Source organism: Ptychodera flava, chromosome 17 (genome assembly GCF_041260155.1).
Source record: "Ptychodera flava strain L36383 chromosome 17, AS_Pfla_20210202, whole genome shotgun sequence".
In the NCBI taxonomy this organism is placed as follows: domain Eukaryota; kingdom Metazoa; phylum Hemichordata; class Enteropneusta; family Ptychoderidae; genus Ptychodera; species Ptychodera flava.
The window spans coordinates 25,792,687-25,853,634 of record NC_091944.1 but is presented as its reverse complement, the minus strand read 5'-3'; the positions used below and the strand labels follow the sequence as shown (position 1 = coordinate 25,853,634).

Below are 60,948 nucleotides of genomic sequence, written 5' to 3'. Positions count from 1 at the left end.
TACTTTTCTTAGTCGATGACAAGAAGAAGCCAATATTTTGTAACAGAGTCGAAAAGAGGCACTGTATACCAAAGTCACCCCTTTCCTTAACCTAAAAAGGCCCCCTTGTCTTTCATTTGAAGTCTCATGTCGCCATATTATCTATTGTTACATTATTTTCAGGATATGAAAAGTTTGATATACCTGGTAATCGAAGAGTTATGACAGAAACTGATGGTGCAGAAATTGAAGAAGATGAGTGTAGAGGTGGCTGTCTGGAAACAAGCTTGAGAACCTGAGTTCATCTCTAATGTAGATTTAAACTTCCGAGGGTCAGTAACTCAATTTTGATAAGTTTCTGTATTTTTGTTCTGAATTAATCTAAGCTTTGGTAGAACGCTATGATCAACTAAATGCTACTGGAGAATAAGTTTTCAAATAAGTGTAGTCTCCCTTATCAGATGCAAGGTGGAATGAAGAATTGAAGCAGAAAGCGACAGAAAATTCAGAGTGAAAAATGTACACTATGAATTTCTGAATTTTCTGAAATTTTCACTCTGAATTTTCTGTCGCTTTCTGCTTCAATTCTTCATTGCACCCTTGCATCTGATGAAGGAGACGTCAAGTCTTTGAAGGCTTATGCTCCAGTAACATTTAGTTGATCATAGCCTGCTACCAAATCTTAGATTATTTTGTATTGTAGATCAACACGTCGTTTGTTCTCGATTTGTAATGTTTTTTAGCTTTGCTTTTAGCGACGCAGAGCTTATCTAATTGGTAAACGTATGGCATCGTCCTCAATTTTTACATCCCAAGCTGTTTCTTCAAGACGGCCAGTACAATTCCTTTAATATTTGGAGTATAGGTTCCCAGAGATTTCCAAATCATATATGTTCAAGTTATGGTGAAATACGCAAATTTGTATTTTTGAGGCAAATTTTGCTATTTATTGGCAAAAATCTTCTTCTCTCTTACTGGTAGTTCGACGTCTTCAATATTTGGTAAACATGTCTCTAAGAATGACCTTCTAAAATTTGTGCTAGTTGTGATGAAATATTCAAATTTTTATTTATCATGGCAATTTTTTTCGTTTTTGGTCAAAACATTTTAAAATTCTTCTTCAAAACTAGTTAATGAACAGCTTTGATATTTTTGACATAAGTCTCTGCGGATAGCTTTTTCAGATTGTTCAAATGATGCAGAAATATGCACATTTGTATTTTGAGACATAAAAGACATTTCAGACTATTTTTTAAGACGTAGGGAATTATCAGAATGTGATATATTCAGGTTAAGATGAAATCTGCAAGTTTTTATTTGGGGTAAATTTTACCATTTTTGGTCAAAACATTTGTATCTTAAAATTACCCGTTTGATAGCTTTGATATTTGCTACACATGTTTTTCGGGATGATCTCAATTCGATATGTCCAAATCATGGTGATATCTTCAATTGTGTATTTTTGCAGCTATTCCCGATTTTTGGTGAGGCCATTCCGAATTGAGCTGTCAGAGATCCTTTACATAACACTGCGAGCTCTTTCGACGTCTAAGTCGCTTGTTGTATTGCTATATTGGTGTTGAAAGGGCTAACATTTAGGTTGTTGCCATTGGTTTTAGACTGCAGTTTTCCTTTTACAAGTGAATTTTAGTAAGGACTGAAATTTCCAGGTTCAACAGCAAATGCTTATTGACATACAGAAGAAAACTTATGAACGAAGTCAAAATTAGTTAATGTGTTTTCAATTTCTGAGAAGTAGAGTTTTGAAATGTCACTTATTTATTTCAGGCTTTATTTAAAGATATTCATAACAGACAAACCTTTCCGTTAAAGCCCCAGTGCTGCTAACTTTTGTTGATAATTTCACCATTTTTATTTTGAATGTGAACCATTAATCCTTGTTCTTCTCCCCAAAGAATGTTGATATACACAGTATCCATCTTGTCAACTCAGCCCCTATGGTTGTAAACTGCATTGTTATTGTTGAAAACTGACTTCTGGTTCGGACTAGAATTCAAATGTAAACAATATTCATGCATTTTAAACATATAGACGCTAAGTTTACAAGTAAAAGTGGGTGTTCTAACATTCTTTGGGAGTAGAATAAGAAGTTGCAATTGATTTATAAAATAAAAATAATGAAAAATCATCGAAAGTTAGCAGCACTGGGGCTTTAATTAAGGACTTTGTTGGACAAGAAAATTGGTTTTACACTTCCAAGGACCCCTTTACCCACTTTCTGCATGTTGTGTCTTAACTGTGACACTTTGTTACAACTTGACATGCTGTGTTTACTTTAGTGTGGACAACTATGTACCATGTACATCAGAGAAGCCTTGACTAGCCTTTTTCCAAGTTTGCAATTGTCTATACAAATACGATGGTATCAACCGGGACTCGAACCCAACGTACAAGAGGAAATGTCTTAAACTATCTTACAAAAACGGAGTAAACATTTCATACGAATACGTGTTTTCAACACAATAATTACGCCAGATTTTGAGCTTTTTCAAAATATATATTTTTTAAGTTTTATAAGTTTTAACATATAACGAAATCCACAATATTGAAGTCAAACCTGTTTGTCATTACTTTGTTCATATATTTTGAAAACGATCGACAGTGTTTATAAAGATTTCTTTTGTTTATGTTTTGATAGGAAGGTGTTTACACCGTTGGTGTTTTCCTCTGACAAACTTTACAAGTGACCATGTTTATTTTCAATTTTACACTAAATAATTGTATTTTACTCAACTAATTTTTTGTATATTTTTAGAATAAAATAACTTTACTGAATATCAGTGGTCCGTTATGTTATTTCCAGGCTTGAACACCCCTGAACGCCAAAAGTTAATGTGTTCAATAAGTGCATATCATGTGTTCAATCTATTAACACACTTATCGTTGAACGGCGTCCATGCGTTCAAAAAGTGTTACAGCCCTTTGAACGCGTAAATGCGTTCAATTTTTTGAACACATTTCATGTGCAACGTGTGTTCAGATATGGAACACCATGTGTTCAATATAATATCTGATGAACACATAGTGTTCAAAATCTGCACACGGTTTTCAAAAACTGGACGTTGGTTGAACACGTAGTGTTAAATTTCTGAACGTCTAGACGCGTTCAAAAAGTGTTACAAAAAGGCGTTTAATTGGTGTTCTATCCTTGAACAATAACTTTACAGTGTAGATGTGACCGGACAGGAATGATAGCGCTGTTGATACAGCAGAAAGCGTGATGGGTTGGTGTAGGTCAAACACTGTAACTAGGTAGTGCAGGTAAAACACTGTGACACATCCATAACAGAAAACTGATTCCAGTGAGAATCATATTCTGATATTTCGGTGAAAATTCAGGCCAACGACTTCGCATTTCTCTCGTGTCATGATATCATGACACGAGGGATATGATCTTCCCGGCCTAGCTCAGCTTAGCTGTGGTTGTAAGTGACTTCGACACCACCACATTCAGCAACACATTGTGGACGACGGTGAACTGCCGACACAGTGAGCATGATCATGTAATTCCGACCAATTGCAGCTCTCACCCTTCAAACAACTACTTAGTGGTGTGCCCACGTCTTACAATTGTTATGTAATTGTTGATTGACTTCTGGCATGTTGCATTGTTGGTGTAGTGCCGCTAGTGGCCAAGGACTCATGCCTTGTAGCGATTTGCATTCTCTTTCATCGACAACACAGCTAATTATAAAAATAGACACTTACTGGAGCGCAATAAAACAGAACCCCCAAGAGTCCATGATAATACTATTCGATGAGCTGAAATATCACAATAAAGTGATGTCGATAATCAAAACTCGCTATTACGAGAATCAAATCTCCGAGCATGATTACGAGAACATAAATCTTCTAATAACGAGATTTTTATACTTGTTTTTTCTTACCATTGTGGCATGCATACACATTTGGTAATAAATGTTACACGTTGTTGCTAAGACGAAATGCAGCACTAAAACTTAAGTTAAAATAGATATATGCCCAAAAGATTTTCTCGAGCAGTGCTGAAGACAATCTACATGTATGGTATGATCACTGCGCGACAATAGCATGTCGCCTTCGGCACCTATAAAAGCTTACTCGCGTACTTCCACTGAAATGACGTCAGTCATTTTCATCATTTATTACGTCTCAAAAAAAACGTGGTTACGGAAGAAATGTAAGTTGGTGGGGAACCTTTTTGGCTACGACCACAAAAAAGACACCACAAAAACGATCCTTCTCAGGACCACATGCCACACGGTCTTTCTGACGACTACTACTTAGTCTAGAGAGAAAAAAAGTGTACCGTTGGTCGTTTATGCAATGGTACTTTTACAAGCGGTTTGCGTGCTGCACTAATACGTTCTTGCATTAAATCTGGGTAAACATCGCTTGGACGTATGAAAATTTGAACAATCATAATTAGCAGTTTCATGACATCTACAAAATTAATGTTGTCAAATGATCGTTCAGGGCACACGGTTCGGAACATATCCGTTCTCTGACAAAGGCACATTTTTTCAGTTTATTTTCCTCTCCTGTAGTCGCTATATATTCACAGGTCAAGATTCAATGACAATTTGAGCGGTAAACATGACAAAATTACGGGATTCTGAGACCAAAGACAACACGTCCTTTGAGTAGAGCACATGCCCTGTGGAGGGATTGTTGCACCGTAGAGTAACCGTGACACGTCCGATTAGTGGCGTGAATTTCTGATATTTGCATAGACTTACTGTAATCCGGCTTTTAAAGGGGAGGTTCCTGTTTGACACTGTTAAAGAAATACTTCACATTTCTAGGAATCGCAAAGTGGAATAAACAGCGACGGATGCAATGCCAGAGAGTGCATGAGAAAAGCATTCGTCAAAATAGCAGACTATGACCTGGAGATCTGATGTTGGTCATTTGAGAGTGCAGGAGGTGGAACTGCATGTGTTGGTACTGAACCACTAGCAACATGCTGGTCAACAAATTTTAGGCTTTGACAGCTCCGTCTTTGAGTCTTTGAGCAGTTTTAATTCGTCTAGTTTTCATTTTAGGCATATGTTTAGTGGGTAGTACTATCAGACAGAAACTTGAGTTTTTAGCTAATTACATATGTAGAAGTACGGCCAGATATATTTCTAGACCTCATAAGAAACGACAATAAATAACTTATGAATATCGTTTAGTCCTCATGCTTTAATAGGTATCGCTTTAGACGTTATTAAACGTACTGATTTATTCATTAAAATGTATGCCGTATGTTGTGGGTTCGAACCCGATTGAAAACTAGCCGTATTTGGTACAACTAATGAATATGTTTTCCAGGAAAAGTTGTCCTTAAATGTATGCAATTTAGTTTGAAGTGACTGATAAGCCCATTGTGGTTTGGTGTCGTCTTGGTGTCGTCTTGGTGTCATCTGCAGTGACTGTTCTTGGATTTTCTCCTAGTACGGCAAGGCAATCATTTGATTCCTACCAAGAGAGGTTGCTTACCTCTTGATAAAGGAGGTAAAGATTTGGTTCATCTTTCTACACGTCTTAACTCACTCCGCTTGAGATATCTACAGCGTTATCTATAAGGACACTCTCCACATCCTACTTTTCTTTATACAGACTTCTATTTCAGTACTGTCGGTCAGCTACGTACAGGGAACATTTACTCTTAACAAATTGAATTTTATTTAACAGTGTTATTCTTCCAAAATTTCATCGAGAACTCCTTACGTGTTGGGAGTCGACTGAAAAAATACGCAAAGGAAATTCTGATGACATCTATTTGATTTCGAAGGAACCGCTCTTTTATAAACCGCTTATCCCACAACTTTACAATGTGTGTGACAGTAATAAAGTTTGTTTTGTACGCGGTGGAATTACTACAATCGGTGATTTGATTGATACTCATGAGAAACGTTGGTTGTTAGCATCAGACATTGCTAGTAAAGTTAATATCTGTTCTCGTCATCTGCTGACTCGGATACTCAGAGAAATAAATGATGCTATCCCAGAATGAATCCATTATCAGCAGTTAACTGGAAAATCTGCAGCCAACTGATACTGCTTCTCCTTCTCACTAGTATTTTGAAGTGTACCACTCAAAGGAACTCAATCTTGCCTTTTACAAACTGGAAAGAGGTGCGATATATAAATATCTTATTTGAGTCCAGCATTCAATACGTCGTCTAGATGCCGTTGACACAGTACGGGGGATATTCTAAGTTTATCAGATACTGTAAAACCAAACTTCAAAGCTTGTCATGTTTCACCTATCCACCAAAAAGGGTTATGCATGGAACTATCGCCACGGGAAACTTTCTTCATCGTGCGTGCTGGTCTTTGTTTGAATGCTAATTGCACACTTTGTGACACGCAAGATTCCATTATGCATGCCCTCTTTGAGTGTCGGAAAATACAACCGTTCATGAGCTTATCACAAGAATAACTTATTTACTAAGTTATGCCAATGAATTCACGCTCCTATTTCCTGGTATTTCATCAATCCACCAATAAAAAATATCATAGTCAGTAAACCTGCCATTTCTCTTTTCATTTATATAACGACTATTGCGAAGCTAGCCATTCATCTTGCGAGAAGAAATAAAAAAGCATCATATTGATCCAGTTTATTCCTTATAAGTTTTAAAACCCGTTTTCGAGTACACTTACTTCTAGAATTTGTTTATTGCAAACTGATTCAAAACACAGACTTGCTTGTTCATGTTGACATGGAACTTTAATGATGCAATTTTGGAGTAAACAATGGTCAACCTTTTCTGAATTTCTGAGTTTCATAACTTGTTTGTTTTAGCTTGCTGCTGCTGCTGCTACTACTACCACTACTACAACTACAACTATTACTACTACTACAACTAATACAAGAAGCAAGAAAATATCAATTTGATTTTGTTTTCACGCTAGCGACGGCGGCTAAATAGTTCAGTCGAAGACTTAGCTGCAAAGTCTTTAATTGTCAGATATTTAGCCATGTTTCCCAACCTTCTGTCATGAACTCTCCGAGACCAAGTACTGTTGTAGTGCCCAATAAATACGTCGGCATCTGCGAAGACAAAAAATAACAACATGAACTAATTATTATTTTCCTATGAATGAGAATCATTATCACGGAATATTCAAGTGCCACGAATATCTGCATTTGCAGATCGCCATATGTAAAACAAAAATAGTCTATTTAGTAACTACGGACGTTCCGTCAACAACTCAATTTCTGTTCTTCAAAAGTGGCTTCGCCTTCACTAACTTTTCTAGGTGACAATATTTAACTGCACTTTTTGACAAAAAAGACATTTTAATGACTTTACTTTAATATAACATCTATATTTTAAAGAGCTTTACGAGACGAGGTGTTTGTGACAAAAATGTAATTAATTTCAGAGTATATATTTCATCAAAGGCAAAATGTTCTTGCAAATAAAAGCATTCTTAAGTAGTATGTAAGACAACATGTACATTTGTATGCTGAAAACGTTGCCATTGCATTTCATAGTGGAAGACCGATCATCTAGAGCGTAAAGGATTGAAACAACTACTTTTCACGTAGTGTAAGACAATGTATATAATGATTTCCATAGTGCTGAAAACATTGAAGTTGTACTCCCCTCACATCAAATGAAACGCAGCACTGTCGTCCTAATGTCGGATAAGTAGACTTAAACTGGCAACTGGCATCAAAACTTGACTAATGCTCGCAGTTGGAAACCATGAATTCTCGGCACTGTCTAGTATCAACTATGTTTCCCCGTCTGAATTTTGCAAAACTCGAAAATAACGTTTTTGTACATGGATAACACAGGGCAAAGCGGCCATTTTGAATTTCAGATATCTTTAAATCTGGTAGATTGGTAACGAAAAATTGATAGATAACTTTGCACAGACTCCTTTGCATAGACTGATCTAATAAAATGCGATGGTGCATTGAATCGTTGTTCATATAATGCATAGTTCTTATAAGTAAGCTTGAGTGGTAGAGAATTGTTTTACCTAAACATTAAAATTTGTACATGTAAACTTACTTGCGCAGAGGTCTTGTTCGATAAGAGACCATATATAAGGGTCGTTCTTCTCTTCAGCATGTCTGTCATTTGTGATATTTTCAGCAGAAAAGGTATCTGCGACCCCTAGACTCCTGAGTACTCGCACGAAGTTCTACAAAACATAAGGGTACACTGTCCTTGAAAACAAATTGCTTGTAAAAGTAAACATATTCAAACAATACCTGTGATCAACGACTCATGGAGTGTGCTATGTACTAAAACGAGAATGTTGATTTTTGCAAAGAGAGCATCTGGAATTGGAAATGTATGAAATAAGCTAGCTGTTTTATCATGCAGCAAGAATAAATTTACATATGTATTACTATTATTTGTGATTGTTGTCGAGAAAAGCGTACCAAACAATTAATAAAATATTATGAAGACAAAAGCTACAGGGCAGGGGACAATAGAGAGTCGAGGACCACTTCACATGCCCAAACGCTTCAAATATAATTTCTTTTATGCAATTTAGTTTACTTAATCCTGTATAAACAAAAATTACTGACCAAACACAACAACAGCTTCATCACATTCAAACAATCGTCTCTCAAATATTCCACAACAATCTGACATTCAATTAGAGCTCCGACTCAAAATAAACGTGGAAATATATTTTATAACTATTCTTTACTGTGAACATACAAAAGGGCAAGCAACGTGTGCACACTTAATAAACGAAAAATGGCAGAGCAGTGCAATATAAAATTTATTTGGAAATGTTAATTTCATATCTATTTCGAGGCTATCATGCGTGTGACTCGTCACCAGAGCATGTCTTAATCTTGCCGATAAACTAATGTATCATGTTCAGGCCACTAGCTTGTTCTACTCAGTGCTGATGTGGATACGTGCACAGCGTGTATCAAACCTGTTAAGTGAAAATTTAATTATAATTGAAATACTTTTCATGCAATTTTTATTTCATGGAAAAAGACGAAATATTCTTTTTTTTTCGACTTTTCAATAAATGATACAAATGGAAAGAAAAAAACTAAGTCTTCCAAGATAAAAATGTGATATGTAATTTTAGATTTGTTTAACAAAAACAAAAATAATTTGTACTAAAATTTGTTCAGTTCCTCTGACAATTAAGTGTCCGATTTCAAACATAAAAATTTTGAACGCATTATGTTAAAAATCAAATAAAGGGAGCTTTGGTGAAAACGGTTAATATAAGGAAAAAGAAATCCCATGGCAAATAATTGCAAGATTTTTTGAATGTTTATCAGAATGGAGTTGCCGCAAAATACCTTTAAAAACCTTACTGTAAATATTTTGCTTGTAAAACGAAAACTAAATAACATGGTTCTTATTCTAACGAAATACAAAAAGAGTTCTATATGTTTATTATCGGTAGAACCTCGTAACAGATTTTCAGACCCTTAAACGTGTACAATGCTTAATTTAAGTGTGCTAAAGTGGTGCAAATATTTAAGAAAAGCGACAGATCCGTCACGGTCATAGGGTACCACTGGCCAGAGTGGGTGTTATCTGTGGTTTCGCAAAGTTATAAAGTTGTGTCTTTTCGAATGGAAAAAAATCTTTGTAATAAGCATTTATTTCATTAAATTCAGTCGGATATCAGACAAGGTTTGAAACAGGTCTCATTAACAATATGGGTCATACCAAAACTAACTTTGACCACGGTAGCAATTAGGCTGTCTTTCAGCTGAAGAAAGAGTTGCATATTTACAACACTTAATGCATAACATAATACATGGTCTTACGTATTTGTCTGCAGCCGTACTCATGTAAAACGTAACGTAAATATATTTCTGTTTATAAACTATTTGGACTCTAAGGTAAGGCCTCTCCGATTTGGTTTCAGGATTGTATATTAAATGTGTATTACAAAGTATATTACTATTATAGAATAATTTATTACTTATCTTTAGAATTTTGACTCAAATTGTGCTCTCAAACAAAAAGTAAATACACAGTGTTCTTGTCAAAAAGTCCAACAATCAGTTCGATGAAGTTTCTTTAGGGTTTTGCTGCTTTTACTAATGTTATTTTGTTCCTTTATTTGTTAAATGTCAATAGTGCTCATGAATTCTTTTTGAATACAATGATAGGTATAGGTATTAGGACTTTCATGTAAAAATAGCTTATGATCGTGAGTATTTTATGTTCGCTTTTCCATCTGCTTATGTATTATTTTTGAGGTTGACTGTTTGTGCAAAACAATTTGATAAAAAATCAACAACATGGCTTACCACTTCTCAGGGCTGTAATATTAAGATCATAGGGTAATTAATAGTTTCATAAGCTCAGTTTCTTGAAAATCAAAAATCATGTTGCCAATAGAGTTAAAACAGGGATGGTGGTCATTTTGAAATCGCCTGTCGGTAAATATTTTACAGTTCCATATTTTTTACGATGATGTACGCTTTTCATTCTTGAGAGTGAAAGGAAAGGGTTTGAGGTTGATTACGGAAAGTTTGGAATAAAAGTTTAAGACTTTTATTTCGAAGGGCGTACTACCTAATTTTTCCATATATCACAAATGCTACATACACTCATACTCTACGTTTCAAAACCCTCTTCACATTATAGCTTATTGTGAGAATGTTAGACGAATCATATGCCAGGCGTCGCCGGTTGATTTTGTCTGGCGGGATACACTGAGTTTGAGCATTGGAAGGTTCATTAGTATGATATTATTTACTACTGCACACTTTTTAGAATCTTGAATCAGGTCATCTCCAATAAGTTGTTTTGCCCCTCTCAGAAAATCTCTACACATCTATACTCAGTATTGTGGTGTTATAAGTTTTCATACCTCCAACAAACATCGGACAGTGGCATTTAAAATAATCCTATACAATAGTGTACATTAATCTACATTATGGAATACAAAATATTGAGTCAGCGTAATAGATTTCAAGAACTTACCGTTGAGATAGGTGGAGTAGCAACGTACACTTGTGTTAAATTGTTGGTTTTCATGAAATTTTGAATAGAGTTAGCAATGTTGCGCGTTAGATTCATCATTAGCCCAAGGTCCCGCCTGTAGTATTCACATTTTTTGTTATGACCACTGTCGACATCTTCACACATTGCTTTGTATCTACAAAACATAATCAAAATCGACAAGCTTTGTGTAGAGAAATAAAAGAAGGTCCAATTTCTGTATGAAGCAATAACATAACATAATCTTTTGCAATGTCAGCTTTAAAATATTTCCACAAAGCTAAAGTACTCGACACTATATATTGTTCACGTTTCTTCTTTAGAATACACCGCAAGTGTAGGCAATCGACTCTGGGCAAGACATTACATGAATTTACATTTTTACGTCATATTTACGTCATAGTTTTCGTTATGTTAAACGCATAGTCATATTAACAGCATTGAAATTGGCTTTATATTTCCAAAGCTCATAAAGTAAATCGAAATATACTATTTAAGTTTCGAGTTTTTAGAATTTATAACATGATTTAGTTTCCCCATAGCAATGTGAAAAAATAGTCTCGTAAACTGATGAAAATGTCTAACTAAACTTACCAAACACCAAAAGTAAGGAGAGAAACTAATCATGATTCATCATATTTAATTCCGATACCTGCTATTATAAACCGTTGCAAGATCATTTTGCTGACTGTACACAACTTCAAATTGCTTAGATCGAAATTCTTATTTACTATTTATTAAAAGCTTATTTACAGTTCATTCGGCTTGTTCCTCCAATGAATGGCAAGGTATGGCCGTCCCTTCAATACATTGTTACGAATGCTCTCCGCTGCATGCTGTATACCTAGTGACGGTACCAGATGCTCGATGACTTTTTCACCAGTAGTCCGTGCGGAAAGACCTCCAAAGTGTAGGGCCCAAACTCCAACACAGTTCATCGAAGACGCTGCTTCAAGTTGTTCTATGAATTGATCGTTTGTTGCCGGTAGCTGTTCGTAATCTGGTAGTGCTACACCGAAAGCAGAACGATAAAGTTCTGCAGAAATTGAATACGCATGCATAACACGCCTTCCGCCTTTAGGAGATGTTAAGAGAGTTTCAACTGTTTTGTTGCAATTTGCGTTGAATTCTTCCAGAGAGATCATATTCACAATTGTCTTCAACTGGTTGACATCAAATGTCTCTTCTAGTGTCCTTGTGTCTGTCGCTTGTTCGTGTGCAGCGAACATACGATGTTCATAAAACACGACTGAGTTCACCAAAGAACGATTTTGCATGACAGCGTATTGCACAGCAGATCTAAAATGACCGTACTGACAGTTTGGGCCACCGCGATGTATGGCACTGATATACAGCAGAAAGCGTGTAGATGAAGTTGTATTGACCTGCGGACGTAATAAGACGTATTGAAAGTAGCCTGCTAAATTTAACTATAAAAGCAACAGTCCAAACGCTTCTGTATAAGACAAATGTAAAAACCTATCTTCATGTTAATGAGGCTAATGTAAGTACAATATGTATAACAGTGATACGCAACGATGTGACATTGTCTTTATGTGTGATACTTGTTGCAAGGAAGTAATACATACGGCTAGTTTTCAATCGGATTCGAACCCACAACATACGGCATCAGTCGCCTAGCTGAGAGGCCACAGAGAGAACCGCTCGGCTAAATCTCCACTCCCAAAAAAGAGTGGTTCAATAGCCGGCTAAGTTGTTACATTTTTCTGACTGAGACCGCCCAACACGTTGTAGAGTTCGTGAAGCACTCACGTACCAAGCTCACTATCATACATCGCACATACACACTTTATCGAAGCGAAGAAACGAATTTCACCGCTTTAACTTTTACATGCTTAGTATTGGCCAGACTAATTAAACGAGAGAACTCTTTGGGAAGCTTGTGAAGTGCAGGGACGTTTTCACAAACGGTGCCTGAAAGTAACATGTGCTGTCGATGACGCATTACACAAAATAAACCACCGAATTTCATTGAATACATGTCGGTAAGTTTGCAAAATAGATCTTGATATTCCTGATAGAAAGATTCGTCAGCGCCTCACCTTAAAGGAGAGGAAGAAGAGTTCCGCAGAATATGTACATAGCGAATACACATCAATAGAAGCTTCAAACCATCAATTACCTTAGATTGCATGACTTCAAAACTTAATTTTGAAGTACTAAAAATAAAGCAATTAAAGAGGCAGTCATATCACTATATAAAACCAAACGACAAAATTACTGCTTAAAACATTGTTTACACTTACAGATTTAAAAGCTGTCTGCTGCCACTTCATTGGAGTCGATGAGCTCACATTAATTCTTGTGTCTTTCATACCATAGGTGTTTTTGTTTTCGGTTTTCTCTGGAGTCAGTGTCATCTTCGGTCGTGGTAGGTAGCCTATTCCAAAATGATCATAATCAATATTTATCCAGAACAACGTAAAAACGCAAATTACAATTGAGGCTGAAATAATTGCAACAAAGCCTCTAAGCAGCATGGTCTGAGTGATTTCCAAAGAGAGGTAGCTGTTGAACATAAAGAAATATGGAGAACGATACAATCATTCTTTTTAGGTGGAGCATCTGCGATACCCGACCCAAACGCTACCCTTTAACCTTTGCAAAGATTTGATCAGGATACGAATATGACATATGGCTTAAGGCAACCTGTCCCGTATTAATGAAGACAGCCTATTAAACCTTTGCATAAATCTGACAAATGCTAGGCAACCTGTTCTGTATAGGCGTCCCTTAATGAATTATCTACGCATAACAAAATCATCTTTATTTATCAACCGATAATCAATTAATATATATATATATATATATATATATATATATATATATATATATATATATATATATATATTATATATAAATAAATTATATATATAAATACATATGTGTGTTATGTCTGTGTCCCTCTCTCCCCTCTGTCTGTCCTCTCTCTCTCTCTCTCTCTCTCTCTCTCTCTCTCTCTCTCTCTTCTCTCTCTCTCTCTCTCTCTCTCTCTCTCTCTCTCTCTCTCTCTCTCTCTCTTCTCATCCTTGATGTCAGTAATAGCATATTTGGCTTCTTGTGAGTAAACAGTATTGTGCCCGCATTCATAGTGAACTGTCACAAGGATTCTCGTAATACGAAACAGCTTGAACGTATTTGCCACATAACTATATTCTATGGATCGGAATATTAATTGGATTTAAAGGGATTTATATCGACATACTGATATTTCAGGCTTAAATTAAAATAAGCAAATTAATATAAAAACATGTTTCACTGTTGCGATTAAGAATTCTAGACAGGCTCTCAATTAGTATATTTGTTAAGGGTGCATAAGCGTAATGCCTTTTGAGTGACATATTTTTAAAAAACAACGATGGGAATCTTTAGAACGACGGAGATGAGACATGGCTTGTAATACTTCTAAACTAATACATAATTAGTAGCTATTGACAAAGACAAATTTCTGACATCTCCAAAGCAGGTTCACTGAATAAATTGGACCACAAAAAGAGTCAGGTTTCCTTGTCTCAATCAAACTATAGGAAAGTATGTTTTTTTTTGCAAACTATGAGGAAATCGAAAAATTTTGTTGTAGACGTGGCAAAAACACTTCACATTATTCAGATCCAAAGTAGCAAATTCAAATCGAAGTGGTTGTAATTTTCAAGAGCTTTATTTTTATAGTGTCTTTATTCGGAGGAACATGGAAGGAATTTTTATTCCTAAAATGAGGAACATGAAGATGCCACGCTACCATAAGATACATTTTGACTTTGCCGGCTCATATTCATATTCGCTGCACTGGATTTTGGGAATGTACACGGTTTTGGGTGTACGGACTAGGATTACTGATGACGCAGTTAATTTTGCGTACACTGGGTAGGATTTTTTTTGAATTCCCCTGAAACGATAGTTTATCAAGGGGTAAACACTTCCTGTTACACTCTAGGGAGGATTTGAGCTTTTCATTTTTACGTTTTGTCTGAATATTTAATGGCAATTTGTCTTCATGGATAAAATCACAGTCCTAGCTGAACACGATTATTCCGTAGCCGGGATAATCGTAGCAAATCTTCTCCACAGTCTGCCTGACAGTCAGAGAGCGCTCAGTGGAAATACATCTCTACTTACTCAACTAGTAAGTAATCTCCGGACGGAAAAGGTCCGCAAAAGTCAACATCAACTTTCAGCCAGGGCTCAGACAGTGCAATGGCTCAGACTGGTTCTCACTGATCGATGCTTGACATGGAATGCAATTGGCTATGGCTACTTCGACTTGTCTATCAATATTGGGAAACCATACCTTTTCCCGTAACAGACGTTTAGTTTTTACTATGCCTTGATGGTCTTCATGCGCTGGTGATATGGCATGAGCTTGGAGACTTTCTGGGACGACAATTGTGATGCCACGGGACGACAATTCTGGTGCCACGCAGAATTATGCCATGTTCAGATGTGACTGTCAGCTCTCTATGCACCTTACTGATTGCAATAAAGGCTTCGCTTTTTACTTCACCACTGTGGTCTTTCGGGACATGTTTCCACTTGCCATTTCTGATATATTCTGTTACCTTCTGTACTGGTAGCTTCTTGGACTTAGAGTAAGGCCATGGCTTTTGGTACAGCATTTTCTGTTACAAACTGTATGTACTCTTCTGATACTTTAGTGGCTCTGCTACTTGGTTCATCTTGCAAACATACTGGGTATCTAGAGATATAATCTGCTGGATTGTCTTTGCCTGCTCTATACACAATCATGTAATCATATGGGTGTAATCTCAAATTCCATCTTTCTATGCGAGCTGTTGGTTTGGACCGTGGATTGCTAAATATTGCTTCAAGAGGATTATGATCAGTAATCATGGTGAAGTTGTTGCCATATAAATACAGGTGAAAATGCTCACAGGCCAATACAAGAGCAAGGGCTTCCCGCTCGGTTTGCGAATAGCATTGCTCCACTGGAGTGAGTGCTTTACTGGCACATGCTAAAATACGTGCAGGATTTTCGAGTGTGTCTTTTTGAGTCAGTATTGCTCCCAGCCAACTGGGCTTGCATCTGCGATAAGGTCGGTGTGTTTGGATGGATCATAGTAACGCATGACTGTGTCGCTGCTTAACTCTCATTTCAATGCATCCAATGAATTTTGGTGTGCTTCAGTCCATTTCCATTTGACATCTTTCTTTGTTAGTTCTCTGAGGGGATGGGTTATTGTGGCAAAGTCTGGGATAAATCTTGAACAATAACTTGCCATTCCCAGCAGGCTCTTTATTACACTCTGGTTTGTAGGGGGACTTGCATTCTGTATCACTAACACCTTTTTTGGGTCAGGTGACACTCCATCTTCAGAGAAGATATTTCCATAGTATTCAAGCGAGCTTTTATTGAATCTACACTTTTCTGCATTAAGTGTGAGATTCTTCTCGCGGATTCGCTTAAAGACTGCTTTCAGGTGTTCATAGTGATTTTTCTCATCAGTGCCTGTGACGATGATGTCATCATTTATATTTCTGACACCAGGTAAGCCTTGTTGAGCTTGCTCAATGTTATTTTGGAACACTTCAGCTGCAGACGTCACACCAAAATTCAAACACTTGTATCATCTTAGACCAACATGAGTCGAAAAAGTAGTTATATATAAGGACTCAGCGTAGTGCAGAAGTAAGGCTTCTTATGCGTAGCATCTTTAATATCTAGAGCAAGTGTCAGATTTTCGAACCGTTTGATCCATTTTTCCATCGTATGCCTACAGTGCTCAGCTCCGATTTTAACTCGACTTTAGGAAATGGCGGTAACTCACATGCGGTCAACATCTTGGATCTATTGCGCACTTACTTTTACTGACTGAAGTTTGTTGACGTCTGTGCTTGTCTACCAGCTGTTCTTTCAGTCTCTGGCGAGGTACCAGTTAGAGTTCGGACGATACCATCCTCGTCGCCAATGTTGTGTCGCCTGAATAATAAAATGTCATGCGGAAATATACAGACTGAACTGCCTTTATTTGGGAGGCCTTCCGACCCCGCTGCTTATCAATACCACAATACCGAAGGAGACTAGAGCGCCCTCATAGGACACTCATACTCATAGTGGGCGCCGGACACCACAGGGCCTATGGATAACGGACAAGTTGACTGACAATGATCGACTTAAATAAACAAAATGACTATAATGTAGCTGAGGCTCATTTCTGAAATACAAAACAGACTCAGATATTCATAAAGCGTATTCGTGCCATTTTTGCAAGAAAAAATTGTAATTACGAGATCTCAATTCTCATAATTCCGAGTTTTCCATTCTCGTAATTACAAGAGTTTAGTTCTCGTGATTACGTGATCCCTGTATTGTCCCCTTATTTGTAGTTAACTGATGCGTTATTCAACGGTTACCTTAGTAGCAGACGGCTACCCACGTATGCCGCGTGACTATTGTTGATTGGTTCTTATCGGAAAATTAATGGAGGTTTGGAGTGATCACGCTGTAGTTCCAAAACGATTTTGTCGACATGCTGATATGGCTACTTTAATCGTCTATCAATAAATTAATGAAGCACTATATTGTATTTTTTTTTCTTTTATTTCACCAATGGTTGCCGGCTGGTAGTGCACATTAACCATAATATCAGTATTTAATATCTTCTCGTTATACAGTCCAGTCAATGTAACGAAAAAAGTAGCCATACCTCAAAAATTGCAACATAAATCATTCATGTTGTTTGTGCCCGGGGAAACCAAGAGAAACACTAAAATGAAATGGTATTAAGCTAACATTTGGTGTCGTCGTGTCATTTTTCAATTTTGAATCTATTAAATCATAAATTGTTATCATAACAACCGGCCTTTCACGGGATTTGCTGACAAAATAAACATGTAGCACTGGTGTCAAAAATTCAGATGTAGGTGATATATATATACATATATCTCTTATATATCATTATTAGGCGCCCGATGCTTGCTGTAAATGGTGTCATTGCGGCTTTGGATTTCCTTTGCCAGATGATTTTTGCTCTACTTAGCAATCTCACTAGTTTGGTTGATTCTATTACCGATTGAGTGACAGATTGCATCTTGGCTTTGTTTAATGAGTGGTGGCAGAAACAATGGAGACAGGCAAAATAAAGAAAGTTCCAAACCAATGAGAAATTCATTGTGGATATGGATTTGACAAAGTTGATGCTAAAGTTGATATGATGATATAATATGCTCGGGAGAGAATGCTCTGGAGATATTGTCTGGTGGACAATTAGGGGAAACAACAGATACACTAAGGGACTGGTCATTTTCTTCAGCCTTTGGGCTGTGGATTCATAAGAGGAGGTCACCCTGTTTTTTTACTTTGGCCATTGGGTTAAACATTTTTTCGAAATGCTCAATGCAGGGGGTGTCAGTGTGTTTTGCATTAAGATTTGCATACACTGCATCGTATCAGCCTCATATTGCATCATTCGGTTGCAGTTTTTTGCCGAAAAGTTAAACATAAAGAAATAAAACGTGTTTCTCGAAACAGCCTTTCATAACATATATCAGACGTTAGTGATTGCCTTTGTCAATAACGAATCTGGCTTCTCCTCCTCGAGGGAAGATGACGAATACAACACCGAATTGAGGGGATATATAAGGACAGAGCGACTGATGAAGGCACCTCACTATGGTCCAAAAACGGCGTTATAGGACGAATCATAAGCTTAAGACCGTTTTCTGGGGACGAGTTTATTAAAATTCGCACAATGATGTCAAGTGTTTGATTTTCGTAATGACGAGTTTTTGATTCCTCTAATAACTAGTTTAATTCTCGTAATTATTAGTTTTTATGACTCGTTATTGCGAGTTCTTCTTTCGCGATTACGTGTTTTGAATCTCGTAATTATGAGTTTTAATTCTCTTAACTACGAGTTTTTGTTCTCGTAATTACGAATTTAAATTCTCCTTACCGCGAGGTTTTGATACGAGATTTAATTCCATAATCATTCGCTTTCATTCTCGTTGTCTACACAAATGGCGTAATGAAATTGCCGCTTAACACTGTCTTTTAGGCTTGATCAACATTATTGCGAGACTGTAGTCAGTCTGGAAGCATGATATGGCATGGCCATTACATGAGAATGTTGAAATTGTATTTACTAAAGGTGCATTTACTAGTTGGTTTTGTGTGTTACACTGATACGTTCTTGCATTAAATCTTGGTATACATCGCTTCGACGTATGAAAATTTGAACAATCATGATCGGCAGTTTTGTGGCATCCTTTAAGTAGTTCACATTCCCTGTGAGGGACTGTGGCACCGTAGAGTAAGCAGGAAACGTCCGATAATTTCTGACATTTGCATAGACTTACTATAATCCGGCTTTTAGAGGGGAGGTTCCTGTTTAACACTGTTTAAGAAGTACTTTACGTTTCTAGAAATCCCAAAGTGGAATAAACAGCAACGAATGTAATGCAAGAGAGTGCATGAAAACAGCGGTCGTCAAAATAGCGGATTATGATCTGGAGATCGGATCTTGTCAGTTGAAAGTGCAGGAGGTGGAATTGCATGTGGTGGTGCTGAACCACTAGCAACATGCTGGTCATCAAATTCAAGAATTTGACAGCTCCGTCTTTGAGTCCTTTAGCAGTTTTTGTTCATCTAGATTTCATTATGAATGTTATCGAATGTTAACCTGCAGTTTTCAAATTCAACCTGTAGTGTTGTCAAAGCTGCAGTTGCTTTTTGTCGAATATGGCTGGGAAGCAAAGATAATGTAGTGCATTTATCTGAAAACAATGCACGTGGTATTTTTATCCCAAACGTTTTTGGCGAGATTAACTGGATCCTTGTTAGTAATTTCTTTTTGACAATATCTCTTGCTATTTGTGACAAGTGATTTAATATTATCCTTTTATTTCTTAATTTCTTAATGTATATAACAAAGATCATTGCAGACACAATGCTTGCTGAAATTGTATCTTTCCGAGATACACTTATTTATGTCCAGACACTAGTGTCAGAAAAGTACGCATAGTTTGAGTATGTCTGGCACTTCAAAGCTAGGTACAAACCATTCAAGATATCCTAGGCCAAACAATAATTATATTGTGCTATTCCGATAACATGGTTTTCAAAAATAGGGAAGGTATGGTCTAAACCACTTATGTCTTAAAATAGTTGATTTGGCAGTTTTGCCAAGGCAGCCGAGATTGATTGCATTCATTAAATGAAACAACAAAGAAAAAAAAATGAAATTTTCTGCGAAGGAAAATTACGTTGAAAGGTTCTAAAATATTTTTAAAAATGACTTTTCACTCAAAGTCTCTTGTGAAATTTTACGAAAATGACAATATTACGAGGATAAGTTGTTGCATTCCTACACTCAAAGCAATGGACTTTGTTTATCCTGCGCTATCATTAAGCAGTCTCCTACCTAACAAACGGTCCATCTTTCGACGATATGACACACTTGACACGATGATTCGCATATGGACAAAAAGCTGGCCGAGACTATTACCGAGACGCATGATAATTGACGTGAGATAGAAAAGCTCAACCTATGGCGGTAGTGTCTGTAGTTCAAATCACGGACCTGTGTCTTTGTGGATATCAGTTACGTACAAGGCCGGGCTGGGTAGCCCTGGAGAAACCAAGATGAGATGATCAACAAATCAAATGAGTTTAACAATTGAACATATTGAAATAAAATGTGCAAATTTGGTCAAATTTGTTAAAAATTAATTTCCTTTCCATTTTTCCCCATAATATTTATTGTGCTTGTGACAAGGAAATACGGATTGAAAAACCACCGGCCACATGTGTTAAATTAGGCCGCGTTTTGGCCACATACACTTGTTTCAAATGGCACTGAATTACATAATAAGATCTACTCGGAATATTTTTGGATGACAATGGGCAACTGTTGGGCACGTTAGTCCCATAATTGCAGTAATCCTTTTTCAATAAAATGTTTTCAAAGAAGCAAATGACTCCCGTCTACCTTTGATAGGTTTAAGGTATCTTGAATTGCAAGCAGGATATGTACGAAAGAACGTACGGACATGACCAAGTTGAACAATCTTTGACCACCAATTTTGACAAAATTGGTCATTGCTCCATTGCCTCATTGGGTAGTGGGTTATCGGTAGCTTGTCCTGTTATTCGGTTGTTGGATGAGTAATAAAAAATTGAAGAGAAACATTAAGGGTACTGATTCGCTCGATATATGCTCTATTCATCGCGTTCACTGTAAATAGTACTCAATGTTCATTCATTGATCTATGACGCTTAAGATATTGTCTTCCCGCTCTTTAACCTGAAAGCATGCCGGTCTTCGTTTGGATGCTAATTGCCCACTTTAAGACATGGAAGATTCCTTTATGCATACCCTCTTTCAGTGTCGGAAAATACAGCCGTTACTGGAGCTTGTCACAAGAATAACTTCTTTTCTATGTTCTGCCCATGAATTTACTCCTATTTCCTGGTATTTTATCAATCCACCAATGAAAACGAATATCATAGTCAGTAATCCTGCCATTTCTCTTTTCATTTATAAGACGACAATTGACGACCGAAGCTACTTATTCGTCAATAAAATACACTATACAAACTACATTAAGCTTATATTGATCCAGTTTATCCCCTTAACATTTCTAAACCCGCATACGAGTAAGCTTACTTCTAGAGTTTTAATAATACAAACTGATTCAAAATACAGACTAGCATGTTCATTTTGACATGGAACTTTAATAATGCAATTTTCAGAGTAAACAATGGTCAACCTTTTCTGAATTTCTGAGTTTCATCACTTGTATTTTTAGACTACTACTACTACTACTACTACTACTACTACTACTACTACTACTACTACTACTACTACAACCAAGAAAATATCAATATTCATTTTTTTCACGCTAGCGACGGCGGCTAAATAGTTCAGTCGTAGACTTAGCTGCAAAGTCCTTAATTGTCAGATATTTCGCCATATTCCCCAACCTTCTGTCATGAACTCTCCTCGACCAAGTACTGTTGTAGTGCCCAATAAATACGTCGGCATCTGCAAAGAGAAAGAAATTACAACATGAAATAATTATTTTTTCCCGTGAAGGACAATCATTAACAGGGAATATTCAAGTGCCACGAATACCTGCATTTGCAGAGCGCCATATGTATAACAAATATATTCTATTATTAATTTGAGACGTTCCGTCAACAACTCAATTTCTCTTCTTCTGAAGTGGATTTGCCTTCAATAACTATTTCAGGTCAGAATTTTCAACGGTACTTTTAAAAAAACAGGAATTTTAACGATTTTACTACATATACATAAATATATTCATGTAACTTATCATTATTAAAAGCTTCATGAGACGAGGTGTTTTTGACAAAAATGTAGTTAATGTGAGAGTATATATTTCGTTAAAGGCAATGCAATGAAAAAATGTTCTTCAAAAAGCATTCTTAAGTAAAATGTAAGGTAACATGTACAGTTGTATGCTGAAAACGTTGCCATTGCATTCCATTGTGGAAGACCGATCATCTACTAAGGATTAAAACAACTACTTTTCATGTAGTGTAAAACGTTGTTCGATTTCCATAGTGCTGAGAACATTGAAGTTGTGCTCCCCTTTCATCAAATGACACGCAACACTATCGTCCTAATGTCGGATTAGGAGATTCACACTGGCAACTGGCATTAAAATAACCAACACGCAGTTGAAAGCCATGAATTATCGACACTGTCTACTATCAACTATGGTTCCCCGTCTGAATTTTGCTAAATTCGTAAATATCCTTTCTGTGCATAGATAACACAGGGCAAAGCGGCCATTTCGAATTTCAGATATCTTTAAATCTGTTGGTAACGAAAAAAAGGTATCGCCTGCAACAAATTGATAGATAACTTTGCACAGACTCTTTTGCATAGACTGATCTAATAAAATGCAATGCAATGGTGCATTGAATGGTTGTTCATATTATGCATAGCTCTTATAGGGTAAGCTTAAGTGGTAGAGAATTGATTTACCTAAACATAAGATTTGGCACATGTAAACTTACTTGCGCAGAGGTCTTGTTCAATAAGAGACCATATATAAGGGTCTTTCTTCTCTTCAGCATGTCTGTCATTTGTGATATTTTCAGCAGAAAAGGTATTTGCGACCCCTAGACTCCGAAATACTCGTACGAAGTTCTACAAAACATAAGGGTACATTGTCCTTGAAAACAAAATGCCGATAAAAGTAAACATATTCAAAACAATACCTCTGATCAACGACTCAAGGAGTATGCTATGTACCAAAACGAGAATGTTGATTTTTGCAAAGAGAGCATCTGGATTAGGAAATGTATGAAATAAACTAGCTGTGTTATCATGCTGCAAGAATACATTAAAATTTACATATTATTTGTCCTTCGAAAAGCGTACCAACAATTAATAATGTATTATAGCTACAGCGAAGGAGATAATAGAGAGTCCAGGACCACATCCCATGCCCAGATAGCTACAAATATAATTTTTTATGCAATTTAGTTTACTTAATCTTGTATAAACAAAAATTATTTACCGATGAAGGAATTAAAATGTTTTTTTTATCGTAATTACTGACCAAACACAACAAAATCTTCATCACATTCAAACAATCGTCTCTCAAATATTCCACGACAAGTTGACACACAATTAGAGCTCCGACTCAAGATAAACGTGGAAATATATTTCATGACTAGTCTCTACTGTGAACATACAAAAGGGCAAGCAACGTGTACACACTTAATAAACGAAAAATGGCAGAGCATTGCATTCTAAAATTTATTTGGAAATATTAATTCCATATCTATTTCGAGGGCTACCATGCGTGTGACTCGTCACCAGAGCATGTCTTAATCTTGCCGATAAACTTAATGTATCATCCTCAGGCCAGTAGTTCGTTCTACTCAGTGCTGATGTGGATACATACACAGCGTGTATCAAACCTATTAAGTGAAAATAAATTATATTGAAATAATTTTCATGCAATGCTTATTTCATGGAAAAAGACTTTTCAATAAATGATAGAAATGGGAAAAAAAACTAAGTCTTCCAAAATAAAAATGTGATATGTAATAATTTCAGTTTTGTTTAACAAAAACAAAAAATAATTTTTACTAAAATCTATTCAATTCCTCTGAGAAATACGTGTCCGATTTCAAACATGAAAATGCTGAACGCATTGTGTTAAAATCAAATAAAGGGAGCTTTGGTGAAAACGGTTCACTGAAAATAAAAGGAAAAAGATTTTGCAAATATTTGAAATACTTTCTGAATATATATCAGAATGGATTTGCCGCAAAAAACGACAAAAACGTTACTTTAAATATTTGCTTGTAAAACGAAAAATAAATCACATGGTTCTTATTCTAACGAAATGCAAAGGTTTATTATCGGTAGAACCTCGTAACAGATTTTCAGACTCTTAAACTTCTGCATTGCTTAATTTCAGTGTACTAAAGAAGTGCCAGTATTTAAAAAAGTGACAGATCTGTCATAGGGTACCACTGGCCAGAGTGGGTGTTATCTGTAGTTTCGAAACGGTATAAAATTGTGTCTTTTCGAATGGAAAAATATCTCTGTAACAATAATTTATTTTATGAATTTCAATCCGATTTTAGACAGGGTTTGAAACATGTCTCACTAACATAACGGGTCACATCAAAAACGAACTTTGACGACGGAAGGAATCAGGCCGGCTTTCAGCTGAAGAAAGGGTTGTATATTTACAACACTTGATGCATAAGATAATACATGGTCAATTATCGTCTCATTTGTCTGCAGCCGTACTCATGAAAAATAGTATTCATATATATAATACTTGACGTATATATATTTCTGTTTATAAACTATTTGGTGGTAAAGCCTCTCAGATTTGCTTTCATTATTGTATATTACAACAACAGATTAATTTATCACTTAGCACTAGCAATTTTTTCTCAAATTGTGCTGTAAAACAAAAAAGTAAAAAGCTATATACACAGTGTTCTTGTTAATAAGTCCACAAATGTGTTCGATGAAGTTTGTCGCAGGTTTTGGTGCTTTTACTATTGTTATTTTGTTCCTTTGTTACATGTCAATAGTGCTCATGTATTCTTTTTGACCGCATTTGTAATAGGTATTAGGACTTTCATGTATAAATAGCTTATGATCGTGAGTATTTTATGTTTGCTTTTTTCATCTGTATTGTGTATTTGTATTATGTTTGGAGGTTGACTATTTGTGCAAAACAATTTAATAAAATTATATAAAAATCAACAACATGGCTTACCACTTCTAGGGGCTGTAATATTAAGATCACAGAGTAATTAATAGTTTCATAAGCTCAGTTTCTTGAAAATCAAAAATTACTTTGCTTATAGAGCTAATACAGGGACGGTGGTCATTTTGAAATCGCCTGTCGGTAAATATTTTGCAGTTCCACATTTTGTACGATGATGTACGGTTTTCATTTCTTGAGATTGAAAGGAAAAAGTTTGAAATTTCATTACGGAAAGTATGAATAAAAGTTTAAGCCTTTTATTTCGAAGGGCGTACTACCTAATTTTTCCATATATCACCAATGCTAGATGCACTCATACTCTACGTTTCATGAAATCCTCGTTCACATTATAGCTTATTGTGAGAATGTTAGACGAATCATATGCCAGTCGGCGCCGGTTGATTTTATTTGGCGGGATACACTGAGTTTGAGCATTGGAAGGTGTATTAGTATGCTATTATTTAATATTGCACACTTTTTCTAGAAACTTGAATAAGGTCATCTCCAACGAGATGTTTTGCCCCTCTAAAAAATCCCTACACATCTATGCTCAGTATTGTAGTGTTATAAGTTTTTATACCTCCAACAAACGTCGGACTGTGACATTTAAAATAATCCTATACAATAGTTTACATTAATCTACATTATGGAATACAAAATATTGAGTCAGCATAATAGAATTCAAGAACTTACCGTTGAGATAGGTGGAGTAGCAACGTACACTTGTGTTAAATTGTTGGTTTTCATGAAATTCTGAATAGACTTAGCAATGTTGCGCGTGAGATTCATCATTAGTGTAAGGTCCCGCCTGTAGTATTCACATTTTTTATTATGACCACTGTCAACATGTTCACACATTGCTTTGTATCTGCAAAAATATAATCAAAATCGACAAGTTTGTGTAGAGGATTTTCAAAAATGGTCCAATTTCTGTATGAAGCAATAGTATAACGATTCAATCATTGCACTTTCAGCTTTAAAATATTTCCACAAAGCTAAAGAACTCGACATTATATTTTTCACGTTTCTTCTTAAGAATACACCGCAAGTGTAGGCAATCCTTTCTGGGTGAGACATTACATGAATTCACATTGTTTACGTCATTTTTACGTCATAGTTTACATTATGTTAAACGCATAGTCATATTAACAGCATTGAAATTGACTTTATATTTCCAAAGCTCATAAAGTAAATCGAAATATACGATTTAAGTTTTGAGTATTTAAAATTTCTAAACAATGTTCAGTTTGCCCATAGAAATGTGAGAAAATAGTCTCGTAAACTAATGACAATGTCTGACTGAACTTACCCCACATCCAAAGTAAGGAGAAAAACTAATCATGATTCACCGCATTTAATTCCTGTTATTACAAACCGTTGCAAGATCATTTTACTGTCTGTACACAACTTCAAATTGCTTAGTACGAAATTCTTATTTACTTTTTATTAAAAGCTTATTTACAATTCATTCGGCTTGTTCCTCCAATGAATCGCAAGATATGGCCGTCCCTTCAATACATTTTTACGAATGCTCTCCGCTGCATGCTGTATACCTGGTGACGGTACCAGATGCTCGATGACTTTTTCACCAGTAGTCCGTGCGGAAAGACCTCCAAAGTGTAGGGCCCAAACTCCAACACAGTTCATCGAAGACGCTTCTTCAAGTCGCTCTAAAAGTTGATCGTTTGTTGCCGGTAGCTGTTCGTAATCTGGTAGTGCTACACCGAAAGCAGAACGATAAAGTTCTGCAGAAATTGAATACGCATGCATAACATGCCTTCCTCCTTTAGGAGATGTTAAGAGAGTTTCAACTGTTTTGTTGCAATTTGCGTTGAATTCTTCCAGAGAGATCATATTTACAATTGTCTTCAACTGGTTTATATCAAATGTCTCTTCTAGTGTTCTTGTGTCTCTCGGTTGTTCGTGTGCATGAGCAGCGAACATACGATGTTCATAAAACACGATTGCGTTCACCAAAGAACGATTTTGCGTGACAGCGTATTGCAGAGCAGATTTAAAATGACTGTATTGACAGTTTGGGCCACCGCGTCCTATGGCATTGATATACAGCAGGAGGCGTGTAGATGAATTTGTATTGACCTGCGGACGTAATAAGATACATTGAAAGCAGCCTGTTAAATTCAACTGTAAAAGCAACAGTCCAAACGCTTCTGTATAAGAAAATTTAAAAACCTATCTTCATGTGAATGACGCTATGTATAACAGTGGTATGCAACTATTGGACATTGTTTTTATCTGTGATACTTGTTGCAAGGAAGTAATACATGCTGACTATTGACCACACTGGTTTCACAAATCAGTGGTGCCTGAAAGTAACATGTGCCTTCGGGATGACGCATTACACAAAATAAACCACCGAATTTCATTGAAACTTGTCGGTAAATTTGCTAAATAGATCTTGATCATCTTCCGTGTAGGTAGATAAATTCGTTAGCGCCCAACCTTAAAGGGGAGGAAGAAGAGTTCCGCAGAATAGATACATAGCGAAAACACATTAATAGAGGCTTCGAAACATCAATTACCTTAGATTGCATAACTTCCAATTTTAATTTTGAAGTACTAAAGATAAATTCAAACCGAACGACAAAATTACTGCTTAAAATACTGTTTAGACTTACAGATTTAAAAGCTGTCTGCTGCCACTTCATTGACGTCGATGAGCTTATATTAATTCTTGCGTCTTTTATACCAGAAGTGCTTTTGTTTTCGGTTTTCTCTGGAGTAAGTATCATCTTCGGTCGTGGTAGGTAGCCTATTCCAAAATGATCATCATCAGTATTTATCCAGAACAGCGTAAAAACGCAAATTACAATTGTGGCTGAAAGAATTGCAGCAAAGCCTCTCAGCAGCATGGTCCGATTGATTTTCAAAGATGAGAGGTTGCTGTGGAACACAACTTATGGAGAACGACACAATTATTCTCTAGGTGGAGCATCTGCGATACTCAACCCAAACGCTAGCCATTAACCTTTGCAAAGATTAGATCATGATATTAATATGACAAATGGCTTTATGACAAATGGCTTTAGGCAACCTGGTTGGTATTAATGACGATACCCTATTAAACAATTGCATAAATCTGACAAATGCTAGGCATCCTGTTCCGTATATAACACACACATACATCTCTCTCTCTCTCTCTCTCTCTCTCTCTCTCTCTCTCTCTCTCTCTCTCTCTCTCTCTCCTCTCTCTCTCTCTCTCTCTCTCTCTCTCTCTCTCTCTCTCTCTCTCTCTCTCTCTCGTCCCCGATGTCAGTGATAGCATATTTCGCTTCTTGCTCTTAAAAAGTATTGGCCCGCATTTAGAGTGAGCTGTCACAAGGATTCCTCTAATACGTACGTAACAGCTTGACGTGTTTGCCACAAAACTATATTTTCTGACTTCCGATCGGAATATTAATGGAATTTAAAGAGAAGACATACTAATATTTCAGGCTTAAGTTAACATAAGCAAATCAATATGAAAAATGTTGCACTATTGCGATTAAGAATACCAGACAGGCTCGAATTAAGTATTTTTGCTAACGATGCATAATGCTTTTTGAGTGACAAATTTAAAAAAAAACTAACGATGGAAATGTTAAGAACGACGGAGAAGAGACATGGCTTGCAATACTTCCAAATTAATACATAATTAGTAGCTATTGACGAAGACATATTTCTCACATCTCCAAAACAGGTTCACTGAATAAATTGGACCACAAAAAGAGTCAGGTTTCCTTGTCTAAAGCAAATTATAGGAAAGTATGTTTTTTTGCAAACTATCAGGAAATCGAAAAATGTTATTGAAAGAGTGGCAAAAACACTTCACATTATTCAGATCCAAAGTAGCAAATTCAACTTCCGAAGTGTGTCTAATTTTCAACAGCTTTATTTTTATAGTGTCTTTATTACGAGGAACATGAACGGAATTTTTATACCTAAAAAGAGGAACATGAAGATGCCACGCTACCATTACATACATTTTGACTTTGCCGGCTCATATTCATATTCGCTGCACTAGATTTAGGGAATGTACACGGCTTTGAGTGTACAGACTAGGATTACTGATGTCGCAGATCATTTGCATACACTTGGCGGGATTTTTTTGAATTCTCCTGAAACGATAGTTTATCAAGGGGTAAACACTTCTTGTTACACCCTACGGAGGATTTAGAGCATTTCATTTTTACCTTTTGTCGGAATATTTAATGGCAATTTGTCTTCGCGGATAAAATCGCAGTCCTAGCTGAACACAATTATTCCATAGATGGGATAACCGTAGCAAATCTTCTCCACAGTCTGCCTGACAGTCAGAGAGCGCTCAGTGGAAATACATCTCTGTTTGTCTAAAGTATTGTGAGAGTCGTAGTTATACCCGATTTAGTTGCAACAATGGATGTATGAATCACAGACAACATTTACGAAAATCACTTGGCAACATAGACAGTGCTGGCTGCGTCCGACAATAACCTGCTGCAAGTTTTAAAGCCATGCCAAGTTCACCCGACGCCGGTCATTTAGTGTACAGACGTGACGATGAGTATCTCGACTACGAGCTGACGTCATTGAGGTAAAGTGTACGAAAAATTGTTTTCAACTTGCTTTAATGCAAGAAGCCGTAAGTACCCAGATACCTCGCGGTCAAGAATTGTCTATATTCCAAGTTTTTGATTCCCGTAGGGGAAACAACAGATACACTTAGGGAATGGTCATTTTCTTCAGCCTTTGGGCTGTGGATTCATCAGAGGGGTCATCCTGTTTTTTTACATGGGCCATGGGGTTTACCATTTTTTCGAAATGCTCAATGCGCGGGGGAGGGGGTGGGGTGTGTCAGTGTGTTTTTGAATTAAGACACTGCTCATAATTGCATAAACTGCATCGTATCAGCCTCGAATTGCATCATTCGGTTGCAGTTTTCTGGCAAAAGGCTAAACATAAAGAAATAAAACGTGTTTCTCAAAACAGCCCTTCACAACATATGTCAGACGATAGTGATTGCCTTTGTCAATAACGAATCTGGCTTCTCCTCCTCGAGGGAAGATAAAGATTACAACACCGAATGGAGGGGATATATAATGATAGAGCGACTGATGATGGGACCTCACTTTGGTCCAAAAACACCGTTATAGGACGAATCATAAGCATAAGACTGTTTTCCGGGGACGAGTTTATTATAATTCGAACAATGACGTCGAGTGTTTGATTTTCGTAATGACAAGTTTTTGATTCCCGTAATAACGAGTTTAATTCTCGTAATTACTAGTTTTTATATCTCGTTATTGCGAGTTCTTCTTTCGCAATTAAGTGTTTTGAATCTCGTAATTATGAGTTTTAATTCTCTTAACTACGAGTTTTTGTTCTCGTAATTACGAATTTTGAATTCTCCTTACCGCGAGGTTTTGATACGAGATTTAATTCCGAAAATGAGAATGTTGCAATAGCATTTACTAAAGGTGCATTTACTAGTTCTTTTGTGTGTTACACTGATACGTTCTTGCATTAAATCTGGGTAAACATATCTTCGACGTATGAAAATTTGAACAATCATGATTGGCAGTTTCGTGGCATTTACATAATATTATGTTGTCAAATGATCGTTCAGGGCACACGGTTTAGAACATATCCGTTCTCTCATAAAAACACATTTTTTTCAGTTTATTTTCGACTCGTGTAGTCGCTATATATTCACCGGTCATGATTCAATGACAATTGGCGCCGTAACATGACAAAATTACGGGATTGTGAGACCAAAGACAAGACGTCCTTTGAGTAGTGCACATTCCCTGCGAGGGATTGTGGCACCGTAGAATAACCATGACACGTCCGATATTTTCTGACATTTGCATAGACTTACTATAATCCGGCTTTTAGAGGGGAGGTTCCTGTTTAACACTGTTTAAGAAGTACTTCAAATTTCAAGAAATCCCAAAGTGGAATAAACAGCAACGAATGTAATGCAAGAGAGTGCATGAAAAAGAGCGTTCGTCACAAATAGCTGATTATGATCTGGAGATCTGATGTTGTCAGTTGAGAGTGCAGGAGGTGGAATTGCATGTGGTGGTGCTGAACCACTAGCAACATGATGGTCAACAAATTCTAGAATTTGACAGCTCCGTCTTCGAGTCCTTTAGCAGCTTTGGTTCATCTAGCTTTCATTATGAATGTTATCGAATGTTAACATGCAGTTTTTAAATTCGACCTGTAGTGTTGTCAAAGATGCAGTTGCTTTTTGTCGAAGAGGGCTTGGAAGCAAAGATAATGTAGTACATTTATCTGAAAACAATGTACGTGGTCTTTTTATCCAAAACGTTTTAGTAGTGTCAAGATTAATTGGATCCTTGTTAGTAATTTGTTTTTGGACAACATCTCTTGAAATGCTATTTGTGACAAGTGATTAAATATTTTCCTTTTATTTCTTAATTTCTTAATGTCTATAACAAAGATCATTGCAGACACAATGCTTGCTGAAATTTTATCTTTCCGAGATACACTTATTTATGTCCAGAAACTAGCGCCAGAAAAATACGCATAGCTTGAGTATGTCTGGCACTTCAAAGCTAGGGACAAACCATTCAAGATATCCAAGGCCAAACAATAATTAAATTGTGCTGCTCCGATAACATGGTTTTCAAAAATAAGGAAGGCATGGTAAAAGCCACTTATGTCTTAAAATAGTTGATTTGGCAGTTTTGCCAAGGCAGCCAAGATTGGTTGCATTCATTAAACGAAACAACAAAGAAAAAAATAAAAGTTTCTGCAAAGGAAAACTACGTTAAAAGGTTCGAAAATATTTTTAAAAATGACTTCTCACTCAAAGTCTCTTGTGAAATTTTGTTGGATGAGTAATAAAAAAGTGAAGAGAAAAAGTAAGGGTACTGATTCGCTCGATATATGCTCTACTCATCGCGTTCACTGAAAAAAAGTTCTCAATGTTCATTCATTGATCTATGACGCTTAAGATATTGTCTTCCCTCTCTTTAACCTAAAAGCATGTTGGTCTTCGTTTGGATGCTAATTGCCCACTTTAAGACATGGAAGATTCCTTTATGCATATGCTGTTTCAGTGTCGGTAAATACAGCCGTTACTGGAGCTTGTCACAAGAATAACTTCTTTTCTATGTTCTGCCCATGAATTTACTCCTATTTCCTGGTATTTTATCAATCAACCAATGGAAAACAATATCAGAGTCAGTAAACCTGCCATTTCTCTTTTCATTTATAAGACGACAATTGACGACCGAATCTAGTTATTCATCAACAAAATACATTATACAAACTACATTAAGCTGATATTGATCCTGTTTATTCCCTTGAAATTTCTAAACCTGCGTACGAGTAAGCTTACTTCTAGAATTTTAATAATGCAAACTGATTCAAAACACAGACTTGCTTGTTCATTTTGACATGGACCTTTAATAATGCAATTTGCAGAGTAAACAATGGTCAACCTTTTCTGAATTTCTGAGTTTCATCACTTGTGTTTTTAGACTACTACTACTACTACTACTACTACTACTACTACTACTACTACTACTACTACTACTACTACTACTATTGAAACCAATAAAATATCAATTTTCATTCCTTTCACGCTAGCGACGGCGGCTAAAAAGTTCAGTCGTAGACTTAGCTGCAAAGTCCTTAATTGTCAGATATTTCGCCATATTCCCCAACCTTCTGTCATGAACTCTCCTCGACCAAGTACTGTTGTAGTGCCCAATAAATACGTCGGCATCTGCAAAGAGAAAAAAAAATACAACATGAAATAATTATTCTTTTCCTGTGAAGGAGAATCATTAACAGGGAATATTCAAGTGCCACGAATATCTGCATTTGCAGAGCGCCATATGTAAAACAAAAATATAAGTAATTTGAGACGTTCCGTCAACAACTCAATTTCTCTTCTTCTGAAGTGGCTTTGCCTTCAATAACTATTTCAGGTCAGAATATTCAACGGTACTTTTGAGAAAACAGGCATTTTAACGATTTTACTTTAATATAAAATCTATATTTCATGTAAATTATCATTATTAAATGCTTCATGAGAAGAGGTGTTTGTGACAAAAATGTAGTTAATGTGAGAGTATATATTTCGTTATAGGGAATGAAAAAAATGTTCTTCAAAAAGCATTCTTAAGTTAAATGTAAGGTAACATGTACAGTTGTATGCTGAAAACGTTGCCATTGCATTCCATTGTGGAAGACCGATCATCTACTAAGGATTAAAACAACTACTTTTCATGTAGTGTAAAACGTTGTCAATAATGATTTCCATAGTGCTGAGAACATTGAAGTAAATTATGTAAATTATCATTATTAAATGCTTCATGAGAAGAGGTGTTTGTGACAAAAATGTAGTTAATGTGAGAGTATATATTTCGTTATAGGGAATGAAAAAAATGTTCTTCAAAAAGCATTCTTAAGTTAAATGTAAGGTAACATGTACAGTTGTATGCTGAAAACGTTGCCATTGCATTCCATTGTGGAAGACCGATCATCTACTAAGGATTAAAACAACTACTTTTCATGTAGTGTAAAACGTTGTCAATAATGATTTCCATAGTGCTGAGAACATTGAAGTTGTGCTCCCCTTTCATCAAATGAAACGCAACACTATCGTCCTAATGTCGGATTAGTAGATTCACACTGGCAACTGACATTAAAAATAACTAATACTCGCACTTGAAAGCCATGAATTATGGACACTGTCTACTATCAACTATGGTTCCCCGTTTGGATTTTGCAAAACTCGTAAATGTCGTTTCTGTACATGGATAACACAGGGCAAAGCGGCTATTTTGAATTTCAGATATCTTTAAATCTGGTAGATTGGTAACGAAAAAAGGAAGGTATCGCCTGCAACAAATTGATAGATTACTTTGCACAGACTCTTTTGCGTAGACTGACCTAAAAATGCGATGGTGCATCGAACGGTTGTTCATAGAATAGGTAAGCTTAAGTGGTAGAGAATTGTTTTACCTAAACATAAGATTTGGCACATGTAAACTTACTTGCGCAGAGGTCTTGTTCAATAAGAGACCATATATAAGGGTCGTTCTTCTCTTCAGCATGTCTGTCATTTGTAATATTTTCAGCAGAAAAGGTATTTGCGACCCCTAGACTCCGAAGTACTCGCACGAAGTTCTACAAAACATAAGGGTACATTATCCTTGACAACAAATTGCCGATAAAAGTAAACATATGATCAACGACTCATGGAGTGTGCTATGTACTAAAATGAGAATGTTGATTTTTGCAAAGAGAGCATCTGGAATTGGAAATGTATGAAATAAACTAGCTGTTTTATCATGCAGCAAGAATACATTTACATGTTTATTTGTCCTTAATGTCGAGAAAAGCGTACCAAACAATTAATGAAATATTATAGCTACAGGGCAGGAGTCAATAGAGAGTCCAGTACCACATCCCCTGCCCAATAGCTTTTGATCGTGAGTATTTTATTTTCGCTTTTTTATCTCAATTTGTATAATTTGGGGGGGGTTGACTGTTTGTGCAAAACAATTTTATAAAAATATATAAAATCAACAACATGGTTCACCACTTCTGAGGGCTGTAATATTAAGATCATAGAGTTACTGTAATTAATAGTTTCTTAAGCTCAATTTCTTGAAAATCAAAAATTCATGTTGCCCATAGAGTTAACACAGGGACGGTGGTCATTTTGAAATAGCCTGTCGGTAAATATTTTACAGTTTATTTTTTACGATGATGTACGCTTTTCATTCTTGAGAGTGAAAGGAAAAAGTTTGAAGTTTGATTACGAAAGTTTGGAATAAAAGTTTAAGCCTTTTATTTCGAGGGGCGTACTACCTAATTTTTCCATTTATCACAAATGATAGATACACTCATACTCTACGTTTAGTGAAATCCTGTTCACATTATAGCTTATTGTGAGAATGTTAGACGATCCCTATGCCAGGCGTCGCCGGTTGATTTTGTCTGGCGGGATACACTGAGTTTGAGCATTGGAAGGTTCATTACTATGCTATTATTTAAAGCCCCAATAGCTGCGTATGTTTAAGAAACCGATGTCAAAATATCCTTAGTTTACCAAGAGTTTTCTTTGAATAAGACCCATTAGAGACTAAAAAAGTGTATAACGCTGCCATGACTGTCAAAAGTGGCATGTAAATTCAAAGGTTTTAACGTCATTTTAGATTTCCCGCCATTTTCAAAAACTAATCATATGACAGAGGAAATAAAGATTAAAACAACAAAATGTTGGCCATCGTGTAATGTGCATTCAAGTAAAAGGGATCATGCTTGTTTCTGGTATGATCACGATGTGTACGTGCAGGAAATACTCGTTTTATATTTTCCCGTTGGGGCGCCATTATATTGGTGCGGAACCCGTCTATAATTTAACCTGTTAAAATGCGTTGGCATGATCAAAATAAGCGAGCTGTGATACTTCAATACAAGTCCTTCAGTTCACACATTTACACAAACTAACTTTGGTTTGGAAATAAAATCATGAAAATAATGCATAAAATAAGCACATATTGGGGCTTTAATACTGCACACTTTGTAGAAACTTGAATAGGGTCATCTCCAACAAATTGTTTTGCCCCTCTCAGAAACTCCCTGCAAATCTATACTCAGTATTGTGGTGTTATAAGTTTTCATACCTCCAACAAACAACGGACAGTGACATTTAAAATAATCCTATACAATTGCTTACATTACTCTACATTATGGAATACAAAATAATGAGTCAGCATAATAGATTTCAAGAACTTACCGTTGAGATAGGTGGAGTAGCAACGTACACCTGCGTTAAATTGTTGGTTTTTATGAAATTCTGAATAGAGTTAGCAATGTTGCGCGTTAGATTCATCATTAGTCCAAGGTCCCGCCTGTAGTATTCACATTTTTTATTATCGCCATTGTCGACATGTTCACACATTGCTTTGTATCTGCAAAAAAATAATCAAAATCGACAAGCTTTGTGTAGAGAATTTTAAAAAATGGTCAAATTTCTGTATGAAGCAATAGCATAACGATAAAATCATTGCAATGCCAGCTTTAAAATATTTCCACAAAGCTAAAGTACTTGACATTACATATTGTTCACGTTTCTTTTTTAGAATAGACCGCAAGTGTAGGCAATCGTCTCTGGGCGAGACATTACATGACTTTGCATCGTATACGTCATGTTTACATCATAGTTTACGTTATGTTAAACGCATATAGTCATATTAACAGTATTGAAATTGGCTTAATATTTCCTAAGCTCATTAATTAAATCGAAATATACAATTGAGCTTTGAAAGTTTTCAAATCATGGTTTAGTTTGCTCATAGGAATGTGAGAAAATAGTCTCATAAACTAATGAAAATGTCTGACTAAACCTATCCTACATCCAAAATAAGGAGGGAAACTAATTATAATTCACCGCATTTAATTCCAATTCGTGCTATTATAAACCGTTGCAAGATCATTTTACTGTCTGTACACAACTTCAAATTGCTTAGTACGAAATTCTTATTTACTATTTATTAAAAGCTTATTTACAGTTCATTCGGTTTGTTCCTCCAATGAATTGCAAGGTATGGCCGTCCCTTCAATACATTTTTACGAATGCTCTCCGCTGCATGCTGTATACCTGGTGACGGTACCAGATGCTCGATGACTTTTTCACCAGTAGTCCTTGCGGAAAGACCTCCAAATTGTAGGGCCCAAACTCCAACACAGTTCATCGAAGACGCTGCTTCAAGTTGCTCTAAAAGTTGATCATTTGTTGCCGGTAGCTGTTCGTAATCTGGTAGTGCTACACCGAAAGCAGAACGATAAAGTTCTGCAGAAATTGAATACGCATGCATAACATGCCTTCCTCCTTTAGGAGATGTTAAGAGAGTTTCAACTGTTTTGTTGCAATTTGCGTTGAATTCTTCCAGAGAGATCATATTTACAATTGTCTTCAACTGGTTGATATCAAATGTCTCTTCTAGTGTTCTTGTGTCTCTCGCTTGTTCATGTGCTTGCGCAGCGAACATACGATGTTCATAAAACACAATTGCGTTCACTAAAGAACGATTTTGCGTGACAGCGTATTGCACAGCAGATCTAAAATGACCGTACTGACAGTTTGGGCCACCGCGTCCTATGGCATTGATATACAGCAGAAAGCGTGTAGATGAATTTGTATTGACCTGCGGACGTAATAAGATACATTGAAAGTAGCCTGTTAAATTTAACTATAAAAGCAACAGTCCAAACGCTTCTGTATAAGACAAATGTAAAAACCTGTCTTCATGTTAATGACGCTAATATAAGTACATTATAACGGTGATACGGTGATAACATACTGTGTTACATGTTTAACAACCGCTGATATTGTTGACAAATGAGTTTTTTTCCAGACTGAAATTCCAATTTTCAACAATAACAATGCTAAATATACACATATGAACTGAGTTGATTACCTTAAATGCTGAATATTCATTATGCCTTGAGAAGTAGAACAAGAAACTGCAATACATACACAAAATAAAACTAATACGAAACTGCCAATAGTTACAGCTAATGGAGCTTTAAATATGCCGGAACTGATTTCTGTCAGAATCAGTACAAACACTTCTGTATACTTTCTGAGGGCTTGTTCAGGGATGTGCATATAGCTGTATCAGCCCTGAGGAACTACAGAGACTACCAGCTATTACAAAGATATCCCAAGTACAGCATAGTTAGAAAAATAAATATGACAGCTACATTTCACATTCATGTGCCTAGTGTGTCAACAGTCCAGTACGATAGTTTTGCAAATAGTACATGCAACTAGGGTTTGAAAAACTCTGCTTGACCCTCTGCTTCTCAGTCAGCCAGCAATGTATACAGTTCTGTTTTGGGGAAATTCCAACATAGCTGGTACATGAATGTGTGCATAGCCACAACGGCACTGTGGATTACAGTAAGACTAGTACAGGGAGGTAAGTATCTATGTGTCCAAGGTGAAAAAAGGGCTGAAAATTTCAACAGGGCTGGTCTGTGGATGCGTTCATCACTGTGCCACAAATGCTAAACACAGGCCCTGGTATAGGGAGGTGAAAAGCACTTTCGGTACATGTATATAGTGCTTGGCACATTACATGCCTACAGCACACATCCCCATGCTAGAGCTCTGTACAAATTATGGCTGTTTTACCAGGAGCTAATCTTGTACCTAAAATTTTTAAGTTTTGCATCTTTTTATTCCAGGATGCAGGAAAATTCAGATTGCCAGGCACAGATGCAAAGTTGCCCTGCTTATTGGTGTGCTAGTCTAGGAAGGAACAAGCAGTCTGTGTCGTTTCTTGAAGGTGTTACATTCTGTAGCATGGAAAGAGACAATGTTGTGCTACGTCTGCTTAGTTATCTGGGGTTTCAAACTTTGATTACATCAGATGTGTGAAAGGAACATTTCAATTTGTAGAGACTTCTAGCGATCAGCCTAAACTGGGATGCGAGGTAAATGGCCTGGTAATTATGAGTAGTCTGTAGTGTGCAGGGGTTTCCCAGTGAAACTGCTGGAATTTGGCATCAGATGCAAGAGTTAAATGTTATACCATAAAATTATGTTATCAATGTGATTTTACAAGTAGCATTCAAAAGAATGTCATTTTTAGTGAGTATACCCTTGTAAATATAAGATTTGATTATTTTGCAACAATTACTGTTTCGTTTCTTGTCAAATTGCAATAAATTTTAGTCTGAGATTAATTGTAATACTTTGTTTTTGTTGTTTTTTTTATGTAGTCTGCAGGATTTCTAACTACTACAGCTGTTGTCTGTGTTTCAGATGTGGTACAATCCTACTTAGTGTGGCTTCATCACATAGAGGACCCAATAGGCTATTCCATTTGATAATATCCTACCCTGTATCTGCAAAATTTGATGAAATCCAATTTGAATTCGAAAGATGGTCAGAAATAATTATTCAACCCCCCCCCCCTCCCCCATGATTCATATTGAACTGGTTTGTGAGGAAGCCATACAATAGCCCTGGAGTGGCATGCCTGCAAGCCAGCTGATAATGGCTTGTTGGTAAACCAGAGGAATTCTCAAAGTGGCTTACCTGTAAACCAGAATTAGTCAAAAAATTGGTCTGTCAGTAAGCCACATTGCACTAATATTGGCTCATCTTCAAACCAGATGGAACCAGAATTGGCTTACTGTTGAGCCAGAGAAGTGTGATATGGGTTTGTAAATAAGCCACTGTTCAGCATTCTCTGGTATATCAGCAAGCCATGTTCATATGATGGTGGAATTGCCTGTAAACCATTGTTCAGTAGAGACTGGCTTGCTGGCAAACTTAAGTGATCTATGCTTGGCCTGTATATATGTCACATCAAAAACAAAACTGGCATGCACAGAAACCAGACTTGGCATGCCAGAAAGCCAAAAATAAGCCAAAATTCACAACTCGAAGCAATCCGTTTACTGACAAACAAGCCGGTTTATTTTTGGCCTGAATGTAGCTTGCCGGCAAACCAGAAACATTTGCAGTGTAAGATTACCTAGATTGTATGGCTTCAAAACTTAATTTCGAAGTAGTAAAAATAAAGCAATAAAAGAGGCAGTCATATCACTATATAAAACCAAACGACAAAAGTACTGCTTAAAACATTGTTTACACTTACAGATTTAAAAGGTGTCTGCTGCCACTTCATTCGAGTAGATGAGCTCACATTAATTCTTGTGTCTTTTATACCATAGGTGTTTTTGTTTTCGGTTTTCTCTGGAGTCAGTGTCATCTTCGGTCGTGGTAGGTAGCCTATTCCAAAATGATCATAATCAATATTTATCCAGAACAACGTAAAAACGCAAATTACAATTGAGGCTGAAGAATTGCAACAAAGCCTCTTAGCAGCATGGTCCGAGTGATTTTCAAAGAAGAGAGGTTGCTGTTGAACACAAAGAAATATGGAGAACGATACAATCATTCGTTGTAGGTGGAGCATCTGCGATACCTGACCAAAACGCTACCCTTTAACCTTTGCAAAGATTTGATCAGGATACAAATATGACATATAGCTTTAGGCAACCTGTTCCGTATTAATGAGACAGCCTATTAAACCTTTGCATAAATCTGGCAAATGTTGTAATATTTAATTTTTCGTGTCCTTTTATCAATACAAAAGGACTATTGTTCACATAGATTGCAGAATAGTGTAAGTGAATGCATCATTCAGCTACATGATCTGGAATCTGAAAAAGATCACAGCCTTCATCTTCCTCACTGTCATGCGCACACATTTATCAATGTTTTCCACCACGGGGGAGGGGGGGAATATAGGACTAACAGGAGAATTTGACTTTTTTTGCCATGTCAAACCCCCACTTTCGGACCATAAAATGATGTCAAACACCCAGGGGGCCGGCGAATACAGGTTCACTCACTGACTACGTGTGGGTGATGAAAGTGAGACAGTTTGTCTCTCATGACAGTCTATGGGAGATGATGTTCTCTACATGGCTATGTAAAATTGTTCACTACACCAGGGCATGTGATATTGTGATTTGGAAATTGTTGGCGGCCTGAAAATCATTTCTAAAATTAGCAAACGCTAGTGGTAGAGGAGTTAGTGAATACCTTAGTACCCTGAAAACGGTCATGAGTAAGGGGAGTGTATGAATAATTTTTTATGCAAACATTGATCACTACGTCTTTTTTAATTGTAATGTAAAACAGAAGGAAGAAAATACTTGGTATGTACTTTGATATGACGTATGGCTTACTTTCAAATTTTTTCAAAAAATAAATAGGCTTAAATGTAGCCTCTGTTGCATTCATGAAGAAACAGGTGAAGTTATACTTTAAATTTAAAGGACAAGTATCGTAACTTTTTTCTCGATTATAGAAATTGCAGACAACATGAATGGCACACGTCGCCACTCGCGGAAATGAATGCATATTTTCTGATTGAAAAGTTTTGACTGAGCGATTGCTAGGTCTCATCGCCTTTTAAAATGATTCTGAAAAGTTTGACAGACATTCTATACTGCTGAAAACGATCGCGACACGATCAGTTAATGATACCGTAAAATCTTAAAAGACGTAATTTTTTGCGATATTTAGGCGTACAGCCCAGGATGACGGTGAGTTTTGCTTGCCTAACGTAAAACGGTACCGGTATACATCGAAACAATTTGAAGCCCTACTCTCGGCCTCTGAGAGTATACACGACGGATCGTGCAACTCGAAAAAACTGTTAATGATAAGGCCGCTCTGTTTTATAAAATCAAGAATCAAACGGTCAAGAATCAAACGTAGCGAAACGTGAACTTGACTGTCGACTGCAGGTAGCACTATTGGGCTGTCGTGTAACATCTTATCCTTGTATTGGGTGTAGTTCAAAACCATCGAGGTAAAAAAATACCACCATGTTCAAAACCAAATATGTTTAGGCAACAGTACTGTACTCGTAGTAGGTTTTTGTCCTAAACTCTTCTGTGAACCGTTTATGTTTTGGACGCGTCAATTGAATATCAAAGCAAAGAAAACGGAGTCAGTTTAATAAAATGAAGGGCTGCATTATGTACATTTGTGTAATTGTAAATTCCGAACACTTGAAGTGTGGAATTAGTGAAGTGATACCGGGTGTTGTTATCATATGACACAGAAATGCTAAAATTACCAGGGTTACACTCACTAGACATTATTATAATATTGTATTGCATTGTTGCACCAAAATAAATCCATTCCATTGCTAGAATTTGCATGCACGGACGTAATTCATACTGATCTGAATGTAATCAGCTGCACCGTGCTATGCGCCTCGATCGGAGGGATTAGACTCCGTAAATGTAAAACGTCGAAAGACAAAATAATTACTATGTTGCGACATTCTCACCCCCTCCCCGTCTGGCGTACCATGGATCGAATTCTCCACTACCAGGACACGAAGTGCGATCAATATCCCCTGTTGCCCCGCACTCCAACGGTGGAAAACATTGATAGGTGCATGAAATTCAAGTCTGAATCATATGATACAAAGTTAGTCATTATCTGCATCTGTTACAGGTCTTGACGGATAAATTTTCATAATCTATTCCAAATTCCAGTCGGTCATACGGACCGACATGTTGCTAAAAACTTTCGGCTCGACGAGAAATCTGTCGGTCTCGGACCGTCGGACCGACGTTAATTTCGCACACTGTATGTGTGTTATGTCTGTGTCCCTCTCTCCCCTCTGTCTGTCCTCTCTCCCTCATCCTTGATGTCAGTAATAGCATATTTGGCTTCTTGCGAGTAAACAGTATTCTGCCCGCATTCATAGTGAACTGTCACAAGGATTCTCCTAATACGAAACAGCTTGAACGTATTTGCCACATAACTATATTTTATGGATCGGAACATTAATTGGATTTAAAGGGATTTATATCGACATACTGATATTTCAGGCTTAAGTTAAAATAAGCAAATCAATATAAAAAAAATGTTTCACTGTTGCGATTAAGAATTCCAGACAGGCTCTCAATTAGTATGTTTGTTAAGGGTGCATAAGCTTAATGCCTTTTGAGTGCCAAATTTGAAACAGTAAACAGTATCGTGCCCTCATTCATAGTGAACTGTTACAAGGATTCCGCTAATACGAAACAGCTTGAACGTATTTGCTACATAACTATATTTTATGGATAGGAATATTAATTGGATTTAAAGTGATTTATATCGACATACTGATATTTCAGGCTTAAGTTAAAATAAGCAAAATAAAAAAAAATGTTTCACTGTTGCGATTAAGAATTCCAGACAGGCTCTCAATTAGTATGTTTGTTAAGGGTGTATAAGCTTAATGCCTTTTGAGTGACAAATTTGAAAAACTAACGATGGAAATCTTTAGAACGACGGAGATGAGACATGGCTTGTAATACTTCTAAATTAATACATAATTAGTAGCTATTGACAAAGACAAATTTCTGACATCTCCAAAGCAGGTTCACTGAATAAATTGGACCACAAAAAGAGTTAGGTTTCCTTATCTAAAGCAAACTATAGGAAAGTAATACTATGCTTTTTGCAAACCATCAGGAAATCGAAAAATGTTGTTGTAGACGTGGCAAAAATACTTCACTTTATTCAGATCCAAAGTAGCAAATTCAACTTCCGAAATGTGTTTAATTTTCAACAGTTTTATTTTTATGGTTTCTTTATTCGGAGGAACATGGAAGGAATTTTTATGCCTAATAAGAGGAACATGAAGATGCCACGCTACCATTACAAACGTTTTGACTTTGCCAGCTCATATTCATATTCGCTGCACTGGATTTTGGGAATGTACACGGTTTTGGGTGTACAGACTAGGATTACTGATGACGCAGATCATTTGCATGCACTTGGCGTGATTTTTTTTTCGAATTTTCGTAAAACGATAGTTTATCAAAGGGTAAACACTTCCTGTTACACCCTACGGAGGATTTTGAGCATTTAATTATTACCTTTTGTCTAAATATTTGATGGCAATTTGTCTTCGCGGTTAAACTCGCAGTCATCGCTGAACACTATTCTTCACAGTCTGCCTGACAGTCAGAGAGCGCTCAGTTGAAATACATCTGTTTTTCCAAAGTATTGTGAGAGTCATAGTTATACCCAATTTAGTTGCAACAATGAATGTATGAATCACAGACAACGTTTTCACAAATCACATAGTAACATAGACAGTGCTGGCTGCGTCCGACAATAACCTGCTGCAAGTTTTCAGGCCATGCCAAGTTCACCCGACGCGGTACGCCGGCCATGTACCATTCAGAAGTGCCGGCGAGTATCTTGACAACCAGGTGACGTCATTGACGAAAAATGTACGAAAATTTGATAAATCGCTTTAATGCAATAAGCCGCGAGTAACCGGATACCTCGCGGTCAAGAATTGTGTATACTTTAAAAAGATAGAGATGCCTGTCTTTTGGTACTGATTTGGCCTTTTACGCTTACCTTGTCTTCAAAATTCGGATTAACTGGCTGGCCTTTCGACACTGTGATAACGCATAGGGCCTATGGATAACGGAAAACTTGACTGACAGTGATCGATTTAAATAAACAAAATGACTATAATGTAGCTGAGGCTCATTGTCTGAAATACAAAACAGACTCAGTTATTCAGGAAGCGTATTCGTGCCATTTTTGCAAGAGAAAATTGTAATTACAAGGTCTCAATTCTCATAATTACGAATTTTCCATTCTCGTAATTACAAGACTTTAGTTCTCGTGATTGTCACTTATTTGTCGTTAACTGCTGGATTATTCTTCGGTTATCTTAGTAGCAGACGGCTACCCGCGTATGCCGCGTGACTATTGTTGATTGGTTCTTATCGGAAAATTAATGGGGGTTTAGAGTGATTACGCTGTAGTTCCAAAACGATTTTTGTCGACATACTGATATTTCTACTTTAATTATTTATTGATAAATTTATGAAGCTCACTATATTGTATTTTTCTCATATATTTCACCAATGGTTGCCAGCTGGTGGTGCGCATTAACCATAATATCAGTATTTAATGTCTTCTTAAGTTGCTATACAGTCCAGTCAGTGTAACGAAAAAAGTAGCCAAAGCTCAACAAAATTGCGACATAAATCACTCATGCTATTTGTGCTTGGGAAACCAAGTGACACACTAAAAGTAGAGAAAATCGAAAGATAAAAAATTCGAGTTTTCCCAGTTTTTATTATGACATTTATGAGTAAAAGTACTGAAGGTAGAATTTTGACCACGAACAGTGCGGGAGTTCTTTGCCCTTTACGTCTAGTTTTGTGGTCTTTATAATGGAACCGCCAACTTAGAAATAGTATTATGCTAAAATTTTAGTGTCATCGTGTCATTTTTCAAATTTGAATCTATTAAATCATAAATTGTTAACATAGCAACCGGCCTTTCACGTGAAATTTGCTGTGAAAATAATTAATGTAAGTGTCAAAACTCCAGATGTAGGTGATATATGTCTCTTATATATTAATATTATGCGCCCAACACTAGCTTTGAATGGTGTCATGGCGGCTTTGGATTTCCTTTGACAGATGATTTTAGCTCCACTTAGTAATCTCACTACTAAGTTTGGTTGATTATATTACTGATTGAGTGACAGATTGCATCTTGTCTTTGTTTAATGAGTGTTGGCAAAAATGGAGACAAGCAAAATAAAGAAAGTTCCAAACCAATGAGAAATTCATTGTGGATATGGATTTGACAAAGTTGATGCTAAAGTTGATATGATGATATTGTGGCTCACCTACACCACTATTGGTCCACAAGACAACATCTCCAGAGCATTCTCTTCCGAGCATCACCCGGTACCACCACCTATGATTGTATTCGTGGTTCAAGATTGTCCTTCATTATCTTGTAAATATTTTCTTTTTGATATTTTATACTAAAGGACCTGGTAATTTATTACCTTCAAGTTGTATGATTTGTATTATTGAATTTGTTTTGACGTCATATACTAGCTGCTAGACCCCTGGATGTACAATTGACGTCTTGTTGCAGTGTTGTGCTGAGTTGATCTCCTGTCTAACGGCTTTTGTTATTTTCTTTGGGTTTAAAATCCTCTTCTACAACTTTTGTGAACATAGAGTGGTAACCTCGGTTAGGTAGAGTTGTATAGTTATTGCAATTGCTTGGTTGTTATTTTATTAAAAACTGGCGAGAAGCAGCCTGGGTGGGTGGAACCTCGTTCACTGTCTAGAACTGAGTACACTTGTGCTGGGGTAGTAATCAAGGAGTCAAAGGTCTATATTTCATCAACTTTCCATGTTCAAAGTCTATATAAGGCGAAAAGGTTCAAAGTTCCTAAGTACCCACTTATCGCCATGGATATCAATGACTCTATCTGTTCGTCTTATGGGAATTTCGAAAAAAAATAGTATGCGGTACATTATTATGAGGCTTCACAGTTTGAGGTGTACATGTATGCCCCTCGGCACAAGTTTGGACAAGGAGTCCTCTTGAATTACTGCATGGTTCCAAATATTGCATGGTGCAGTTTTGTAATTAATGTCTTTCGAACGACTTCTAACAGCTGTTCCTGCCCGAGATTCATGTCGGCGTGTTCAGAGCTCTCAGCGTCAATCAAACTTAATCAACATTTCGTCGTTGATTTTAAGGTTTCACGATAAAGGTTTTTTATGTTCCGTACGGCCCTATCAACAATTCATTAACGAAGGACATGAAAGGTCGCGGGTGATAAGTTGAACATTCCGGAAGAGAACATTTGTTTGTCGGAAGGAATGGTGGAGACTGAAGTTGATTGGAGGGGAACAGTCACTGCAATTCACGTAACGTTCCTGGGCATTGTAAGACTAAACTACCGATGAAACTAATAATGGAACCATACAATATGCTGTACATGTTTTAACAATATTGTATTATCGCCTGACAAACCTTTGCATTTTTTTCAACGATTTGCATTTATCATCCATCAACTTTTGTATTTTTTATGAAACAAACTTGTTTGGTCGTGTGCGCCCTCTGGTGTTAACTTGTGATAAACCGCGTGATTAACGGACAAAAGTTGTCGATGTCAGAACAGAGTATTGTTAAAGGTATAAAGTCACCTGTAATCTCAATATGCCAAATATGGTCAAAGGGGCGTTCCTTGGTATTTAAAATGCCCATGTGAGGGCGCTGTTTTTAAAAAGCGGCCACCCGCTTAAAATCTGTGATTGGTTAGATTTTCTCTTTCCATGGTAACTGTGGCAAAATTGGAACAGGTGACAGTATACCTTTAAAGAGCTATAAAGTTTCTTCAGATCATGGCTCTTTCATTGGAAGTATTGAATCACTTTTGTAACGGTAATGTCAGTATCGCCGTTTGCAAGTGACCTTAATTTGAAAATATGGACAAAAATAGTGGAAATAGCGTTGAAGCTAAGAGTTTGCAGTTGGGTTTGTCTGATCCATCGCATCCCGAGTGACAACTTGGCGATTTACAGTGTATTTGCTCTGTGCCTTACATGTACCGAACGTTTTGCAACATAGGCGTGCAATAAGATGTCTGACATTAATTTCATTCGGCTGGCTCGCCAGTAGGGATCGTATATTATCATATACCTCGAGCCACGTTCCTGAGTAACGCTATGGGAAAAAGACAGTCTCACATTTGTGTAATAAGTTGCTGTATCACGCCCAGGTACACTTTGCCAAAATATGGCCAAGCGCGTGCATTTCAGAACTAGCTTCATTCTGGTTACTACGCGCGTTGTTATCAGCAAACGTTCCAGTCGTAAACAAAGCCAGTGCGAGATTTGAACGGCTCCTCCGTTCTCATCGTACGGGCGACAGTGAAGTTAACGAAAACCGGTGATATTTCTCAGGGTTTTATATTAAAATCAAATGTTGATTATCGATGATGTCTGCCTTTCTGAAATATTTGAAAGTGAATTGAATATAAATCCGATCGAGTTCGATCGTGCAACAGATAAGCTAAGCCTATATAGCCGTAAGCCGCCGTCGCGTCATCGTCGCGCAGCCTCGTATACACGGTAATTTCATCGCGAAATCTCATAAAATTAAAGACACAATATTTCTTTCAATCGAGCTATTCACTGATGATCGCATCCCCCTGCCGGTGCAGTGAAAATTTACGATAAGTTACACCACACCGTTCTTCTTACACCTCATTTTACGTCTCATGCTTTGTTGGTATACGTGCATTGCGCTACAAGTTCTACAGGTAAACAAATGACGACGCGACGGGATACGGCCATCGCTTTTCCGAAAAATATACAAAAATAGCGATAAATGTTTGACATTGCATGAATTTCTATCTTCAAATCTTTGCACAGTATTTTTAACTATATATTTATCATTCCATAAGGTATATGATAAAACCTTTACGGCCCTGATACGGTTTTTGCAGACCGCGGTTGTACGGCAAACACAGGGGGCTGTCTACATGCCCCAGGGGTCAGTCCTCCAGGGGTGGGTAGGTGTTTCGATGTATCGCTAATAAAGATATATTCTACCAACCTTTGGTGTTTCGGTCTTAACTTGGCACTGCCCTTGACAATCTTGCGTATACGTTTTATCAACGTGCTGCGTCTATATTATCTGATGAGTTTGAGTGCCTAATTAGCCAAAGTAATCAAGGGTAAATTACTAATCTGTGGACGCTCTCACCAGATTATCACCGGATTAAATTTGACAAAGTCAATAACGAACGCACCAGCAAGGTATAACTTCAGTTATACCTTGCTGGTGCGTTCGTTATTGACTTTGTCAAATTTAATCCGGTGATAATCTGGTGAGAGCGTCCACAGATTAGTAATTCACCCTTGATTACTTTGGCTAATTAGGCACTCAAACTCATCAGATAATAGACGCAGCATGTTGATAAAACGTATACGCAAGATTGTCAAGGGCAGTGCTAAGTTAAGACCGAAACACCAAAGGTTGGTAGAATATATCTTTATTAGCGATACAACGAAACACCTACCCACCCCTGGGGACGGACATGTAGACAGCCCCCTGTGGGCAAACGGGCCCTCGCATGCTCGGGCCCTTCCGCCGTACAACCTCGGTCCGCCAAAACCGTATCAGGGCCGTAAAGATTAGTGTAGGACTGTTTGCACACATTTACACACAATTTTATCCATTGATTCATACGAGTAGTACTAGGGACTGGTCAGTGAGGGCGCTGGATTCATTGGGTCACCCTGTTTTTGACTTTGGTGATGGGGGTCAGTGTGTTTTTGAATTTCAACACGGGATCATACTTGCCTAAAATGCATCTTGCTAGTCACGAATTCCATCATTCAGTTGCATTATCCGGCGGTGCGAAACTTTCATTAATTATCAGACATTTTTTAAGAGCGCCCCTCGGGCAAGTGACTTTAATATGTCAGCCTGAGACATATATATATATATATATATATATATATATATATATATATATATATATATATATATATATATATATATATATATATGAGATATCAGTATGTTTAACATTTTTTCTGCGCGGCCTTCAAATTAGGGCGGCGATCAGACATATTTTCAGCACGCCCTTCAGGCGCATGACTCGTATATTAGACATACATATATATATAATATATATATATATATATATATATATATATATATATATATATATATATATATAATCAGAATATAGTGATGTTTGCAAATTAAAAGCCTGTTTTGCAGAGTGTACTAATCATTATGAAATCAGCAATCATATTAGAAAGCAACATGCACGTTCACGACTTTTGATACAGTGACATACTTAAGAAAGAGAAAAATAGTAAGATATTTTTCATTATATCATACCAGTTTATTGATGGCGCAAATACAGTGATCTGATTGGTCGAGATGTGAAAAGAAACGTGGTATATTGGTGATATACCACGGCTGGCACGCGTGCGATTTCCTAGCTTGAGCAACCTTCCCTTTTGACTTTCCATGCCAGGACTTCAACATTCTGCTATGATATAATAGCGATAAAGCACACCCAGCGATGGTATACCATTCGATTTTGACCAGTTCACTTTATGCACTCACTATCGCTCGTGCATATATGTCGTGAACTGGTCAAAATCTCGTGGTATACCATCGCTGGGTGTGCTTTATTGCCTAATTATCACTGATGCTATTATTTTCCTTTGTGTCACAGGTTTATTGTAAAAATGTTCTTGTTTCCCAAATTTGTTCTTTTTTGTCATTATTAGATGTGTTTTCATGGTTTCAATCTAAGGTCCTCTCAGACACTGCGCACATGATGATCAGATTTGGCTACAATTTTTAAAAATAGCTCTCTATGGCTTCTCAGGGGATGTAATTCGATTCATGGCAAGTCTAATTACCCATTAAAGCTTTTGATTTACAGTTTTTCTCACTTTGATATTAATGATTGACATCCATTCATGTACAACAGTTCTGAACATCTGGTTATGCATAGAAATGTGGAATACATTCACAGCTCATTCTAAATACTGTATTCAAACTTTATTTAATTTGACACTTTGAAATTCATGTCTTACAACTGGCATGACAACAATTTCATTTAAACAGATTACTGAATGTTTAAAATATACCCTAAAAACTGATTTATATATATAAATATATATATATATATATATATATATATATATATATATATATATATATATATATATATATTATATATATATATATTATATAATCCCATGGTATCGTGTTATATGACGCACAAATTATGCCTTGGATATCTATATCTATATTATATCTATATATATATATATATATATATATATATATTTATATATAATCCCATGGTATTTTTCTCTGTTTGACGTCATCGTATACGAGTGTTTTTCGCGGAGCCGTACAACTTCGAGCCGAAGGCGAGAAGTTGTGCGCTCCGCGAAAAACACTCGTATACAATGACGTCAAACAGAGAAAAATTCCATGGGATTATATATTTATCACATGAACAGTCTTCTAATGTTTTTTGATTTGGATGGATCAAAATTAATGTAACAAAGTGCATGATTTTTATCGCGATTTTTTGTTTTATTTACTCGGATTGTTTTTATTCAATGAGAGTAAAGTGGCCCGTCATCCACGAGATGTGCAAATGTTTACAGGTATACTTTTATTCATAAATCCGATTAAGCCTAAATTTTGTTACACCGAATGGTATCTCCACCAATCAGACATACGGATTCGGTCACTTGCACGTGTCAATCATTGTCTCGCGCTGGACCAATGCCATCGGCGGGCATAGCTTTCACCACGCTAGCGACGGATAACAATAGTATTTTGAATTATTTAGAATATTTACAATTATATTTTTGAAGTTGATGCAAAGACACGATCGAAACAGTAGTTATCATTCTTAGAGATGCCGTGGCTTTTAAAATATCACAAGTTTACGACCTTTGCGAGCCCGAAAGATTCAGATCAATGACACACAGAGTGTAAGCTTATACGCTTGTAGTGGGCACTGCCGTCACCGGTATCCGCCGGTGGCCATCTCGGTCGTCAATGTTTTCGTCTTACGGACTTTGATGTTTGCTGTGACACATATATCGCCCGTAGGTACATCCCAATTTTGTTACTTGACGGGAACTCTGTTCTGTTGTGAGTGTTGTCCGAGTCAACTTTCGAAATACATCGGATTCTACAGCGCTGCACTGCAGATTTAAGGCTACAGGTCGACAGCTTATGTCTTCACTACAGCCTTACGCTGCAGGTTTGATTCCGATCGAGAAACAACGGAATAATTTGTGTGATGAAGAAAATTTATCGTTGTTCGTCGAATGACTTTATGCTTGTGCCTTCTATGTCGCTTTCCCGAAGATTATACGGTACTCATTTATTAAGTTGAACTTTCGTTGAGGTGTATCTTTCGGGTTTATCGCCAACCGGGATTGCCAGGTACGACGTCGCTTGCGGAGTAGCGATCGCCAGGTACGATGACGTCCATATTGAGCCTTACGACTGGAGCCGTGACGTTACTGAGCCTTTAAAACGATCGACGGTATCCTCATTCGATTCTTGGGAATAGCTAAAGCTTTAACGACTCGAAATTTCGTTGGACATGCCTTCTATGTTTCCATATCTTGATTTATCGGGTCACCTTTTTTGTCAAAATGTCATGAGAGCACGGTATCGATCACGACAAATCGGTCTGTGTCGCGACGTGCAGGTACGAACGGTACCATTGCAGAAAAAAGTTCCGGTTGATGAAGTACAACAGGGGTAATATGGATTTCTTATCTGTGCTGGTGTACGTCACACAGGTGGAGATACGGGCCAGTTCATGTGATAAATATATATAAATATAACACAAATTACTTCAAGTACACATACTTCATTATATGAAACACAAACTTCATATATATTCAGCGCCCGAGACCGAGCATTTTTACCTCCATAGTTTCCCGAACCAAGCATCCTATGTTGATATGAAAATCGACAAGTCATTTATTTTTGAGTCCTGCTGTACGTGCCAAAGGTCACCAGGTCACGTTTCAAAAAATCATTGACGATAATCGTCATTTCACCACTATATATCATAGAAGAAGAGAGTCGGAGACTGAAAAATGAAACCATGCAAACTCCAACGTTCGATGTTCCGTCGTCTATTTTCAGAGCTTGCCACTGTACAGATGTGCTGATTACATGATCTTGTCAGGTGACGGTGTTCATTAATATGCAGTCAAAATTCTGACTGAAACATTAGCCCATACCTGACCTATTTTCGTTAGCAGCGCAGCCAGCGGTAGAAATAGGTGGTGGAACCAGACTATATCTCGCTGGCTATAAAGACCTTTGAGGGCGCATCACCGTATGGTTGAGGACACCCACTGAAAGAATTGATGACGTATACATGTAGTAGTATCAGACAACGATACGGTCATGGGCATATATGACAAGGACAGGCACTCCATATACCTTAAACTTATCAAAAAAGAGCTTAGTCAATTATCTCTAAGCTAATAGTGTCCACACCAGCAAAATTTCGTTCACAGATCTTTAACCATTGTTTTGACGACTTTGCATTCGGAGATGCCTGCAAACGGCTTCTGGCCACGAAATGTAAATTCCTCGACGGATACTTCCCCAATAACCCTGCAACCTAATTTCGAGTATAAACTTTGACTGCCTAAAGTGGCAGCCACAACAACCATCTGCTTGCACCCTCTCTTTTTGGCCATGTCAGAGCGAATCTTGGCCATCTTCACAGCAATGCCCATTCCCCGATAGCCGGCACTGACGCCGATCTTGTAGGATATCAGAAACCTGCAACCCTGATTTTCCATAAAATCAGCTGACTGATAAAATAATGCTTCTGCGTCGTCAATTAGTGCTCGAACGACAGCGATGCCGCCTTCGTTGACTGTATTTGTCTGTTTGGAATGTTCGACATTGTAAGTCACGGTGCACTCCTCTATTTCTCCAACTGCAGCTCCAACTATCCTACCAGTTGAGTTGTCGACTGCAATGACAGACGCACCACTGCTTAAGCATTTGCGGCACATCCTTCTGTCGAGTTCCAATCTATCTTCAAAGGTGACACCAAGGAAATCTACCAGTGCTACACCGTGTCCAAAGGAATTAGCCAAGGTCTCCGCAGCACCCTCGATATGTTCGTCGGCCATCTCTACATACACTATATCGGGCGTATGTGTTTTTGTTGCCATGACTAACTCTGTTGAAGAGAGTTGAACATAAAACACCTTAAGTTTCCTAAAGATAACAGCGAACGTATCCGAAAACTACTAAACTGAAATAGAGACTAGCTTATCATAATCATTGGCATTTTAGTGTAGTACTAGCATTAACATCTTATTTACTCATAATTGTTAAATGCAATACTACAACGATGAAAGGGTACACAGCGACATCAAAACACTACACTAAGGTAACATTATCTAAAAGGTTTCTTGAAGACTATAATGTGTTTGCCGTCACCGTCAACGCCAATTAGACCCGCTGAAGGAAATGTGTGTAAATGATACCTTTCCTTCTCTAAACTAAAAATGACAAATTAGACAAAACAAACTACAAAATGCAAATTTCAACACTTTTTGAAAAAGTCTGAATAACGTCTTTCCCGAGAAAGTACTCACCATAAATTTATTTTTTTTATTTTATTTATTTTTACAATTTTGTAGAATATTGAGCAAGAAATGAGAAAAAATACCACGAATGATACGGTGTTGCTCACATTTGATCGGCATTGGTATACATACAAGTATTGGTACCAAAGGTCAACCATGAATGTTATTTCTATCTGTTCAGTGCAGCAAAATTTCTACGTTGATGTTATGAAAATGATTTCTACACAGTACAACCAGAAAAGCAAGAATGACAAAAGCAAATAAGGTCTGCAGCTTAGCTACTGGAGGTCAACTTTAGGATGATGCAAATCAACTTTTATAGCAATGGGACTAGCAGATCCTACATACATTAGCAAATGTCAATGAAAAACCAGATGTGAACTGAAAATGCTCACGTGTTTAATTATATGTAGCAGTTATGTGTAAATTTGAACCTTTGCCAAATATTTGCAACTTCATTTAAAGTGTTATGATAAACATAATGAATAATATTCACCAAAGATTAATTTTAAATCCCAGTATGTATCCCCAATCAGGAAAGTTAATTAAAATATGCAAATCTGGAATTGACTGAAATCAGGAATTGACTGAAATATTCTCATTAAATATGCAAATTATGAATAGCCTGAATTAAAAATGTTAAATGACTTTCAATAATGTCGTATCATAGTATCTTTAATGTACAAAGCAGTTCGTCAACTTTGGTCTAGTCAAGACAGATAAATATCCTTAATTAGGAAAAATCATTAAATTTGCAAATACGGAATCGGCTAATGTAAAATGCTTAATGACTTTTAATGCTGTATCATAGTATCTTTAATGTACATAGCAAGTTTTGCCAAATTTGGTCGAATCAATTCAGATATATATCCCTAATTGGTGAAGTTAATCACTGCATGAAAACGCAATAATACAGATAAATTCACATTAATGAGTTGTCTGTATTATAGTATAATACACGTGAATTCACAGGAATCCACATGAATACAGGCTTGCTGAATACAAGAAATGGATTCTTGATTGTATTCATCTGTATATGCACTCTTCAGCTAAAATACAGACATTAATCAATGCTAATACAGTAAGTATTGTAGGATTGTTATGCATGCATTAAATATGCAAATAAGTATTTGGCTGAAGTAAAACTGCTTATTGACTTTCAACAATGTTACATCATAGTATCTTCAATGTACATAGCAAGTTTCATCAATTTTGGTAAAGTCCATTCAGATTTATATATCTAATTAGGAAAGTTCATTAAATGTGTAAATAAGGAATCGGCTGAAGTAGAACTGCTTAATGACTTTCAACAATATTATATCATAGTATCTTCAATGTACATAGCAAGTTTCATCAATTTTGGTAAAGTCCATTTATATTTATATATCTAATTAGGAAAGTTTATTAAATATGCAAATAAGTATTTGGCTGATGTAAAAATGCTTAATGACTTTCAACAATGTTATATCATAGTATCTTCAATGTTCATAGCAAGTTTCATCAATTTTGGTCAAGTCAATTCAACTAAATATCCCTAATTTCAAAAGTTCATTAAATATGCAAATTAAGAGTTTGATGAAGTAAAAATGCTTAATGACTTTCAAAAATGTTAAATCATAGTATCTTCAATATACATACCAAGTTTTGTCAATTTTGATCAAGTCAAATCAGATATATGTCCCTAATACGGAAAGTTCATTAAATATGCAAATTATCCATTATCTTTTATGTCACCCCTTAATATCTTTCACAGCTGATATATCAACATTTGTAGCAAATCTCATCAAATTGTGTGCAGTCGTTGTCAATATATTATCTGTTTTTTCTAAAATCATCAATTATGCAAATGAGCAAAAAGTAAGCAAGCCACAACTACCAAAAACTAATCAGTTCTTGCCATTTGCAAACTGAGTCTATGTACCAGATTTGATTCTGATCTGATGGGCCGTTTTTGAGATATTGAGCACACAGACAGACAGACAGACAGACAGACAGACACATAGACACACAGACATACAGACAGACAGACATCGCTGCGACATATGCTCACGTGTGTGAACACGTGAGCAAAAAATAGCGTCAATGACACTGTAGCTCCCATCCTGGACTATTTAGTGTTTGTTCTCTGGTCAGATATTTGAACATGTGTGAAAGGGATAAAGTGCATGAAGTGAAAATACTTAAATGTAATGTACTGGAGACAGTGAAATATGTTTAATGTAATTATTCAGAATATAAAATGGAAAAAATACAGAATTAGATATATCGAATACTGTGATACAACCATTAACTCAACAAGTCATTTACAATGACATAGTCCCCACTTGTAATAGGAGTATTAGTCTTGATGGGGCAGGAAAATGTGGCCATTAAGAAGTATCACTGGAGTGTATATGTTGAGATCTATGGGCACATAGGTCTATGTCGTTGTTCCCAATTTGAAACACATGAGGCATGTCTACGTTATGGTTCTAAATCGGGAAAAAAGATCAGACCTCTAGCAGTATTGGCCAGCCAAGAAATACATATGCGCATTATAAATGAGGTACAAGATGTGACATCTTAAGGTCTAATATCCTATCAAAATTGGAGGGTATAGAACTTGTGGTTACTGAAATATGCATATATATGTATAATCAAGGTCAAAGGTCATCGAGGTCACATGACATTTTGAAAAAAAAAATTATATTGCTAATTAATCCCTATATGCCAAAAATCAGATCTCTAGCTCTATTCCCTTGCCCAGAATTAGATGTGTACATAATTAATGAGGTAAAGCGTGTGTTGTCATAAGGTCTCCCATCCTACTTAATACAAAGGACATAGCACTTGTGGTTACTTATTTATTGACATAAACATATATTTTAGGTAAGAGGTCATCGAGGTCACATGACATTTGGTCAAAAAATTTCTCTCCTATAGTTATCCCTATATACGAAAAATCAGACATCCAGCTCTATTGGCTCGCTCAGAATGAGATATGCGCATAATTATTGAGGTAAAATATGTGGCGTCATAAGGTGTCCAATCATACCAAACATGAAGGGTGTAGCACTTGTGGTTACCGAGTTATGGACAAATATGTATATTTGAGGTCAAAGGTCACCGAGGTCACGTGACATTTTGCTAAGTTATCCCTATATACCAAAAATCAGACCTCTAGCTCTATTGGCTCGCTCAAAATTAGATATGTGCATAATTAATGAGGTACAATATGTGGCGTCATAAGGTGTCCCATCATACCATACATGAAGGCTGTAGCACTTGTGGTTACTGAGTTATGGACAAATATGTATATTTGAGGTCAAAGGTCACCGAGGTCACGTGACATTTTGTCAAAAAAATTGTATTGCTAAGTTATCCCTATATACCAAAAATCAGACCTCTAGCTCTATTGGCTCGCTCAAAATTAGATATGTGCATAATTAATGAGGTACAATATGTGGCGTCATAAGGTGTCCCATCATACCAAACATGAAGGCTGTAGCACTTGTGGTTACTGAGTTATGGACAAATATGTATATTTGAGGTCAAAGGTCACCGAGGTCACGTGACATTTTGTCAAAAAAATTGTTTTGCTAAGTTATCCCTATATACCAAAAATCAGACCTCTAGCTCTATTGGCTCGCTCAAAATTAGATATGTGCAGAATTAATGAGGTACAATATGTGGCGTCATAAGCTGTCCCATCATACCATATATGAAGGGTGGTAGCACTTGTGGTTACTGAGTTATGGACAAATATGTATATTTGAGATCAAAGGTCATCAAGGTCACATGACATTTTGTCAAAATATCCGAGATATCTGCGTGAACGGATGGACTCACAGATGGACGAACAGACGGACATGACCCAATCTATAAGCTCACTGGACTTCATCCGTGGGGACTTAAAATTGTGTCACTGCATCCTTTTTGCAATATGAATACGATGAGAAACTAAATTTTTATTTTTCGTGGCCTTATACATGGGAGTCTATGGAGATCTGCCTTATACATGGGAGTCTATGGACGTGTAAACTAAAAATATGCAAATTTCACCACGATTTGCCCAAATTTGGGAAAGGTCACTCCTATGCACTTCCATACCAAGTTTCAAATCAATCGGACTTGTGGTTTCAGAGCAGGAGATTTTTTGACCAAAATGGGAGAAAATTACAAAAAAATTCATGAAAATAGCAAGTCCAAGATACTGACCCAAGATGTGCACAATCATTTCATGTCAGCCCAAAGTACTTACATGCTAATTTTTCATGTAATCTGCTCAGTGGTTATTGAGTTTTTTCAATTTTGACTGTTTTACATTTTTTCACTTAATTTGCATATTTTTGGCAATGACAACTTCATTTGAACAAAATCTCATCTACAGCCCATCATCCATGTACACACCAAATATCAAGATGAAATGTACAGCGGTTTTGGAGTTTTTGATGTTGACGGACAGACATACAGACATACAGACATACAGACATACAGACATACAGACATACAGACATACATACATACAGACATTTCCCTAGCCTATAAGAATAGCTTCCATTGCCATATATACATATGGCTATGGGAGCTAAAAATCAGCCAGAGAAGTCTTGAAAAAAGGAAAGGTGGGAGAGTTGGGAAAAATAATGTACAAAGGATCAGGTAAAAAAAAATAATGCTACCTCATCAATCTTCTACCCGCACCGATGTCAAATTTTCCACCCCTTGGTATTGACCGTGTTTACATAACGAGCTACAATGGCCAGATGGCAGGAAATGTAAAGTAAGTGAGCTATTTACAACCTTGGGGATTTTTTAATTAATGCTATCAGTGCTCTCATTGGAATGTAAACAGTAAATGAAAACAAAATTTTTAAATTTGCAAAAACTATACCATTTTGCTTATCCTATCTCACATATGCTTATTATGATAAAAAAATTGTCGGCGGTGCGAAAAATTAATCGGATTTCTCGAAAACATATATCTGGGTGTCAGCCCCGCCCACAAAACGCAATTTGAAATGCCCGCAAACGCCCTTACTCAAGTTCCGGTTCTATGGTTTGTGACGTCATTGGTGTTAAACACCAGTGGCATGCTTGCTATTCACGGAGGCGGTCTAGCAGAGTGTAATATGTGGAGTCGAAACCTTTATTTGAAATACCACAGTCAGAATTAATAAAATCAAATAAAGTAAACCTTTGCACAAACAACCATGAGTATACAATGCAAGATCCGAGGTACATGAATATTCCACATTGATTAAAGGTCATTAGCATAGAATTTTAATACCGAAACAATGCTCATTAATGTAATCTGCATATTTGAATATCATTATATCTCGCATCTTGCACTAATGGCCATGGAGAGTGATAAAGATATAACAAACAGCTGAATGTAATGATAAAATAGTTAAGTATAGGCCTATACAGGCACTGAGAGTGAATATGTTACAGCAATTTGATTAGTTTCTTTTCCTTTTCTACTTCTGTGATAATATTTAAGACAATCAATTTGCAAGGCAGTTTATGTATTGACAAATATGTTATCTTTTACAAGCACACAGTAAACTGTCCTTGATTTTTCATTTACAATATTTGACATAGACTGAAATACATAACATGCAACCAATGTTTACACTTTGCCCATAAACCAGATACATGGAGGAATTTCAACATACAATCATCGACTCAGAAACCCTACAGGAAAAGTAAACATTGTTTTCTTCCAGAACAGCTGGTACATCCACATCTGGAACAACTTACAAACTTAACCAATTACACAAGGATGATGACACAAGAGATAAAGTTAAACTGTGGTGAACTTGACTATTCCTTTCAAATCCTTACCTAACTTGACATCTTAAACAAAAATACACTGCATGGTTAATTGTGCACAAAAATACATCGGGGTGGACCATTTGATAAGGGATGGTGTCTGGAAGATCGATGAGGTACATTATCTTTTTTATCCGATCCATTGTACATTCTTTTTCCCCACTCTCCCACCTTTTCTTTTTGTCAAACCTTCTCTGGCTGAATTTTTTATTGGCATTTGTTTGGAATTTTTCAAAATCTGCCAGGATTTTTTTACCGCATTTCAACACCAAATACTGTTCACCATATTAAATGCTTACTAAATCACCACATTATATACTCTTAGTTCAAGTAGGTATAAAATTACCAAAAAAAATCTTAAAATACAAAATGAAAGATATCCCAGTAAAACTGAAAGTTTCGCAAAGTTGCCCCAAAAATTCAAAATTCCGGATTTCAACTTAATTTCAATATATCTTATTAACAAAAACCCTAAGGACCGGTTTACTAAATATCAAAGAAATCAGACTGGTAAATTTTGAGAAACAAATTTTTTGACCAAAAATGAGAAAAATCGCCCCCCAAAATACAAAATTGCAGATTCCATCCTAATTTTAAATACATCTAATTAACATAAACCCTAGGAAACTGTACACTAGATATCAAAGCTACCAGATCAGAAGTTTTAGGAGAAAATTTTTTTGACCAAAAAAGGCAAAAATTGCCCCCCAAATTAAAAAAAAATTGCCAGTTTCAACATACCTTCAATACATTATATTGAAATTAATCTTAGATACCTGTATACCAAATACATGTATCAAAGCTATCAAATCAGCAGTTTTTGTATTAAAAATTTTTTTATCAAAAATTGGGAAAATTGCCCCAAAATTACAAATATGACAATATCAATACAATTTGTACAAGCATGACTGATCATGAGGTCATTCTGAGAAACATGAATATTAAGTTTCATAGCAATCAGACGAGCGATTTCAGAGAACAAGATTTTTTGACTAAAAACGGAAAAAATACCCTAAAAATACAAACATGCAAATTTCATCCCAATTTTTGCACACATAATTAAGAATACCTAAAAAAATCTGCATACCAAGTTTCAACCAAATCTGACCAATGCTTACTGAGTTTTAGCCATTTGCAGGATTTTTCCTTTTTTTCCCCTCATTTGCATATTTTTGGCACTGACATGTTCATTTGAAGAAATTCACATCTCCACCCCTAGGTGCACCTGTACACCAAATACTAAGACAGTAGGTGCTACGGTTTAGGAGTTTTTGATGTGGACGGACTAACAGACATACATACATACTTACATACATACACACAGACGCCATTTTGCCACCTTATACGAATACCTCCCATTTGCATATATACATAATGCATATATGGGAGCGTAAAAAATTGGGGTTTTCCA

At 36.6% G+C, this 60,948-nt stretch overlaps 3 protein-coding genes and 1 long non-coding RNA gene across 6 annotated transcripts in view; all 4 read right to left on the bottom strand.

The window, feature by feature from the left end:
• Positions 1-6,689: 6,689 nt before the first annotated feature.
• Positions 6,690-16,977, bottom strand: LOC139115882 (uncharacterized). 3 transcript variants are annotated; one of them, XM_070678289.1, is made up of 6 exons: positions 15,241-16,977; positions 13,199-13,332; positions 11,685-12,316; positions 10,914-11,088; positions 7,998-8,130; positions 6,690-7,024 (listed from the first exon to the last, which is right to left on the bottom strand). In XM_070678289.1, the coding sequence occupies exons 2-6, from the start codon at positions 13,310-13,312 to the stop codon at positions 6,882-6,884; spliced, it is 1,197 nt and encodes a 398-aa protein (XP_070534390.1). In that variant the 5' UTR covers positions 13,313-13,332; positions 15,241-16,977; the 3' UTR covers positions 6,690-6,881. The 3 variants fall into 3 exon arrangements, with proteins under 3 accessions (XP_070534390.1, XP_070534389.1, XP_070534388.1); XM_070678288.1 differs by having other exon boundaries at positions 6,747-7,024; positions 16,771-16,853; XM_070678287.1 differs by lacking the exon at positions 15,241-16,977 and having other exon boundaries at positions 6,747-7,024; positions 13,199-13,564.
• A 4,645-nt stretch (positions 16,978-21,622) lies between these two features.
• On the bottom strand, positions 21,623-28,134 carry LOC139115881 (uncharacterized). Its single transcript, XM_070678286.1, has 5 exons — positions 27,821-28,134; positions 26,644-27,281; positions 25,875-26,049; positions 22,954-23,086; positions 21,623-21,952 (listed from the first exon to the last, which is right to left on the bottom strand). The coding sequence occupies exons 1-5, from the start codon at positions 28,052-28,054 to the stop codon at positions 21,810-21,812; spliced, it is 1,323 nt and encodes a 440-aa protein (XP_070534387.1). The 5' UTR covers positions 28,055-28,134; the 3' UTR covers positions 21,623-21,809.
• A 4,440-nt stretch (positions 28,135-32,574) lies between these two features.
• Positions 32,575-42,124, bottom strand: LOC139115880 (uncharacterized). The gene is made up of 6 exons (XM_070678285.1): positions 42,058-42,124; positions 39,824-39,957; positions 36,720-37,357; positions 35,947-36,121; positions 34,196-34,328; positions 32,575-32,919 (listed from the first exon to the last, which is right to left on the bottom strand). Exons 2-6 carry the CDS (start codon positions 39,935-39,937, stop codon positions 32,777-32,779), a joined length of 1,203 nt encoding a protein of 400 aa, XP_070534386.1. The 5' UTR covers positions 39,938-39,957; positions 42,058-42,124; the 3' UTR covers positions 32,575-32,776.
• Positions 42,125-51,433: 9,309 nt separating this feature from the next.
• The window catches only part of LOC139115879 (uncharacterized), a 13,930-nt gene continuing 4,415 nt past the window's right edge, over positions 51,434-60,948 (bottom strand). The window contains exon 2 of the long non-coding RNA XR_011548201.1: positions 51,434-53,311. This is a non-coding gene — a long non-coding RNA (uncharacterized lncRNA). The remainder of the gene's footprint in view (positions 53,312-60,948) is intronic.

Excerpts from the sequence above, each read along its gene's own strand:
- LOC139115882 (XM_070678287.1), bottom strand. The coding sequence starts at position 13,471 with ATGTTCAACAGCTACCTCTCTTTGGAAATCACTCAGACCATGCTGCTT. Across the intron at positions 11,089-11,684 it reads AGGAACAAGCCGAATGAACT|ATACAAAGCAATGTGTGAAG; the intron begins GTAAATAAGCTT and ends TATGTTTTGTAG. Across the intron at positions 7,025-7,997 it reads CGAACAAGACCTCTGCGCAA|ATGCCGACGTATTTATTGGG; the intron begins GTAAGTTTACAT and ends TTGTCTTCGCAG.
- LOC139115881 (XM_070678286.1), bottom strand. The coding sequence starts at position 28,054 with ATGCTGCTGAGAGGCTTTGCTGCAATTCTTTCAGCCACAATTGTAATT. Across the intron at positions 27,282-27,820 it reads AGCAGACAGCTTTTAAATCT|GTCAATACAAATTCATCTAC; the intron begins GTAAGTCTAAAC and ends TTACGTCCGCAG. Across the intron at positions 21,953-22,953 it reads TGAACAAGACCTCTGCGCAA|ATGCCGACGTATTTATTGGG; the intron begins GTAAGTTTACAT and ends TTCTCTTTGCAG.
- LOC139115880 (XM_070678285.1), bottom strand. The coding sequence starts at position 39,937 with ATGACACTGACTCCAGAGAAAACCGAAAACAAAAACACCTATGGTATA. Across the intron at positions 36,122-36,719 it reads AGGAACAAACCGAATGAACT|ATACAAAGCAATGTGTGAAC; the intron begins GTAAATAAGCTT and ends ATTTTTTTGCAG. Across the intron at positions 32,920-34,195 it reads TGAACAAGACCTCTGCGCAA|ATGCCGACGTATTTATTGGG; the intron begins GTAAGTTTACAT and ends TTCTCTTTGCAG.